Source organism: Rhinopithecus roxellana, chromosome 21, assembly GCF_007565055.1.
Source record: "Rhinopithecus roxellana isolate Shanxi Qingling chromosome 21, ASM756505v1, whole genome shotgun sequence".
NCBI lineage: Eukaryota > Metazoa > Chordata > Mammalia > Primates > Cercopithecidae > Rhinopithecus > Rhinopithecus roxellana.
This window is the reverse complement of record NC_044569.1, coordinates 63,457,144-63,529,232: the sequence shown is the minus strand read 5'-3', so window position 1 is coordinate 63,529,232 and position 72,089 is coordinate 63,457,144. Positions and strand designations below refer to the sequence as shown.

The following is a 72,089-nucleotide window of genomic DNA, read 5'->3' as shown; positions in this document are numbered from 1 at the left end:
AGCAGAGAGCAAATTGCCGTAAGTTCAAAACAATCCTTACACCAAAACGGCATATTTTGGGGTGCCATACTTTGATTCTTTTCAATACAACAATTATTTGCTGACTACCTACGACATACACAGTACTGAATTATGTTGTGGAAACACTTGATGCACAATAAGGGTTATAATTTGGCCCTGACCCAAGGAAGGAAACCAGGACAGATCCGGGAGAATTTTTCCAGGCACAAGAGTGGCTTTGAAATGTAAATTAATTTTTCCAGTGCTCCAGAGCAGGAAGTGGTAATAAGAATATACCTGTGTGTTGGTGCTTGACCTTGAAGAGTTCCTATCTTATTGGCAAAGGCAGATATGTACATAATGTAGAAAACATAGGGATGAGAATACTTGGGGCAGGATATCAAGTGAAGTAATTATGGAACAAATAAACAAAACTAAATATGAATAGAAGGTACCCTTGCCCTCTGGGGGCTTAGAGCCTGTTAAAAGAGATAATTTATGGACACAAATAAATGGTATCTAAGGCAGACTGCTTAAAGGAGCAAGCAACAAGGTGACAGGGGCTTTCAGGGCTAGAAGAGGTCATGTCCAAGACCACTGCATACGTCCAGCCCACATTTTTAAAAGCCATGCTTGAAACTCATGGCTCTGATGCTCCTTCAAGTTCACATCACGTGTATTTTTAATTTGAAGAATTTACAAAATTCTTTAAACAGTCTTTCACATAACTTTTTGATTACAACAGGATTCGCTGCTTTATTTCCCTGCTTCAATTACACAGATTGCAATGCCCCATTATATAAAAGAGGAGAAGAGATGGAGGGAAATGGGTATTTATTAAGCACTTACTATGTACCAGCCCTTGAACTCGGTAGGCACTTTCAACTTTGTGTCTCATTTATGAAGAAAATTTTCACTTGCTTCTCAGTTCTGCCTCATTCAAGATTCCCCATGCCTCGTAATCCTAAGTTCCTCTTCCCAGATATCCCTGCTCACCTCCCTGTAGGCAGAGGAGGGACCCTGCACACCTACCATGGTGTCACTTGGACCAGCTCTTGCTTCTGGCTGAGCAGCCTTAGAGTTTCTTAAACTGTCAACATTACTTGATTGTTAGGATTATTTCTAAGATCAGAGGGTACAAGTCCTGTTTTGACTTTTCTCCAAGCTTATTTCCACTGAAGGTTCTCCTCCTTCCTTTCCAGGTCCTCTAAGGCTGTGCTCTCCTAGCCAAATCCACATATCAGCCCTCTCCGGAGACCTCCTGGATGGTCCTCACTGCCACATCATTTGAAAGCACTCTTGGCCTTTGTTTCCTCCTAGAACACACATTGTCCTGCAAAGAGCATGTGCTTCAGGTAAAATTGTATTGGAATCCAGCTCTGCTCCTCACACACTGTGCACCGTTGGTAAATCCCTTAACCTCTTCGAGTCTTAGTTTCAACACACGTAAAAATGGGCATAACAGTGCCCACCTCACCAAGCTGCTGAGGGTACTAAAGAGGTAATGTGTCAAAGCACATAGGACAATGCTCAGTCCATAACTTGTGCTTATTAATATTAGTTTTCCTCCTAATATTAGTTATTCTGCTTTTTGGTGGTGAGAATTAGATAGATAGATAGATAGATAGATAGATAGATAGATAGATAGATAGATAGATAGCTCGCTCGCTCTATGGCCAGGCGTGGTGGCTCACGCCTGTAATCTCAGCACTTTGGGAGGCCAAGGTGGGTGGATCGCGAGGTCAGGAGATCGAGACCATCCTGACCAACATGGTGAAACCCCGTCTCTACAAAAATACAAAAAATTAGCCAAGTGTGGTGGTGTGCGCCTGTAGTCCCAGCTAGCCTGGAGGCTGAGGCAGGGGAATTGCTTGAACCCAGGAGGCGGAGGTTGCAGTGAGCGAAGATCACACCACTCCAGCCAGGCAACAGAGGAAGACTCCGTTTCAAAAAAAAAAAAAGAATGCTGTATATAAATAGTATGAGAAACTTGCATTGCAGAGAAAAGCTAGCCATTGCTTTCGGCTCTGATTTGAAGGAGTAGAAGGAGGCTAGCATTTCTGAACAGGAGAAAGGCAAAGCTCTCAAGCTGGAGTTCCTAGCTCACTGTGTTGCATCCTAGCTTACTGTGACACAGAGTGTCAACTCTCTGTGCCTCAGTGTCCTCATCTTTTAAGAGTATAATGATATTATAATGCCAGGGGCCTTATAGAACTTTTTGGAGAATTAAGTTGAGAAAATATGTGTAAAGCTGTAGTTTAGTTCCTGGTCATAATGAGTGTCTAGTGAATGTCAGATATTATTTTTATCCAATGCTCAATATGTGTCATTGTTATAAATGTATCATTTCTCTTATATATATTTTTGAAATGTACATGTTGTGTTCATTTACCAATGAGAGATCAAAATAATTTCCTTTTAGTAGTGAGAAGACCATGTTGACATCTGGTGTTCTCTCTGTAGTCAAGAACACCATAGAGTAAAGGCAAGATATTGAAGCAGCCTGTAGATGAGACATTTAGGAAGAAGAGGTGGAGAGGAGAATGGGGTAGGGAGAGAAGAAGGAGAAGGTATCAAAGGAGTGCCCCGGAAATATATTTTCTAATATCTATCAACAATCAAACTGTTACTGCTTGAAGATCTTAGGAAGAAAAGGATTATACAAACAAAAAATAGGCCAGGCACAGTGGCTCATGCCTGCAATCCCAGCACTTTGGGAGGCTGAGGCAGGCAGATAACTTGAGGCCAGGAGTTTGAGACCCGCCTGGCCAATATGTCAAATCCCCATCTCTACTAAAAAATACAAAAATCAGCTGGTTGTGGTGGTGTGGTACACACCTGTAATCCCAGTCACTAGGGAGGCTGAGGCACAAGAATCACTTGAACCCAGGAGGTGGAGGTTGCAGTGAGTTGAGATCACACCACTGCACTCCAGCCTGGACACCAGAGCAAGACTCTGTCTCAAAAACTAAACTAAACTAAAAATAAAAATAAAATATTGCTCTAATAAGGCCATATAATATATATATTATATAATTTATATAGTAAATCGCCCATAATTGTGATGACTGTAAGACCCATTACTTATAATGAGGTTAAAGAATCAATTCTAAAAATATTTGTCTAGCCCCTATTTTAGTTTTCTAAGGCTGCTAAAATGAAGAACCACAAACTGGGTGATTTAAAGACAGAAATGTATTATCTCACAGTTCTGGAGGCTACAAGTCCAAAATCGGGGCATTGCCAGGGCCATACTTCCTCTGAAGATGAAGAGACAGATCTGTGCTAAGCCTTGCTCCTCACTTTGGGTGGCCTGCCAGCCATCTTTGCTGTGCCTTGGTTGGTAGATTCATCCCTCCAATTCTTGCTGTGTGCCTTCACCTTGTCTTCTCTCTCTCCATGCACATCTGTCTCTCTGTCCAAGTTTTCCCTTATTATAAGGACACTATCATATTGGATTAAGACTCACCTATTCCATATGACCTCATCTTAACTACTGTAAAATTACATCTGCCATGACCCTATTTCTGAGTAAGGTCACATTCTGAGGTACTGAGCTTAGGACTTAAACATATCTTTTTGGGGGAACACAAGTCAACTCATAATAGCACCTATTTTCCAATACTCTCCAAGCAAATTGCAATTTGGAATCATGTGGAAAACTTTGCTAATATAATATAATATAATATAATATAATAATGTTTCTAATTTTAGGACTAAATCATTCTGATTTTTTTTTTTTTTTTTTTTTTTTTTTTTTTGAGACGGAGTCTCGCTCTGTCGCCTGGGCTGGAGTGCAGTGGCCAGATCTCAGCTCACTGCAAGCTCCGCCTCCCGGGTTTACGCCATTCTCCTGCCTCAGCCTCCCAAGTAGCTGGGACTACAGGCGCCCGCCACCTCGCCCGGCTAGTTTTTTGTATTTTTTAGTAGAGACGGGGTTTCACAGTGTTAGCCAGGATGGTCTCAATCTCCTGACCTCGTGATCCGCCCGTCTCGGCCTCCCAAAGTGCTGGGATTACAGGCTTGAGCCACCGCGCCCAGCCATTCTGATTTATTAATATTAGTGATGTTACAGCAGAAAGTTCTAAAGTTTAAAGAGGGAGTGCATAACTAGATTCTGCACAAATTCTTCTCTTTCGGTGTTAAAATCCCAAGGCCATATCTAAAAACTGTACCATTGGAATAAGGGAAAGGGGAGTAGGGTTTGTAGTGATGTGTCCGTTGCATGTAATACTGCATTTAATGGAGAGTGCAGTCTACATTGTGTGACCATTGTGTCATAAAAACAGGAAGGCTCACAAGCCAAGCCGGCTGGTGAGATTCTAACCTTTTGCAACCACACACACACACACACACACACACACACACACACACACACACACTATAAATAGGAAAGGAGAAGGTCACTCTGCTTAGTGAGGTAGAGGAATTGAGCAACCAACACAAAAGAAACTTTCCCTGAGAAGATTTGCAGAGGAGGCTGGTGTTTCCCAGCTATTCAATCCCTGAACGTGTTTTCATGTTTTCAAGTCAAAAAATAAGGGTCTTGATCAGGAACACACAGGGGAGGAGTCACTTCAACAATGACCAAGCCCGGTGAATTTTGACCAAAGGCCAGAAAAATATTGGTTTTCATGTTGGCATGATGGATTATTTGCTAAAACACTAACATTATATTAATTAAGGGAGATATTTTGCCTTGCTGATGAAGAAAAAAATTTTTTGTGAATCACATGCTTAGCTTTGACAATGATGAAGTTAAACATATGCAAATTATCTGAAGAAGTTGCAATGACTCGATGTAAAAAATACATCTGTTTCCCACTGCTGGTATTTTCTAAAAGGTCAGAGCTACTTCTACTTGATGTGTGCAGAATGAATATAATAATCTTTGCTCAGAAATGCATACAGTATTTTAATAGCATGCCTAATATCTACCAATTTTGAAATAGTTATCACTTAAAATATTATCACAGAAGCCATAAATATTAAATACTATATGAATTCACATAAAAATATAGGAACTGATGCATCTTAAGGCTCTTCCAAGGTATGGGATGCTTTTCCAAGCATTTAGCTTGCTTCAATACATGATTATTATTAGCATCCTTTCTTCACTCTGAAACTTGCAAGACACTGTTTATATCTTTGCCCTAGACATGTGTTATCTTATTTCATCCTTACATTTGGGTTTTATCATCCTCTTGAACAAGGAGAAAACTAAGGCTGAGAACACTAAAGTAACACGATAATGGCAGAGGTGAGATTTTTAAAGTCGACCTGACACCAAGTCCCACACTCTTTCTGTTGAACCTCCATACTGCCTTGTTGGTTGCTTTTTGGTTTTGAAAGAAAAGAACAATCTGGTTTTATTTGTTTTTTACTGTATTTATCCCATCACTGGAAAGCCCTATCTTGCCTGAACCAGACTGAGGTTTAGAAATAAACATACTTCTGTCGGTCTTTCATATAAGGTATTTCTCTCTGCATGTGTGTGTGTCCTTCTCTCAGCTTGTGCTCAATGATTGAACACCATTTTGGACCCAGAGAGACCTATTTGATTCATTCATGATTCACTGACACATGACCCGTGTGCTGTATCATTTTATACAGAACATAGACATTGCAGCTAGGATAGCATCGCCTGGTGACGTAGACTGTCTTCTTTATATACAAATTGAGGTTGAGCCAATGTAAACACACTTGACCCCCTGGATGTTACCAAAAAAAAGCAGCTCCACCCTCAAAATTCAAAGTATTGTGTTTCCCTGGCATACACTAGTGGCTTCTGGTCCTGCATTTGCCACTAACCGTGATTTTTCAGTAACTCCCTCGGGCCCCTCAGCCTCAGCTTTCTCACGGGGCGCTTACTCTCTGAGTCTCACTTCACAGGATTGTTGTCTCAAATGAGAAAATGTGAGGGAAGAATTTTTTCAAGGTTAAATTCCCCAATGTGCTGTAGCTTTAAAAATGATGATGAATCCTGTGGTTTGAGCTCATCGATCTGGTGCTACCCTGGCCAAGGTGTTAGGTCAACCACCCACTTGCTCAGTCTGTGCACTTCAGGTTTTCTTGTTCCCCAGAAACCGTGACATGCGTGGTGCTCTTCAAAACTCATGTTAGAAAGCGTAGATAATAAATTATTCAGGGAACAAAGCCCGAGCTCATTGAAAAGCTATTGCTCTGTGGGTAAATACAACCCCACTGTGTATTAAACAAAAATTAAACCCCATTTTCTTTTTTATAGTGACGTTGCCATCAATTCAGATCCCGAGAACAAGGCCCTGGACACAGTTAATAGTCCGCAGCCTGGCCAGCCCGGGCTTTGAAAGCAGGGAAGCCTTCCTGAAGTGCTGCTTGTACCCAATTATAACTCACTACTTACCATCTTCATAATTTAAATCTGTCCACCCCTTGGAGGGGGGCACATTTTTGCTAATCAAAGCCATGAATGCACCTTTTTCCTTTTGACAGCATTAAATTAAAGCTAAATGGTCGGTTTTGAATGAGTTACTGTGAAGAATAAAGGAATTAATGAGGTAATTTCATTATGGAGACTCATCCAGGCCTATGTGAAAACGAGGGAAGTAAGTGGAAAGGAAAGCTGCTGAGGAAATTAGGGTTCCTTCCACCCTAATTAATGTTTGGGGGCATTTAGTACAGGCACCAAATTAACTGCTCCAAAGAACTCTCATTGAAAAAAATACATTGTTGCCCTCCCTTGTAATTAGAAGACAGTACAAGGAGAACACTCTGGGAGTATAAAGCCAGCCTTTAACTTATTCGGCTGAAGGCAGAAAACACACCATTATGCGGCTGGAGTTTAAGGAAGCACTAGGCAGACAATATAGGATTGTTTAGGTCCTTGGACTCCCTGCGCTGTAAACAGGTAGCCTCTGAATGAGGAATTATGAGACTCCTGGGAGGCCTGGCTTCCCAGCAAAACAGTCTTAAATGCATCTAAAAGGAAGAAAGAAAGGTGAATAGGCCCAGCGTGGTTCGCAAAAAGAATGCTCAATGCTTGTCTTAAGTGATTACATGATGTTGCGCCGGCCCCTCTCACTGAGTTATCTTTACACTGCTTTTGTCTCCTCTAATTGGAGCTGATGAGGTGCTAATTGGAGGCCTTTTTAAAAAGCCCACTACTTTAATCATTGGAAAATCGAGGGAGGCTGAGGGAGTGGAGTTAATGAGAGGGGGGGAAGAAGAGAGAAAACTTTATGTAGCTAGCTCGACAGAAGTGAAGCTGTGGTTTCTGTGTGTCTAGGAAGGGTGAAAGGGAAGGTTTGAGGGGAGGAAAAGGGGAGCTCAAGATGTTTTATTTTAAAAATCTTTCTGCAGCATCTTCAAGGTCAGCTGGAATAAGAAGAATCTGGTTAGTCTGGCAGTTTCTGTTCTTTAATTCTCACACTGGGCCTGAATTCAGACTAAAGGCTTTATGGTCCAGCCCTCAACTCTCCTTCAAAATTGTAGGAAGAAATTGTGTGGAGTTGGGCGTGCCTCCCACTGACCCTTGTTCCTCTTCTCAGAATGCAAGTTTTTCTTGAACCCTTTGGATGGGTTTTCGCTGCTGCTTCTGGTGGCGGAGAGGACTCTTCATCTCAGACCTTCCTCTGTGTCACAGGTGGGGAGTGTAGCGTGGTGGTCATGTCTTCAAGGGTTATGAATTGGGGAAAAGAAAACAGAATTGACTTACCAACAGTGACTCTGAAGTTGGACGTGTTCTGATTTAGGGTTGATTGTTTGTTTTCCTTCTCCTTTATGCTTTTCTGTGCTTTCCAATCTCTAGAGTGAGCCTGTATATCATCAACAAAACAAAATTTTGGCTAGGCACAATGTCTTATGCCTATAATCCCAGCACTTTGGTGGGCTGCGGTGGGTGGATCACCTGAGGTCAGGAGTTCAACACCAGACCGGCTAACATGGCAAAAGCCCGTCTCTACTAAAAATACAAGAATTAGCCAAGCGTGGTGGTGCATGCCTATAATTCCAGCTACTTGGGAGGCTGAGGCATGAGAATCGCTTGAACCAGAGAGGCAGAGGTTGCAGTAGCGCAAGACAAGATCATGCTACTGCCCTCCAGCCTGGGCGACAGAGCAAGACTCCGTCTCAAAAAAATAAAATAAAATTTTAATATCTTTATTCAAGATAACTTTGTTACTTTAAGTAGCAAAGAAATAGAATGGAGTGTGTGGCAGGGAGGAGAGGTATGATGTGGGAAAAGTGGACTTCTAGAAACATCCTCTCAGGGGCACCGAGCCTGGGTTGCCTACTCTTGCTGTGTAGCAGGACCTGTGGAATGTCAGGACACCGTGGAAATTCAGAGAGAAGCATCACACCTGAGGGTTACACAGTCTCTCACTCAATTCCCCATTCCCTGGCCTTGAGAGGATCGATAAAATATTTCCAGAGTATCTTGGAGGATTTATAAAGTATACCACGGGATTTAGCACTTTATATATTACCTCATATTGTGTATAATCGCCACCGCTTCTTGAAGGTTAATTTCCCCATACACTCGAACCTACTTTAGGGCAATGACCCTGCAGTTTGTCTTCCACTCCCACCTAAGTGCCCAAGCTTAAGTTACCTTTTCCACACTGTCCCCATGTAAAATCCAGCCACACGCTGTAGCCCATCAGCCAAAGAAATATGAAATTGACATGACACAGTTGGCCTGTAAATACGAGCACGTGACAGGGGCAAAACCTAGTGGGATCGACTTTTATCCTTGGGAAATGAGTTGACACCTGCCAAGTGGTGGGAACAGTGCCTGGCGCTCAGTTAGGGGTCAGTAATTTAAACCTGACACAAGGTGACTGAGAGTGAGAGAGAGAAAACTGGGAAGCAGATAGTCTTAAAAGTCAGAAATGATTGTGCAAGGCAAGAGAGGCAGCATTTGGTTTTGAAAGCTGTAAATCTAGGGAAGAGTTTTGTGTAGGGTGGATATGTAGAATGAACATGATGTATGTCATTCAGAGATTGAGAAGGCAGCCGGCCAGCATCTGAGCTCTGTCGCGGTCAGTGACACAGCACTCCCCACAGAGAAAAACTTAGGATCTTGGCACTAGAAGAAGCATTACAGGTGCTCTGGCCCCAGACCACTGTTCTGCAGATTAAGTGATGGGCTCAAAACTATCCAGGTCATGGAGAGTGGCCGAGTCTGCAGCAGATTCTAAGTCTTTGATCTACCAGGCCAGGCCAGGGCTGTTTTTCTTTCTCTTTCTTTCTTTTTTTTTTTTTTTTTTTTGGAAACAGACCCAAGCTGGAGTACAGTGGCACGATCTTGTCTCACTGCAACCTCCGCCTCCAGGGTTCAAGTGATTCTCCTGCCTCAGCCTCCTGAGTAGCTGGGATTATAGGCACCCGCCACCACACCTAGCTAATTTTTTATTTTTAGTAGAGATGGGATTTCACCATGTGGGCCAGGCTGGTCTCAAACTCTTGACCTCAAGTAATCCTCCCACCTCGGCCTCCCAAAGTGCTGAGATTACAGATGTGAGCCATGTGCCAGGCCTGTTTTTCCTAATAGCACACAGACTCACAGGATGAAGAACTTGCCAGCCTCCTCCTCTGAAGTTTCTGAGTATGTTAGATTAGTACAGGAGACCCCACTGTATAGATGTATGTGTGTGTGTTTATATATATATATATACACACACACATTTACACACATATACAGACACCTAGACATACACGTCAGCCCCAAGTTCAACCTGATTCACTCAGTCACTCCTGCACTCATGCATTCAGCATCCAGGAAATCTTGGGATACCCACCAAGTACTATGTCCTGAGCTGAGTGCCAGGGATATGAAGGTCAGCAAAACCTAATACAGCCTATCCTTGCGGAGCTTATTGTCCAGTGCATGGGACAGACATTGCATAAAGATTTACACAAGGATTGTGTTGATTCCTGATGCTATGTTCAATGTCGTGGAGCAGAAGCACCAGTAGACGAATACGGTCCTATTTACCAAAGACTCCAGGTGACACTGAGGCAGGTGCTTTGAAAACCCTGAGCTACGATCAGCAGGCAGCAGAACCTCCCCTCCAGCTGCTATGAAAGCAGCTTCTAATGAGTTAATGAGCAGCCTGAGGATGGAGGGTGACAGGGAAGGTAGGGGGAGGCGGAGGGGACACAGTAATCTGCAGAGCATTAGCAGATGCTTCAGCAGGAGGCTGGGGAAGCTATTTGCCAGTTGGCTGCAACTTCTGAAAGAGCAGGCAGAAGGGTCAATCAATGTGGCCTTCATCAGTTCAGTGACCATATTTTTAAATAATAACAATATTAAAAAAGAACACGTAATCTAACAGTTTTTTTGTTTTACAAATTAATTTGATAAAATAACTTGCACAAACACAAAAATTAAATTGAACTTAGTTATACAATTATTCAATTGGCGCTATTGAAAAAAAATACTTTTATATGAGGTCTGGGGCACGTAGGAGCCAGAAATAAAGATCTCAGCATTTTAGCTCGACGGGGATTTGAAGACTGTAGTAGAGCCATACCCCTTAATGTAATAAGGAAGAAAGGAAGAACCAGAAAGATACGTGACTTTGTGATAGGTCATGCCAAGGGCAAGATTAGAGAATAGGGCTCCTGGTTGATAATTCGGTGTACATTTTTTTTTTTTTTTAATAGAGGCAGGCTTTTGCTCCGTTACCCAGGCTGGAGTGCAGTGGTGTGATCATAGCTCACTGCAGGAACACCTGGACCCAAGCAGTCCTCCCACCTCAGCTTCCCAAGTAGCTAGAACTACAAGTGCACACCACCATGCCAAGCTAAGTTTTAAATTTTTTATAGAGACAGGGTCTAGCTATGTTGCCCAGGCTGGTTGCTCAGTGCACTTTTGAGTGCAGCATGCCACATGCTTTGATCCATGTACTGGTCAGCAGCACCCTTACAATACACCCAATTAAATAAACAAAAAGCTCCTGGATATTGTTACTAATAAAAGAAATGCAATTTAATACTCAATAATATACCAATCTTCACCCAACTTGGAAAAGTTCAAAAAAGCAAGAAAACTGGCAAGATTACTGGGATTGCATTAACAGGACTCAGGAGGCAACTTGAAGAGGCTTCTACTAGAATGGTTTTGGCATTATCAAGGATAATTGGCACAGACTGAAATACATCAAATACGCTAAAATCCATGAGTTCAGAATGACGTTAAACAAATAGAAAAACAATGACGGCCAAAAACAAGAAAAAAAACAAATGTTATTTTAGGAGGATGCCTGAGAACCAACTCTGTAGTTTAAAGCTAGTTTCTTTCTTTTATTTTTTTTAAGTAAAAGCATTTTTGTGCTTATATTGTAGATCAAAGTTAATAAATAGTTGATGAGAGGAAATTACTTTTTCTAGAAGCATCCCACTAATAAATGAAGAAGACATGATGGAATTAGAATGTCACCATTTTATCAAGCCTAATGAAATAACAAATCCTGCTCATAACCAGACACAATGCGCCTCCTAATGGAAGTTCACATTGCCCTCTGCCTACCAACTATTCTTGCCAAAAATTCCAACTGGATTGGTCAGCGCTTCTGATGGCTCAGCATTCTCACAAACCTGGCCTTTATCTGGGCCTCTGAGGTTCTCACTTGCTGTTTTGCAATAAACTCCTAACTGATCCTTCAGCATCTCACAGCCCTCCGGCCTCCTGACCTCAAATCACCGGAGTGATCCATGTAAAATGTGTGTCTTGTCTAAAGCTCCCTGCTGCTCTAACTGGTCAGGCTCTGCTGTGGGTTGAATTGTGCCCTCCCCAAGAGACACGTTCAAGTCCTAAGCCCTGGTACCTGTGAATTTGACCTCGTTTGGAATAGGGTCTTTGCAGATATAATCAAGTTAAGATGAGATTATAATGGATTAGGGTGGACCTTAATCAGTGAGTGGTGTCCTTATACAAAGGAAATTTAGACACAGAAACACGGAAGATGGCCACATGCAGACGGAGGCAGAAATTGGAGTGATGCATCCACAAGCAAGGAAATGATAGAGATTGCTAGCAAGCACCAGAAGTGAGGGGAGATACCTTTCCAGCTTATCTGCAGAGGATCCATCCCTCATACCCTATGTCAGCTCCACCAAGTCAATCACAGTTCCTCAAGGGAGCCAGGCTCTTGCATCCTTCTGACCTTTGTACATATTGCTCCCTTCGCCAATAATCAGTGTCATCCTCTCTGCTACTCAGATGCCCCCAGTCTTCGAAATCTTAGCTTTCCTCCTGGGCAGAATTAAAGCTTTTATGGGACCCCAAAGAACTTGTACCCACCTCTTCCCTTGTGTTTTCTAAGCAGCATTTTAGTAGATTTCCACACCAGACACGAGCTCTGCCACAACAGGGAGAACATCTTATTCTTTCCACAATCCCAGTGCCCAGCAGAGTAATAATAACCTTAATATGAATTAATATTAATAATAATATTGGTTAGATTTACATATTAACACTTAGGAAGAGAAGGTATTGCGTATTCATACATTTGTTCATCCCCCACTTCCTACTCCCTATCCCCATCCAACCTTCTGGTCACCTACGCTACTTACCTCTGGAGAGGCCGTAGAGCAGTGGTTAAAAGCATGACCTCTGGATCTAGAGTGGCCTTGAATCATATCTGTTTTTCAGGTTACCAGGTGCAAACCCCAGAGCTGGAAGCACAATTTGAGAATGCAGGTGAGCAACGCTGAATGGAATGGCAAGAGAACTCACTGGTTTCTGTGTGATCTGTGATTCACCCACATATGAATCCAGTTACTGAAATTGACCTTTTGTCCACAGTGCTCTCTTCCAGATTCCAGTGGCCATGCTCCTGACTCCTCGACTTTTATCTTTTGCACCTTTTTTCACCTTCCTGCCCTTGACACCCGTTCAGTTCTTCTCAATCTTGCTGAACTGCATTCTACTTATTTTGGACCTAATTCAGCTTTGTTCGTTTTCGTTTGAGTTTTCAACAAGGTATTGACTGGGTCTATTAGCTTGGTGTTTTCTCAAAGCAATGTATGTGCATTTTAAAGTTTTTAGTATCCAGACCATTACTGAAGTGCTACAAAATTAAGACACCATTAGCAACCACCCACTAACCCCACAATAGCTCTTGGAGAACTACCATTTGTTGTGTTTTTTGCCCTTGCTCTTTATAGTCTTGTTTTCAAAATTATGGTACAATACACATAACATAAAATTTACCATTAGTGACACTTAGTACATTCACAGTGTTGTGCAACCATCACCACTATCTAGTTTTGGGTTTTCATCACCTCTAAAGGAAACCCTATACCCATTAGTCAGTCTCTCCCCATTCTCTCCTCCCCGCTGCCCCTGGCAACCACCATCTGCATTCTGTCTCTATGGATTTGCCTATTTTGAATATTGCATATAAATGGAATCATGTAATATGTGGCCTAACATGTCTAACTTCTTTCACTTAACATGTTTTCAAGATTTATCCCTGTTGTAGCACATATCAGTACTTCATTCCTTTTATGGCTGAATAATATCCCATTATATGGATAGACTACATTTGTTTATCCTTTCATCAGTAAATGAACATTTGGGTTGTTTCTACCTTTCGTTTATTGTGAATAGTGCTGCTCTGAATATTTATGTACAAGTTTTTCTTTGAACATCTGTTTTCAATTCTTTTGGGTATATTCCCAGAAGTGGAAATGTTCTAAGTGAGTAACTATGTTTGCATTCCTGAGGAACAGCCAAACTGGTTTCCACAGTGACTGCTCCACTTTTTATTCCCACCAACAATGTGAAAAGGTCCCAATTTCTCCACATCCTCACCAACACTTGTTATTTTCCTTCTCAAAAAAATTATAACCATCCTAGTGGTTGTACCATGGAGTCTTTTTAAAGCATAGATATCATTCTAGAAGTGCTTCTTCAAGTTCACGTATGCATGCAGCATTCAGAGATTTTGTAAAAGTATAGATTCTGCTGCAGCCAGTCTGCAGTGGGATATGAGATCTTCCAGGGGGTGGTGGTTCTGCTGGTCCACGAGATTTGTGGAGCAGCAGAGATCACATAGAAAGACAATAGCAGCTTTCGTTGAAACCCTCTGGTCACTTCCCACTGCAGTTAGAATATACTTCAAACCCCTTTCCACGGTTAGCAGGTCCCTGTCAATCCTACCAGCTTCCTCTGCCTCCATTCTCCCACTTCTGACCATACTCCCTTCATTCTGGGCTTCTCTTCTGCTCCTTGAACATGCCATGGCTTTCCCGCCACTGGGACATTACACTGTTGTCCCTCTGCCTAGGACTCTCTGACCCCCTGATCTTCACTGAGCTGCGTCTTTATCCCTCAAGCTTCAGCTCCAATGTCTTCCCCACCAAGAGGCTTCCCAGAGCCCTCTACCTAAACTGGGAAACAAGGTTTTCTGCCTACCAGTCACTCTCTATCTCACCTCTCTGGTTTTTGTTTATTTGCTTTTACGGCACTTACCAATATCACAATTTGAAATTTTATTTTTAAAAGTTTGTCAATAATTTCATTGTCTGTCTCTCCCTTCTGGCCCATAAAACACTATGACACCAAGGCCTTGTTTTTCTCATTCATTGCTGTATGACTAATATGAAAATAGTGCTAGGTGCTGTTCATCTAGGTGCACAATAAATGCTTATTCAATGAATGAATGAGTTGATTACAGTTTCAGCACTTCTTCTTGCATGTCCCCATAGTTTTCAGATATGGCCACGTGTATCTAAAATGTCATCCAGAGAATATTATAAATTATTGTCAGAATTATAGGCATGGAAGTCCTTCCTAAAGACTTCCAGACCATTGAAACACCATCAGACAAGCTGCCGCAGTTTAACTCAGCCTACCAACCGGTTTCTTTGTTGTCTGCTTCCACATCTACTTTTCCCGCCAGGGTTTTTGCATCTGTTTACAATTACTCTGAGAAAGGAAAATACGGTGTCCCCTTTCCCCATGCTGGTTCTGTTTTCCTTTGTAAGCACACAGAACTGTGTGAACATCTCAGATGAGCATCATAGAGCTTTTCTCATAAGCCCATCTAATAAGCAGCAGATTTCCGTGACTTCTTGTGTCTTCACTGTGTAAGGAGGTGTTTTCCATTTCCCTCGGTGGAGTCTTTATCTCATTTTCACTTTTTTCTTTTGGGCTTGAACACTCTAAATTTGTTTGAGCCTCGTGGGGACTCTGCGCTGCCTCTCACTCATCTGTCTTATTTGGGTTTCAACTCACCAGAGCATTTTGAGCTTTATTCCATCAGACAGGTTTCCTTTTGTCTTTTCCACTTTTTGTTGACATTGGTTGTTTATTTCTTTATCATTAATATCGTTTCCTACATAATCATCCATAGATCCAAATAGGTCCCTTCAGCCTTTATACCTCTATTTCAGAGAATTTTAAGATGAGTCCCCTACAACTGTGAAAGCAGTCCTCCCCCCATTTAGTTTCAGATTTAAAGTGAATCATCTGTTTCCATTCCCTGTGGTCTAAATCTGATCAGTTTAGCATCACTTTCCTTCCTTACACCCTCAAATCTGTCCTGATGGAAGAATTAGCTCAAAAGAGCACGCACCTCATCAGATGCTGAAAACACACCACACTGGTCTTATTTTCCTGGGTGGGAAATCATAGTCAGTCTTTGGCAAAATGTCTTTGCTTTTTATCCTTTTCTGCCTTAACCCAGAAGTTCAATCCTCTCTGCTTTCACTTGTTTCTTGAGTTGGTGATTATGGGCAGCCACATGTTGGCCTTAGTGATAAATCGTTCTGGCTCCTCTTTCTTGTTGCTCGATATCCAGGAATGTACTGTACCAGATGAACGCCCAGCTGCTTGGACGTCACTCTCAGAGTTTATTGCACTTTCATGCTGGCTTCTCTGCATCCTTCAGTAGTCTATGAGCTCCTTCTGGCAGACACTGTATTTTATTGATCTTTATTTCTCCAGCAGCCAGCATAGTGCTCACCTCACAATAGATTCTTAGTAAAGATTTAGAGACTGCTGAATGAATATCCTGTGATCCCTTACCTTACAAGCCAAGAGACACAATACCCAGGCACACGAGACTCCTAATGAACATGGAAAGAGAACATACAGGTAAGTGTGCAATGTGGTTCAGTAAGTGTTCAAAGACAAGAAATAAATAAGAGTTCATAGAGTTTTAGAAGGCTTCGTGGAGAATGTAAGACCTAAATTTGACCATTAAAAACGAGAGAGAGAGAAGCATTGAGGAAGTGACGAGGGCGCTTAAATTTTCCACTCTGTCCCTCTGAAGTTTTCTCATGGGAATGCCTTTGTTTTTCTTTTCCTCTTATCATAGCATCTCTGTCACTGGGTCGCCTGCAGTCTTCTCTTCCACCTTTACCAACCTGGTCTAAAAATCCTCTTATAGTGCTTCTCTGTGCAACCCTATCTTATTTTTTGGCCCAGCATGAAGTATCAAGGGCTCTGATGGACAATACGAGTTTTGTCCTTCCAAAACTCTCTTGGGCCACTCTCCCAGCCTAGTGTACTAACTGAGGCTGCCCCTCAGGAAAAACCAGGTTGTGGGGTAATTAGGTCATAGGAAACACTGAAACCAGAAGATTCAGCTGGAGACTAGGCTAAAATTCATAAATACAGATTGGCCTGGCTTGAACTCACAATAGGCTAATTTTAGATCTGTGGGTTTGGTCTAGCAGAACAATGACAATTATATCTTTTCTCTAAACGTTTTGCCTCCACTGGCTTTGGAAGCATTTCTTTTCTATCACTGAGTCATTCAATAGCAATATAATTGTTATGTCCATTTCCCTGGCTCTAACAGGTTTGGGAGCCAGTTACCTTTCCCAGTTCATTAACCAACTGGCCTTCGCATTAACAGCCCCTCCATCGGGGGGTTGCCTTGGAGACAAAGCTTCCTGTGGGTAATCCAAGATTATCTAGCTCTTTGTCCTACATGTGACCCTTAATTACTTGCTAAATTAGAATGGTTTTCTGAAAATCACAAGCGGAGGTTAATATGTTCTTCCAGAGCTGGTCAAGCTAAGATGACACTGAATTCACAGGGAATTCAAGTTACATGATCCCTGAAGGCGTCTCTTTGAGTAAGAAGATGAACTCTCCCCCTGGGAGGCACTGCCCCCCCCATAAAGCCCCTGTCACTCACTGTCCCTCCGCCTGCTTTTCTAGTTGTGGTTTAATCTTCTCAGGACAATTCACTGTGTCAATATTGAGCAGATTCATTCTGGTGCAGGATCCTGTATCCATTTGTCTTTGACAACTAGCTGCTTTAAATTTGAGTACATATTTGTATCATAATTGCAGGTTTTTACTCTTTGTTTACACAATTACAAGGCTTCATGTACCCATGTGGGACAGGCAAGGGAACTGAAGAAACTATTAAAAAACAGAAAGTAGACACTGTGGGTAAAAGAGTTTGAGCTCTAGAGTGTCCTTCCTAACATTTGATAGGCCTCAAAGGGAGATTAGCAGAAAGGAGGACTCTTAGAATGCCCCTAATGAGCTGCCTCTTCAAATGCTTTTTGGAAGTAAGTTCTATATAAATGATGCAGATATTGAATGAGAATTATGATTAGCAATCATAAATGTAGCTTTACTTAAGATGTTTAGTTATCTAGACTGTAACGAAGCTACTGAGTTCCAGAAGTTAAAAAAAAAAAAAATAGCAACAACAAAAAAACCACTGTCCTAAAATTTAAAATATTATGGATAGATTTCAACATTAAAGTATCAAACTAATAATGGTATGTAGCCTTGAATCTCACAGATCCTTCCAAAAAGTATTTAGGAAACCAAACTGAATGGACTTGTGTTAGAAATAAACATCATAGGTGATTCAACACCTCAAATCATTCATTCACATTTCCAAAGGAGTTGTTGGCAGATTGCTACAAACCTATTCAATCCGGAGGCTTGACTGAGTACATATAAAGCTTTGAGTGTTTGTGGTTATATTCAGCTGTGTGCCACCTTTAGAAATATTTAAGCATCTATGGTATATAAGGTGTCACATAGCCCCCATTTTGTTGAACTGTAGTCATCTAAGTAGAAATTAGCAGAGAAGTCCTATGAAAATTGCTTTGTGACACTTGGTCACATCTATAATTACATATGTGTAGCACCACAAAATTGACTCTGCCTGTAATATACTTAAATTAGCGTCAGAGTGCATTTCTTTTAGAAGAAATTTTGGTAAATCCTGGAGTGCTTACCGAGGAAAACTGAGATTCTCTTTGATATGGTTTTAAAGTAGTTTCATTCAGCATTTTCTGAAGTATGATTCTCAAGGTAGAAGTACTGCAGCATATTAAAAAGTGTTATGCAAAAAGGATTCTGTGATTAAATAAACTAGGGAAATGTCGTGTTAAAACTAAGTTACTTTTTTAAAAACTTAATTAATTGTTAGCACTGAAGAACTTCCAGGAGCTTTTAACACTTAAATGTGCATTATGAAAAGTCAAGTCTCCTAAATGTATTTACTTACAGAATTCCCGTTATCGTAGTACCCCATAGCATCTCCTGGAAGCAGCGAGTTCTAAGCAGCACACTCTTGGAAATACCTTTATATATATTTCTTAGCCTGCTTTGGCTAATAGGTGCAGATACAACCAATAAAAAAATTGATGATCCAACATCCTATTATCACACCCTCAAAACGTAACTTCAAAAAGATTGTTGAATTTCTTGTTCAATTCCTTTTTTTTTTTTTTTTTTTTTGAGATGAGTCTCACTCTGTCACCCAGGCTGGAGTGCAGTGGCGCGATCTCGGCTCACTGCAACCTCCACCTCCCAGGTTCAAGCAATTCTCTGCCTCAGTCTCCCGAGTGGCTGGGATTACAGGTGCCTGCCACCATGCCCAGCTAAGTTTTTTGTATTTTTAGTAGAGACGGGGTTTCACCATTTTGACCAGGCTGATCTTAAACTCCTGACCTTGTGATCCACCCACCTCAGCCTCCCAAAGTGCTGGGATTACAGGCATGAGCCACCGTGATTGGCCTGTTCAATTCTTTTGATAGTTTATGTCTTTCCTTTAATTCAGTGATTTCTACTAACTCCCACCCATAGGAGATTGTATAATTACTCCAAATGTTTGCTGCCCCTCCCTGTGATTGGTGTCCCTGCCCCATTGATGTCATGTGACCTTTCGGGCCAACAGACTGTGAATAAAAATGACATGCGCTGCCTCTGAGCGCAAGTTCAGCAGTCATGGTGTAGCTCTGCCATGTTCTTTCTTCTGCCTGAGCAGCCCTTCTACTTCATCTGGCTGCTTCTTTACTTGTGTCCCAGGAGGGAGATGTGGAACAAAGCCTCACTGGCTTGCAATCAACATGTCACATGTATGAGAAGCATAGCCTTGTGTTTGTAAGCCACCACTTCCTGTTCCCCATTCAGCTCCTTCCCAGGAACGAGGGAGAGAGTGATGCTCCTTCCAAGGAATAGATAACGCTTTTCCTGCCTCATTACCTTCACTCATGCTGTTCCTCTGGCTGGAAGCCCCAACCTGACCCTGTCTGTCTTTAAAACTCACCCTCGTCTTTTTAAAGCTCAACTGAAATATCACCTCTATGATAAAAACATTTTTGATCACCACCCCTGCCAAGGTAGCATTGATCATTCGCTCCCTTTTTATGCCCTCACTGTACCCTGTACCAATTTCCAATTTTGGGGTGCAAAGCTTTACCTGGGAGCTTGTTGATGAGATCCCTGCGTACCTTGACTTACTCCAGTATGGTTCAGCGGGGTCTGGGGTGAGGGACCAGGAACCTGGGTTTTAAGTAAGCAATCCCGTGTAATCTGAATCAGTCTGGTCCAAGGACACTACCTAGAGAAGCACTGTCATTGGAGCACCAACAGCACCTTTGGCACACTTTGGTTTGCATACCTGTCTACATCTACTAGACTGTGTCCTGCAAGCAGAAACCAAGTCTTGTGCAGCCAAAGCCCCTAGATTGGCTCATGGTAAAGGCTCAGTAAAAGTTAAGTGAAATACACAATTTGTCAAATTGAAAACTTTCATACTGTCAAGGATCAACAGAAAGATAATTGCTCTTTTGTAAGCAGAACACACTGAAATAAAGCACAATATAACTGACACCCCTAGGAATCAGGCGTATTTTTTCATATATAAACAGACTATCATTGTCAACAAGCTCTTCTGTTTTTCACTTTTCCCCAGAGAAGCACAGTGTATGAGCTCCCTTAATAACCCATTCCAGTATTTTGCCACCATTTTTTAAAATAGGCAATGCTTTCTTTACCTGAACTTAATCCTGAAGTTTTAAACTACTTATCTCATTCAGCACCTAAGCAGTAAAGATAAGGAATGATTTTCATAACAGAGAATGTTTCTGTACGGAATCAGTTTTCATTTTGACGGGACCACACTGAGATTGCATCATTGTAGTGGTTGTTTGTAGTTACCTCCCTGCAGAGTGAGGCCAGGCCACAAAGGGTATGCTGGTTAGAGGTGGGTGAACATGAACACTTGGACTTTGCTGATGTTGCTTTCACTACCAACCCAACAAACAGGTTTTACCAAGAATACAGGACATAAGAACTCAAATGAATGCAGCTTCCCAGTTCTCCCCAAGCTCCTCATGTATATATACATGAAGATCAGCAATCTGTGCAGCCCTTTGGGAATGAAGATGGCACTAGCCAGAGGGTCTCACTAGGGCAGACAGTCACAAGAGCTTCAGGCTGGGGAAGGACTACTCCAGCTCTCCAGGATTTACGTACCAACACAGAAAATATGTCCTGCTATACTTAAGTTACCTGCTTTCCTGTTCTGTTTCTCAAGGCATAATTGGGCCTAAGGCAGGCCTATCTCATCCTCCTTCCCAGTAGTCCTCCAGTTTGTGTTTGGAGATCCGTGAAGTTAAGAAAGGCTATCATTAACCTCATACAAAGGGAGGGAGCAAGTGATCTTGGCCAACGCAGTCATCACAGTCTATTCCCCTGCCTTCGTGATTATTTCAGGGAAAGACATGATCTAAGCAGTCCATGAAGAGTGAAATTCAGAACGTTTTAGGGAGTGATAAGTCAATCTGCTCTTTCTTGGTTAGATGTTGCAATGTAGAGATGCGAAGTCTGGAAGTACTACAGTCATTTTGCTATCATCAGAGTGTGCCTGGAGATGAAGCTGACATATGGAGCAAAGCAGAGGCTGAAACTCTGATCCAACTGTACCTGACGCTGACCCCATCTCAGGTCTTTTTTACTTATGTGAGCCAATACCCTTTATTGCTCAAGCCAATTTGATTTGTGTTCTCTATATTGCCACTACAATCACCCAAATTGGTATAGGCCTTATCCCTCCCATTGGAACTTTGTTTAAAACAGGATGCTGTCAGATCAGGTAAACTTCTCAAAGCAAGAAATGTTACACAGGAGATCTGGCAAGATGGCTGAATAGGAATAGCTCTGATCTGCAGCTTCTAGTGAGACCAATGCAGAAGGTGGGTGATTTCTGCATTTCCAACTGAGTGAATCCAGGAGCTGATTTTTAAAAAAGATTAACAAAATAGACTGCTAGCCAGACTAATAAAGAAGAAAAGTGGGAAGAATCAAATAGACACAATAAAAAATGATAAAGGAGGTATCACCACTGATCTCACAGAAATACAAGCTATCGTCAGAGAATACTATAAACACCTCTATGCAAATAAACTAGAAAACCTAGAAGAAATGGATAAATTCCTTTACACATACACCCTCCCAAGACTAAGTTAGGAAAAAGTCGAATCCCTGAATAGACCAATAACAAGTTCTGAAATTGAGGCAGTAATTAATAGCCTACCAATCAAAAAAGCCCAGGACCAGACAGATTCACAGCTGAATTCTACCAGAGGTACAAAGAGGAGCTGGTATCATTCCTTCTGAAACTATTACAAACACTAGAAAAACAGGGACTCCTCCCTAACTCATTTTATGAGGCCAGCATCATCCTGATACCAAACCTGGCAGAGACACAACAAAAAAGAAAATTTCAGGCCAATATCCCTGATTAACATCAATGCGAAAATCCTTAATAAAATACTGGCAAACCAAATCCAGCAGCACATCAAAAAACTTGTCCACCACGATCAAGTCAGCTTCATCCCTGGGATGCAAGGCTGGTTCAACATATGCAAATCAATAAACCTAAACCATCACATAAAACCAATGACAAAACCACATGATTATCTCAATAGATGCAGATAAGGCCTTTGATAAAATTCAACACCCCATTCATACTAAAAAACTCTCAATAAAATAGATATTGATGGAACATATCTCAAAATAATAAGAGCTATTTATGACAAACCCATAGCCAATATTATACTGAATGGGCAAAAGCTGGAAGCATTCCCTTTGAAAACTGGCACGAGACAAGGATGCCCTCTCTCACCACTCCTATTCAATGTAGTATTGGAAGTTCTGGCTGGGGCAATCAGGCAAGAGAAAGAAATAAAGTGTATTCAGATAGGAAGCGAGGAAGTCGAATTGTCTCTGTTTGCAGATGACATAATTGTGTATTTAGAAAATCCCATCGTGTCACCCCAAAAACTCCTTAAGCTGATAAGCAACTTCAGCAAAGTCTCAGGATACAAAATCAATGTGCAAAAATCACAAGCATTCCTATACACCGATAATAGATAAGCAGAGAGCCAAATCATGAGTGAACTCCCATTCACAATTGCTGAATAAAATACCTACAGAACTACAGATACAACTTACAAGAGACATGAAAGACCTCTTCAAGGAGAACTACAAACCACTGCTCAACAAAATAAGAGAGGACACAAAAAAATGGAAAAGCATTCCATCCTCATTGATAGAAAGAATCAATATAATGAAAATGGCCATACTGCCCAAAGTAATTTGCTTAGATTCAATCCTATTCCCATCAAGCTACCATTGACTTTCTTCAGAGAATTTGAAAAAAAATACTTTAAATTTTATATGGAACCAAAAAAGAGCCTGTATAGCCAAGACAATCCTAAGCAAAAAGAACAAACCTGGAGCAGCACACTACCTGACTTCAAACTATACTACAAGGCTAGAGTAACCAAAATAGCATGGTATTGGCACCAAAACAGATATATAGACGAATGGAACACAGCAGAGGCCTCAGAAATACGGCACACATCTACAACCATCTAATCTTTGACAAACCTGACAAAAATGAGCAATGGGGAAAGGATTCCCTATTTAATACATGGTGCTAGGAAAACTGGCTAGCCATATGCAGAAAACAGAAACTGGACCCCTTCCTTACACCTTATACAAAAATTAACTCAAGATGGGTTAAAGACTTAAACAAGCTGGGTATGGTGGCTCACACCTGTAATCTCAGCACTTTGGGAGGCCGAGGCGGGCAGATCACGAAGTCAGGAGATCGAGACCATCCTGGCTAACACGGTGAAACCCCGTCTCTACTAAAAATAAAAAAAATTTTAAAAAAATTAGCCGGGTGCAGTGGTGGGCGCCTGTAGTCCCAGCTACTCGGGAGGCTGAGGCAGGAGAATGGCGTGAACCCGGGAGGCAGAGCTTGCAGTGAGCCAAGATCATGCCACTGCACTCCAGCCTGGGCGACAGAGCAAGACTCTGTCTCAAAAAATATATATAAATAAATAAATACAGACTTAAACAAGACCTGAAACCATAAAAACCCTAGAAGAAAACCTAGGCAATACCATTCAGTATATAGGCATGGGCAAAGACTTCATGACTAAAACACCAAAAGCAATTACAAAAAAGCCACAGTTTGACAAATGGGACCGAATTAAACTAAAGAGCTTCTGCACAGCAAAAGAAACTATCATTAAAGTGAACAGGAAACCTACAGTATGGGAGAAAATTTTTGCAGTCTATGACTCTGACAAAGGTCTAATATCCAGAATCTACAAGGACTTAAACAAATGTAAAAAAAAAAAAAAAAAAAAAAAAACCCCATCAAAAAGTGGGCGAAGGATATGAACAGACACTTAACAAAAGCTAAAACTGACAAATGAGATCTAATTAAACTAAAGAGCTTCTGCACAGCAAAAGAAACTATCATCAGAGTGAACCAGCAACCTACAGAATGGGGGAAATTTTTTGCAATCTATCTATCTGACAAAGGTCTAATATCCAGAATCTATAAGGACTTAAAAGAAATTTACAAGAAAAAAAACAAGCCCATCAAAAAGTGGGCAAAGGATATGAACAGACACTTCTCTAAAGAAGACATTTATGTGGCCAACAAACATATGAAAAAAGCTCATTATCACTGGTCACTAGAGAGATACAAATCAAAACCAGAACGAGATACCATCTCACTCCAGTTAGAATGGCAATCATTAAAAAGTTAGGAAACATCAGATGCTGGCGAGGCTGTGGAGAAATAGGAACGCTTTTACACTGTTGGTGGGAGTGTAAATTAGTTCAACCATTGTGGAAGACAATGTGGCAATTCCTCAAGGATCTAGAACCAGAAATACCATTTGACCCAGCAATCCCATTACTGGGTATATACCCAAAGGATTATAAATTATTCTACTATAAAGATACATACACACGTGTGTTTATTGCAACACTATTTATAATAGCAAAGACTTGGAACCAACTCAAATGCCCATCAATGATGGACTGGATAAAGAAAATGTGGCACATATGCACCATGGAATACTATGCAGCCATGAAAAAGAATAAGTTCATGTCCTTTGCAGGGACATGAATGAAGCTGGAAACCATCATTCTCAGCAAACTAACACAGAAACAGAAAACCAAACACTGCATGTTCTCACTCATAAATAGGAATTGAACAATGAGAACACATGGACACAAGGAGGGGAACATCACACACTGGGGCCTGTCGGCGGGGGTGAGGGGGAAGGGGAGGGAGAGCCTTAGGACAAATACCTAATGCATGTGGGGCTTAAAACCTAGACAACAGGTTGATAGGTGCAACAAACCACCATGGCACATGTATACCTATGTTACAATCCTGCTCATTCTGCACATGTATCCCAGAACTTAAAGTAAAATAAATTTTAAAAAAGGAGAAATGTTGCATAGACCTCAGGGATGCTTGGATCCCAGCTCTATGAATGAAATGTTATATAGGAACTCAAAATCACAGAGGAGAACAATATTTTTCTGTCATTAACAGCTCACCATGGATTAGGTTTCTGGCCTTTCATGGGATGAAGAAGAATGCTTTAGGGTTCTGGGTTTCTACAGCAACAGATAATAAAAACTAGTAGACTTACTGACTCTTATCTATCAACAATATCCAGTTGCTTTACCATATTACACAGGTAAATATTCACAATGAGATTGTGTTCTTTCTTTGTAGCCATTTTTAATTGAACCCTGCCAAGGGGCTTCAAGTGGGTTCAATAGTTTAATATGTTTACTTTTAAATATCTGAAGTTAATATGGAAAGCTGCTAAAATGTTTGAAATAAGATTGTGTTTCATTATCTCTGTAGTTTCCTTTAAGTTGAAAACATTGTAAAATTTAAAAAACAAAAAGAAAAAACAGGGTCTTGCTTTCAGCATTTAGGTGATGCCCTACTGAAAAGGGTGTCTTTGATGCTTACAAAGTTATTTATTTATTTATTTATTTATTTATTTATTTATTTATTTATTTATTTATTTATTTATTTTGAGACAAGGTCTGGCTCTATCACCCAGGCTAGAGTACAGTGGCACGATCTTGACTCACTGCAACTTCCACCTCCTGGGCTCAAGCCATCCTCCCACCTCAGCTTCTAGAGTAGCTGGGACTACAGGTGTGCACCATCACACTCAGCTAATTTTTTGTATTTTTAGTAGAAATGAGGTTTTGCCATGTTGCCCAGGCTGGTCTTGAACTCATGAGCTCAAGCAATCTGCCTGCCTCAGCCTCCCAAAGTGCTGGGATTAGAGGTGTGAGCCACGCCTGTCCAGAAGTGTTTTAAGAGTCAGAAAGACACTAAGAAAAATGACAGCTTGGTTGGAATCAAACCTTCTAAAATTTGTGATAATATGATTAACTCTTTGCTCCTCTCTTCTATGCTGGCAAAAGGTGTCTAGGATGCCAGAAGATTAATAGAACTATCTCATTTCTAAAACAAATAGACATCTCATAGCACATGCTGATACTGTCTTGGGAGAGCAGAAGGACACAGAGCAGATTGGGAGATTGGGAGACACCTTTTCTTCTTTGTAACCCCTGCTTGCTGAGGGAGGTCTGATGATCAATGACTTGTTTTTTTAATAATTGGTTATCAATTCCAATTTTCTTTGATCCAAGTGATTAAAGGTATTTTTTTTTTTTTTTTTTTTTTTTTTTTTTTTTTTTTTTTTGAGACAGAGTCTCGCTCTGTCACCCAGGCTGGAGTGCAGTGGCCGGATCTCAGCTCACTGCAAGCTCCGCCTCCTGGGTTTATGCCATTCTCCTGCCTCAGCCTCCCAAGTAGCTGGGACTACAGGCGCCCGCGACCTCGCCCGGCTAGTTTTTTGTATTTTTTGGTAGAGACGGGGTTTCACCATGTTCGCCAGGATGGTCTCGATCTCCTGACCTCGTGATCCACCTGTCTCGGCCTCCCAAAGTGCTGGGATTATAGGCTTGAGCCACTGCACCCAGCTGATTAAAGGTATTTGTGAAGTGTTATTCATAACAGCAAAAACTTGAAAACAATTCAAATGTCTGTATGATACTAAATTACGATTATGATATGTTTTGTACAATGAAGTACTAAAAATAGTTAAGCACTTCTAGGGCTGCTAATATGGCACCTGTCTAAAAGTTAGAAAAAGGGACTTCCTCCTGATGAATGTAGCCTAGCAGACTCACAGACTGAGGGCAGATTTCTACCTCCTCTTGTCACCTTGGACAGGCATCCCTGCTCCAGACACAATCATACTGGTAGTACTGGGTAGATCTATGCTTACCTTATAGAAAGATGACTACTTTATGTTATGGAATGAAATACGTATATGCCATAAATTTATATCATCTGATCCTATTTTTAAAAATCAAAGTGTATATATTTGTAAATGCACAGAATAGAAATTCTCTGGAACATTGGATGTTACACTACTAATCATTGATTGACTCCAAGAAGTGGGGTTGGAGTTGGGGAGGTGGAGAGAATTGTTTTTACTTTATACAGTTCTCCACGATTTTAATTTTTATATTAGCATATTTTGCATTTGTGATTGTAATATATTTTAAATTTTATTGGTAAAAATTAGAAACGGGACCTTAATTAAACTCATCAGTGAAAAGAATTTAAACTCTTCACTTTGTAACTCTGCTTTGCAGTTATGCACTATACTTGAAGAGAAAATAATGACTCCATAAAGTCGTGAAAAGAGATGAGTGGAGTGGCTGTTCTACATAGTGGTTCAGTACACCTCTGTGTTCATCTTCCTTAGAAACCTTGTATATTGTATCCCTGTTGGTTGAAAACTGATTATTTGATCTATGGCATGACTTTGAACTGAAAAGTCTTTGTTCTTATATAATTATATCCTTCTAACTTGGATCACAACTGCATTTTGTAATCCTAATAGATAATCTATAAGGCACGATCGTGTTCTTGATTAACTGTGCAGGACACACTGTTGGTTATCTTTGGGTCTTTCATTTCTGCCTTCCTCCTTCTGAACTGAGCCCGGACTGAGTTCATACATTCACTCCCCACCACACACACATAGCCCTTATGACTCAGGGGACGTTAATTCCATCCCCAGGTCCCAGGGTAGATCAGGATTTGTCTAACTAGTGATTCTCATAGTGCGGTCCCCAGATAAGCAGCATTAGTATCACCTGGAGCTTGTTAGCAATATAAATTATTAGTCCCTATTCTCAACCTACTAAAACTAGAAATGTGGGTCTCAGAAATGTGTGTTTTAACAAACTCCGGAAGTGATTCTGAATGACATTAAAGTTAGAACCACTGTTCTCAACCAAGGCTGGTAATCTTGCACTCTTTACAAGCAATTGACTCAGTGCTTGGTCTTCCCCTGGCTATGGTTAATGTTCCAAAGATGGACATGTAACCTAAATTGACCTAATCAGAATGAGAGGCAGAAATTTTATCCAAGGATGAAAGAGATTTTCTGTCTTTCCCATTGAACCTAAAGAAGGTCTGACATCTTAGAACCTTGAGAGAAGCTAGGCTGAGGACAAAGTCAATGTGAGGTAGAAACAGAACATTTCAAAGATGGAGAGACCCTGGCTGTAACTTCCTGGGCCCAGTCCTAGTCTAACTTACAGTTCTGTGACATAATAGATTTCTTTATTGTTTCAGTCACTTTGAATTGGGGCTGTTTTGCTCTGGCAGCCTAAAGCATTCAATTTATTAAAATACATATAATTTTCTAACTGTTCAAGGTTAAATCCGAATTCTCTAAGCAAGTTGTATTCCTATTGCCTTGCCTCTAGTATAGTGGTTTTAACACTTAATTATCTGATGTTGTGAATAAGAACAAACACATGTGAATGAATGAATGATCGTGCATTGAAGGAGCGGGCAGACAATATCATTTTCATTACTCTTATCAAATACAATTTATTCAAAGTCATTAGGAGGTTCCAAAAATAGTTAATCCACTAATGCAAACAATGAATTGGCATGGTAACCTTAGTTTTCACACTATTTTTGCTGTAACTAAGTGAAGTTCTTTCCAGCTAGCTTAAGCAAAATGGAGGTCTATTATAAGACTACCAGAGTGGCTCACAAACCATGGATTTTACCCCAACTCCAGCCAACAATTATGTGTGCCATTGATGAGGGGAGTGTATCTGGGTCAAAGAAAATTGAAATTGATCACCAATTATGAAAAAACAACCCATTAATCCACAGGGCTCCCTGTGAGTAGGAAGACCAGAAAGAAAATATATCTCCCAATCTGCTTTTGGGCTTCTTGTTCACTCAAGAGCAAAACACCATTCTGTGCTATGTGCTAGAAGACATCCATGGGTTTTATAAATGGGACAAGCCTGTCAATTTTCTGGCATTTGGGATACTTTCTGCTGGCACAGAAGAAGCTGGCAATGAGTCACGGATATTGCCAGAAGATAGTTAGAAGGAATCGGGCACCAAACCGAGCCCTGCTGCTGCCACTGCATCTCTCCAGCTCTGTGCAGGGCCCAGTGGTGTGTGGAGGGACCCTCATAATTTTTATTCCCCTCCCAACTCAAAACTCCGAGGTTAATTTTTGGAAATTGCCTCAGGCACTGGAGGGTTAGTGAGAAATCCCCCCTCATTGTGTTGTACAAAATTTACAATATGGTATTGCCCTGAAGGTAAAACATCACTTAATTGTTAAGGAATTTCCCCTCCATGGGTTACTTCAAAAATACAGATTTTAAAACCCACTGGCCCAGAGTTCCTGGGACCTAGAGTAAAAGCATTCTGATCCTTGAAACTTCAGTTTGCCAGGCCCAGTTTCTCAATTTCACCATTTGTAAAACCGTCTTATCTAACTCAAACCGGAAAGCTCTCAGTTCTGAAGGAAAAATGCTATGAAATTTAAAGTTTAACAACTTAGACAAAACAACAAGCAAGATTCCCAAACATGACACACAAAAAACCCTTACGGGGGAAAATAGTAAATTGAGCTATATTAAAATTGTAAGTATCTATTCATTAAAAGACAACATTAAGAGAGTGAAAAGTCATCCCACTAAGTGGGTGCAAATATTCACTGTATGTATATATCCAGGCAGGGACAGGTATTCAGAATAAAGAGTTTCTACAAGTTAACAAAAAAAAAAGACAGCTGAAGCCCTCACATGCTGCTCATGGGAGTGTATATGAGCACAACCACTGAGAAATTGGCAGCATCTGCTATGACCCAGCAACTCTACGCCTAGGTATATACCCAACAGAAATGTGTGGTTTTTAAAAAAAGAACATCTGGGTGCTGGTTGCATGGGATGTATTCATTTTGGGAAAAATTCACTGAGTTACATTCTTAGGGCTTGCATAGTTTTCTTTATATAATATGCTTCAATAAAAAAAGTTTTGTTTTTTTTTTTTTTTTAAAAAAAGAAACAGCTTCACAGGGCACACTGGCTCACGTCTGTAATCCCAGCACTTTGGGAGGCCGAGACGGGCGGATCACGAGGTCAGGAGCTCCAGACCATCCTGGCTAACATGGTGAAACCCCATCTCTACTAAAAATACAAAAAAATTTAGCCAGGTGTGGTGGCGGGCGCCTGTAGTCCCAGCTACTTGGGAGGCTGAGGTAGGAGAATGGCGTGAGGCGGAGCTTGTAGTGAGCCGAGATAACGCCACTGCCCCCCAGCCTGGTGACAGAGCGAGACTCCGCATCAAAAAAAAAAAAAAAAAAAAAAAAAAAAAGCTTCACAGAACATAGTTACATTTATGGTTCAGCAAAATTACAAATATTTACTTGTATTATGCTTGAAATTCAGGTCTCTCGTGAGTCCAAACTGTGAGTAATGAATTAGAAAATACTTAATATACATAATGTTTAACATAAAATGGTTCTTAAGATTGAAGGTTTTAATGATAGAATGGCTGGAATTGAAACCTATCTCTGCCACTTACTATGTGACACTGGGCAAATTATTTAATCTTTCTATGCTTGTTTCCTCATCTGTAAATGGAAATATTAATGGCATCTACCTTAGAGGGCTGCTGTCAGCATTCCGTAAGTTAACTTACGTTGAAAGCTTAGTGCAGTTACTGACACACAGAAAGCACTCAGTGTTTGCCATTTTTATTAACATTAATGTTTAACAAATATTCACGGATTCTTTACTCTGTGCAAGGCATAGAGCTGGTTGACAGAGCAATGAGAGAACCAAAGAAAAGAAAATGATTAAATCCTATGGGTTTAAAACCCCGGAGAGTCCAGGGCAATGACCCACATACAATATGCAGTGGATAAATATTTGTTACTGCTGCTGCTGAGATAGCAGTAAGTGTTGTACTTTCATTTAAATTACATATCGAGACTAGCAGGTAGAAAGCCTTAAATCCATATTCAACTTGAAGGTTTTATTTGAGCATTAGAAAGAGATTTAACAGTAATGGTCCATAAGTCTGAAGATGGAAAACTGGGAAATTAATGAAAAATAAGTTTAAGTAATATGGGTATTTAGTCCCTAGGGCTGGTATGGCGTTCATGTAGCCCACACGAACAGAGCTAGTGAAATAAAGAGCCATGTGTAAAAACAATATAAATCATACTGCTGTTTCTTGGACTTGAAAAACTCACCAGGACACATTTTTGAAAAACAAAACTTTGACCATGAATATTTTGACGATATATTTTCCTAAGCAAAGGAAAGAAGGGTCCCCTTTAAAATACAGAACGTATTCACTGAGTGAAGACCGATCCTATCTCAAATGTCCAGGTTCTACAGACGCCTGGGTCCACAGCACATTATCCCTCTCACCAAAACCAAACCAAACTCAGTTTCATTTGAATGCACTATTGCCATGGTTTCAAAATTTGGAAAGCTCTTGGAATTAAATTTTGAGATGTAAAGGTTAGCTGACAAATTCACAGAAACCCTCTTTCCGACACCAATTCATAAATCCTAAGGCATCCTACAAACCCCGTGGGTCCTAGTTTGAAATGCTCTAACACAGGTTGGTGGAGCTCAGTGGGCTGGGACCGTAAGCATTCGGGATTGTGCCACTGAAAAACTGATGTCACATCAAAAGGAGCGTCTTTCTTCTAATATACTGAAAAGGTTTTGTACAGGCTGGGTCCACAAGTCTTAGGGCTAGCCAATTCCTGCTCCCAGATAGTCTAAGAAGCCAGAGAAAGCTCCCTGCAGGTAAAGACCCATCGGCGCCTCCCGCACACTCTGCGGAGCTGGAAGGGAAGGTTGAAGTCCTCTCCCCGCCCCCGGGGAAGGTAGGCGGGGACTAAGGACCGCACCGCCCCAGACCCACCCCCTGCGCGTGGCCCCGCCCACAGTTGCTCCTGGCCTTGCGGCCGCGCGGAAACCGGAGGCCGGGGGCGGGGCTCACCCCTTGCCCTTGGGGGTCCCCCGGGCTCCACCAATCAGCGAGCGCCCTGTTGGCCATCCGCGGCCATCCGCGCCCCTCCCTCTCCCGCCCTCCTCCGCGTCCCAGAATCCAAGATGGCGGGATCCAGGCGAAGGGGTCTCCAGGCCAGAGTTCGGCCGCTGTTCTGCGCCTTGCTGCTGTCACTCAGTCGCTTCGTCGGGGGCGACGGCATGGGAGGAGACCCCGCGGCCGGGTTGCCACATCGCCGATTCGAGTACAAATACAGCTTCAAGGGGCCGCACCTGGTGCAGAGCGACGGGACCGTGCCCTTCTGGGCCCACGCGGGGAGTAAGCCGAGGCAGAGGGATGGGGGCCGGGTCCCTCCCCGCCTTCCGCCGCCTCTTCGCCTTTCATCCGCGGCGACACTGGTGTGCTGAGGTTCCCGTTCCAGCCGCTGCACACCATATGCGCTGTGGAGGGGACCCTCTTGGCATCCCCTCCGCCGGGTCCCAGGTTCCCTCCGCTTTTCCCCGAGTCTTTCCCTCACCCATTCTGTTCTCTCCCTCCCGCCTGCTGTCTTCCCTTCTTTGATCTCGTCGGTACTTTCCGTTTGATCTAGAGGTGTTTGGTTACCTCTTACACTTCCTAGCACTCAAACTCGCTTCTAGGTATCATGTTTCACAACGCCACGTCTCTAGTTCTCGAGAAATGTGCCCTACCCCCGGTCATCCTAACCTGAGACGTGTTCTAGAAGCCCCCTTACTTCCTTTCCCGCTCCCCTCCCCCGCCCCCCATCCGCTCTTTCTTTTCTCCGGTGTTAGCAATGGTTAATGCTTCGCTTGAACCCCATGCCCACTGACGGCTCCTGAGATGGCATATATTGGTATTAGAGTAATTTTTAAGTCTTTGTATGTCAGAAGACATTTTTACACTGTTGGAACTACACATTTTCCTCTGTGACTCGGTGTGGTCTTTGATCTTTTCTCCTGTAGTAGCACATTATGTAACTTTTTAGGAGAAGGGATGTATTTTTAGGGATTGATTCTGAACCTGAGACTAAGAATAGCATTACATTTTCAGCCCTTTAAAAGAATTGGAAGCATTGAAATAATCTCTTGGGTTCATATTTTATTCACTGTCAGTGTTTGGCACTCTTGTAGCTAAGAGAGCCTTGCTAGAGCATTTACTTATGTGGAAGGAAACATATCTGCACTTTTTAGTGCTGATGTGTCACTGCTGACTAAGGAGTCAATCGTAGCACTTGGCATGACATAAGCTCTGTTCAGTGACCATCAGATATACCCTTTGAACAAATGGCAAATGCCTTTGTATGAGATGAGGAGCTCTGGCAGTTTGAATTCTATCTTTGTGTGTGATTAAGTAATCTTTTGTATAATAAGGTTTCTATACATCATTTTAGATTATCCGGTGCTTGAAACAAAATGTTTCATTTCTAGAAAGTAATTACTGAATAGGAAGCACCCTTTTAGGAAGAGCTGTTTCTCTCAAATTAATGTATAATTAAAAGGTACAGATTTCAATTTGACTTAATGACCAAGTCATTAAGTAGTTTAAGTAGAGTGCAGTTATTTTGTTACTCAGCAGTCATTTATTATGTGCCCATGCCGCAAGGGTGTATTACTGGGCATTTGTTACCAAGGTATCTCTATTCTTGATACACAAAGGTGATGCAAATGTTATCAAACACAAGTTTTTGGAGTTTTTGTTTCTGTTTGTGGAATGATGATGAATTATTCAGTAGTGTTGATAGATTTGTTCACAGATTTTCACTTCTACACGTCTCCATTGCCTGCCTGTTCTTCTATCCCTTTGCTTTTTCTCTCACATACACTACATTAGCCAATTAGGAATGTTAATCAATTAGTCAAGTGAGTTACCTTGACTTCCTTTACAGAGCCATAACCAGCTAATCTATTCTGCTGCAGAAATGTCAAGATAATGTACCAGTAAATTAAAGCTGTGTGGCTCGAATGAATTTGAAACAAAGTATTAGTATTTTAGCCATGATTTATCTGGCTACTGGCTTTGGGAATCCCTGCTATGGACATCCCTTGCTTTCACTGTCACTGTAGTTTTTACATAAGCCTCACTGTAACTACATTGATCATTTTGTTCTTTTCATTTTGCTCTGCAATTTGTTACTTCAAAAAGCTTAAAAGTAGAGAAATTTAAGATCTAGTTTAAACACAGCCCTTTACCTTCAACCCCAAGTTAAGACCAAATCTATGGTGTTTTTCTTACCTTGAATGTTCGTTTAGTACACATCCTTAGGACCATAAGGGCAAAAAATGATAATTTGTAACCCTTTATAGCTCTCAGAGCTCTTTCACTTTCATTCTCTGATTTGATCCTTAGTAGGCAAGGCGGGTGTTATCTGTTTTATAGATGAAAAACTGATATTCAGAAAGGTTAAGGTTTTTGAAAAAGGATACGTAAGTAGTAAGTGTCAGTGAAGTTGAACTCAAATCTAGGTCTTCTGATTCTGTGTTCAGTCTCTTTCCATGATGGCCACACCCCCATCCTTTGAATGTTTGAAAGTAATGGTGAGCAAACAGTGACTGATCCTACTAAAGTATCTCAGCTTTCCTTCTGGTCAATTTTTTTCTACCTATAAAGTGATATTACAGTTACAGTTGTTGTATTTCCCAGCATGAGTTTCAGAATTAGTTAATATCTGAGAGCTAGAATTGTTCAAATTTTAAGTCTGATAGGCCTTTAGTAATTACCTAGTCTAATAATAGGAGAAATAGCTAACATTTATTGAAACATTTAAAGCTACTTACATAGGCACTTAAATACTTATGAGGCTGTTCAAGAAATGGAGTAACTTGCCTGCAGATCAAACAGCTAGTAAGTAGTAGAGCTGGGGCTTGAACCTAGCCTGGAGAGGTAAACCACCGTTTTAGGGATCACTATTTTCTCTGAGAATCTGCTGAAGAATTGCTTATTGAAGTTCAGTTGACCCTCTCCATGGAAGAATGTATATAAGTACAGTATTTTGCATATAACTTTTAGGGTGTTTGTGGAAGTGATTGAGCCTAGCTCCTTCGTTTTACAGGTAAACATATGGTGAACCCAAGAGAGTAAGAGAATTGTTTGCTCAAAGTCACACAGCTGAACTGAGACTAGGAACAAGTCTTTTGATTCCTAGTGGTATGATCTCTTCACGCTGTTTGAGCTTTCTAACCTTTGTAAACTAGTAAAATACATTGCAGCTTTTTTAAAAGTACAAATTTTTAAGGTTTAAAAAAGAATATTATGAGAATCAGATAGTTTGCCTTAAAGTCATAATTCCCTTTCTCCCACCCACTGTCCCTGGAATTTGTAGTGTATGAGTGTAGCTTTATGTATTTATTTTTATAAGGGAGGTGTTAGCCCTAAACTTTTAAAGTTGAAGCTGTTAAATGAAATTTTTTCCTAATAATTATTGTACAGGTTACTAAGTCTCTGTAGGTATATTTAGCAGTTTGGAAATGATTCATTGAGTTTTACCTAATTATAACTTATAGCTTTTCTTCCCTGATTTCTGTTCTAGATGCTATTCCAAGTTCAGATCAAATTCGAGTGGCACCATCTTTAAAAAGCCAAAGAGGCTCAGTGTGGACAAAGGCAAAAGCAGCCTTTGAGAACTGGGAAGTTGAGGTGACATTTCGAGTGACCGGAAGAGGTCGAATTGGAGCTGATGGCCTAGTATGATCATTTCTTTAACTTAGAAAATGTGTATAAATGCATATACCACTAGCCTCTAACTGTTCCCTATTATATATTTTCAGGCAATTTGGTATACAGAAAATCAAGGCTTGGAGGGCCCTGTGTTTGGATCAGCTGATCTGTGGAATGGTGTTGGAATATTTTTTGATTCTTTTGACAATGATGGAAAGGTATATTTATTGTCAGGACTGTTACCCACTTTAATATGTCTACCGACAGAGTTAGGCTGTGAGAAATAATAGCTTATTTAATGTTTTCATCAGTTTCATAGTACAGAACTCCCCAAGCTATATGGTAAATATGATAATTAGTCTTTATATAGCTGGAAATTTATCAGTTTAATTTACATGTGCATGATTTTTTGTACATCAGCTTGAGGGCATACTGGAGCCCTCAGTCTCAACTTTGCAGTGACCCTTGCTCCCATGGTCCTATTTAATGGATGAATACAAATCTGTAGACGTAGGTGGGGAAAACGGTAGTGCTTAGAAGACTCTTACCAGTTTATTTACATAAGAACATCCAAATGCATGACTATTGCTAGCTCACATATTCATATCTGGTCATATGTTAATCATTGTTTTTGATTGGGCCTATTTTTCTGATGATCTCTCCTAAAACAGTTAAGATCAAAATGTACTTACATATTGGAAACATTAGCTTGTGGCTTAGCAGCCTTAAGGTTGATGATCTTCCCATGAGCTGGTTGTTTCTCTATTAATTTTCAGGGGTAATTGTTAGCAATTTAAAGAACTTTAGTAATTCCTTGAGTGCCAAGGCCAGGTTATTTTAAAAATTTGAGTCCTACAATCTTAGATATGTAAGTCACTTCATAGTACATCAAGAATGATGTAGAATGCTTTGATTAAAGACATTTTTAAAAATATGTTTTCTTTATTTTTAGAAAAATAATCCTGCTATAGTAATTATAGGCAACAATGGACAAATCCATTATGACCATCAAAAGTGAGTGTGTATTTTTTACGTTACTCTTGATTTCAGCTTCTTTTTGGAATCCTTATGAAATATATTGTTTCAAATCTGAACACTTTCCAAATGAAAAAATACTCCTTTTTCTTGAGACATATTTTGTAACTTGGTAGAAAGGTTTTATTTTATTTGGTTGTGTTCTAAAGTTCTATCTGTGGACCATCTCAGATTCAAATATAGTATATGTTTTTAATTTAACCTCAAATTATTGAATATTATACCTTTGAAACTTATTTGATATTATACTTTTGAAAGTTTATAGACTGTTCCTGGCTCTCATTGATGCCACTGATCATGCATTTTTGTCTTCATTAAAAGGGATCTTTAAAAAATAAAAGTTGAGCCTTGATTATTAAGGCTGATGATTAAGCAATTTATGCCATCTTACTTAACTTCAGTATTGCATTATTTAAAGACTCAGTGGTTTGCAGAGATTCTAAGTGTTCTAAGTCAACCCTCTGTATTTATGTGTTCCGTATCTGGATTCAACCAACTGCAGATCAAAAATAATACAAATTATTTTGTATATGCAACAAGATTACAAATTTTAAAATACAATATAACAACTATTGACAGAGCATTTACATCGTATTAGGTGTGATAAGTAATCTAGAGATGATTTAAAGTATACACGAGGATGTGCGCAAATTATATGTAAATACTATGCCATTTTATATAAGGGACTTCAGCATCTGAGGATTTTGGTATCCACAGGGGTCCTGGAACCAATGCCCTGTGGATGCTGAAGGATGACTGTATATTTATAATGTATATAAATTAGGTATGTACATTTTTTATTTTCACGTGTTTGTTGTATAGGAAATAGCTTTTAGCCAGCGAACTGTAAGAAAGATGACTTATCCATACTGTTTTTCTGCCTTAGTGAGTTTCAGCCCTGGTAGTTCATCATAACTCCCTATGGAACTATTTAAAATGGAGGTGCCTAGGCCACCTCCTTTTGATTCTGCTTCCGTTGATTTGGAGTGGAATCTACGTGTTAAAAGCCCAGTGGGTGATTCATGTTTTTGCCCTAGGGTAGAGATTCACTGCCTTAGTCTCATGTAGTCTCATGTAGTCTTTTGAGTAAATAAAATAAAATAACTCAAGACTTTTTCATAACTTGATATTATTTTAATCTTCCTGAATTTTTAAATATTGAAAAGCTGAGTGTCTTCTTCGTTTTCGTTTCTCATACTATAGTGATGGTGCTAGTCAAGCTTTAGCAAGTTGCCAGAGGGACTTTCGTAATAAACCGTATCCTGTCCGAGCAAAGATTATCTATTACCAGAAAACATTGACAGTAAGTAACATTTATTTAGAGAGAATCAAATAAACAGTGTTATAGTATGACTTTCCATGTTGAATTTTTGATAGAAATTAAATGCACTTAAATTTGGATATTGCTTACATACTCATCATTGTTACTCTAAGAGAGCAGAAGAGTGGTCATCTGTTGTAAACCCCTGATGGTAGGTTTCCATTTAGTCAGTAAATGTTTAAGCACCCTACTGTATAGCACATGTGAGAGATACATATATCGATCGATCGATCGATAGATCAATCGATAGATAGATAATCTCCAAGCCTTCAGGATATAAATATGAGTAAGACAGACAGACTTTCTCCCCAGAGAGCTTACAGCCTAACAGAGGACACACATATGTAGCATTCCTATGCTGTGTGATAAATGCTACGTTGCAGACACTGTCAGGCGGTCCTGTGGTTAGAATCCTGTAACCGCCAGGTGGAGGTCGGGAAGGGCAGGAACATTTTCTCAGAGTTGAGCTGTGCCATACAAGGAGATCAGGAAGTTCCTGGGTAGGGGGAAGAAGGTGTGTGTGTGTGCGTGCGCGCAAGTGAGTGGGTGTACTCCAAGCATAGAAAGCAGGCACAGGCACTTGAGAGAACTTGAAATATTTTGGAAAGGCATGTAGTTTGGTATGGCTGGGAGATAGAAGAGATCAGTGAGCAGTGAGGTTGAAAGGTTGGCAGTAACAGGCCTTGCACAACTTCCTGTAGTTTATCCTATAAGAAACTTTTAAAAACGTTTAAAGGGTTTTAAGCAGGAAGTGAAATGATCAGATTTGTGATTTAGAAAGATGACTTAGGTCCCAGTATTCTTAGTACCTGTTTTCTTGGGGTTGGGGGTGAACACAGTTGTTGAGTCAAGGATAGTTCCTGAATCTAGCCAGTTGGACAGCTAATTGGTACTATTTACTAGCAAAGAAGCAGCACATTTGTTTGTGTTTTATCTGTTTGGGGGAAGAATGGGAAATCAGAGGGTTGTTAATGAGTTTAGTTGTAGATAAATTGAGGTTAGGGTAATATATAGGTGGATATATCTGACTGGTAATTATGATAACTAAGATCACTATGCCTTGTAAACTTTGCTTTTTAAAGATGCCATCAATACCTGGTTATATAATACTGAAAAGCAAAAAAATAGAGTGTATGAATTTTTCTTTCACCTAAATCATGAGCTTAGCCTTACACTCCTGGGTCTAAAACTCTGAGATTAGTTCTTTGGAAAACTATTGGTTCAGTCTTAATTCTAAGCTAATTTAGAGATCTTAGAATAGAGCAAGTATTCGGTCTATTATGATTAACTTGGGTTTTAATTCCACTGTAATTATTCACCCTGTACAGTTTCATTAGAGTCATCAGTAAGTCTTGCTTACCTGCATGTGGCAAAGCCCAGACATCAAGCATGGTGGGTGCAGACTGCCCATGTGACCCAACACCGTGAGACTGTGAGCCCTGGCAGCACTCCAGAACAATAACCTTGCAAAATGTGCTCACCAAAAAGGGTTCCACAATTGGATGAGATTGGGCACTACTCTGCATATTAGTACAGTAAAGATTTCTTTATGAGGGATCCTTTATAAAGAAGGGATAAAGAAACCTTTATTAAACCTCACGTTTCCCAGACTGACTTAACTATGGAATTCTTTTTCACCTAATATCTATGAGTAGTCATGGAGCTAGTGTTTTCACCTAATATCTATGAGTGATCATGGAGCTAGTGTTTTCACCTAATATCTATGAGTGATCATGGAGCTAGTGTTTTCACCTAATATCTATGAGTGATCATGGAGCTAGTGTTTTCACCTAATATCTATGAGTAGTCATGGAGCTAGTGTTTTCACCTAATATCTATGAGTGATCATGGAGCTAGTGTTTTCACCTAATATCTATGAGTGATCATGGAGCTAGTGTTTTCACCTAATATCTATGAGTAGTCATGGAGCTAGTGTTTTCACCTAATATCTATGAGTGATCATGGAGCTAGTGTTTTCACCTAATATCTATGAGTGATCATGGAGCTAGTGTTTTCACCTAATATCTATGAGTGATCTTGGAGCTGGTGTTTTCACCTAATATCTGTGAGTGGTCATGGAGCTAGTGTTTTCACCTGATATCTATGAGGGATCATGGAGCTAGTGTTTTCACCTGATATCTATGAGTGATCTTGGAGCTAGTGTTTTCACCTGATATCTATGAGTGATCATGGAGCTAGTGTTTTCACCTAATATCTATGAGTGATCTTGGAGCTAGTGTTTTCACCTAATATCTATGAGTGATCTTGGAGCTAGTGTTTTCACCTAATATCTATGAGTGATCATGGAGCTAGTGTTTTCACCTAATATCTATGAGTGATCTTGGAGCTAGTGTTTTCACCTAATATCTATGAGTGATCTTGGAGCTAGTGTTTTCACCTAATATCTATGAGTGATCATGGAGCTAGTGTTTTCACCTAATATCTATGAGTGATCTTGGAGCTAGTGTTTTCACCTAATATCTATGAGTGATCATGGAGCTAGTGTTTTCACCTAATATCTATGAGTGATCATGGAGCTAGTGTTTTCACCTAATATCTATGAGTAGTCATGGAGCTAGTGTTTTCACCTAATATCTATGAGTGATCATGGAGCTAGTGTTTTCACCTAATATCTATGAGTGATCATGGAGCTAGTGTTTTCACCTAATATCTATGAGTAGTCATGGAGCTAGTGTTTTCACCTAATATCTATGAGTGATCATGGAGCTAGTGTTTTCACCTAATATCTATGAGTGATCATGGAGCTAGTGTTTTCACCTAATATCTATGAGTGATCTTGGAGCTGGTGTTTTCACCTAATATCTGTGAGTGGTCATGGAGCTAGTGTTTTCACCTGATATCTATGAGGGATCATGGAGCTAGTGTTTTCACCTGATATCTATGAGTGATCTTGGAGCTAGTGTTTTCACCTGATATCTATGAGTGATCATGGAGCTAGTGTTTTCACCTAATATCTATGAGTGATCTTGGAGCTAGTGTTTTCACCTAATATCTATGAGTGATCTTGGAGCTAGTGTTTTCACCTAATATCTATGAGTGATCATGGAGCTAGTGTTTTCACCTAATATCTATGAGTGATCTTGGAGCTAGTGTTTTCACCTAATATCTATGAGTGATCTTGGAGCTAGTGTTTTCACCTAATATCTATGAGTGATCATGGAGCTAGTGTTTTCACCTAATATCTATGAGTGATCTTGGAGCTAGTGTTTTCACCTAATATCTATGAGTGATCTTGGAGCTGGTGTTTTCACCTGATATCTGTGAGTGGTCATGGAGCTAGTGTTTTCACCTGATATCTATGAGGGATCATGGAGCTAGTGTTTTCACCTGATATCTATGAGTGATCTTGGAGCTAGTGTTTTCACCTGATATCTATGAGTGATCATGGAGCTAGTGTTTTCACCTAATATCTATGAGTGATCTTGGAGCTAGTGTTTTCACCTAATATCTATGAGTGATCTTGGAGCTAGTGTTTTCACCTAATATCTATGAGTGATCATGGAGCTAGTGTTTTCACCTAATATCTATGAGTGATCTTGGAGCTAGTGTTTTCACCTAATATCTATGAGTGATCTTGGAGCTAGTGTTTTCACCTAATATCTATGAGTGATCATGGAGCTAGTGTTTTCACCTAATATCTATGAGTGATCTTGGAGCTAGTGTTTTCACCTAATATCTATGAGTGATCTTGGAGCTGGTGTTTTCACCTGATATCTGTGAGTGGTCATGGAGCTAGTGTTTTCACCTGATATCTGTGAGTGGTCATGGAGCTAGTGTTTTCACCTGCTATCTATGAGTGATCTTGGAGCTAGTGTTTTCACCTAATATCTATGAGTGATCATGGAGCTAGTGTTTTCACCTAATATCTATGAGTGATCATGGAGCTAGTGTTTTCACCTGATATCTATGAGTGATCTTGGAGCTAGTGTTTTCACCTAATATCTATGAGTGATCATGGAGCTAGTGTTTTCACCTAATATCTATGAGTGATCTTGGAGCTAGTGTTTTCACCTAATATCTATGAGTGATCTTGGAGCTAGTGTTTTCACCTAATATCTATGAGTGGTCATGGAGCTAGTGTTTTCACCTAATATCTATGAGTGATCTTGGAGCTAGTGTTTTCACCTAATGTCTATGAGTGATCATGGAGCTAGTGTTTTCAAGTGCACGTTTTGAAGAGACTGGCTGGACACCTGACTGCTACTTATTGGTTCTCGCCTCTGTGCATTTGCTCAGTCTGGTAGTAATTCCTTTTCTTTCTACTTGGTAAAGTCATACTCAGCTTTGAGCACACAAATTCGGATCCCTTTTCCATTAGATTTCCTAAAGAGCTCATAATGATCTGTGTCTCCTAAACTCTTATTTTTTTTCTCTAATGCTTATTTGGCCTTGAGATGTGTTGTATTGACTTGCTTATTAACTATATGTATGTCTCTTCTTATCAATATGATTGTAAACGTCTTACAATAGGCATTATATCCTGTATTTCTTCTAGTTCCTAATATTGTACCCATGTTAAGTACTCAAGAAGTGTTTATTTTAATGAGTACTTTCACCCTAGCTTGTCCCAGTTGTTTTCACATTGGAGAGGAAAACAAAGTAAGAGGAGGTTGGAAGCAATAAGTGCTGTTGGTGGGGGAGACACAGTCAAAGCAAGAGATCTTCAATATTGCAAGTATAGTCTTTAACAATGGTTCGAAACCATAAGGTGAATAAGCAAGGTTATTGATGATTCATAAAGAAGTATTAATCAGCAGACAGTTTGTACGGCTTTCAGTTACAGTCCTTCCTAACATTCCTGCTAACTCAGAGTAGAATGAAATGTATTACGTCCTTTAAAAAAAAAAAATTGGAACTAGACAATGAAGCCTTCTGATGGATTTTCAGTTTGTTAGAAATCAAGGAGAAAAATACTGAACAATTGGAGGATTTTAATATTGTAATTTGAATGTAATAACCCACAGTCTTTTTACGACAAAGGCAAATAACTTCCTGATTGTTGATTCTAATTTAAAAGGCTCTGTGGTGGAGGACCAGTTGTAAATGATGTAAAATGAAATAGGAATATTACTAAACAGAGGAAACAAATATTAATATGAACCAAATTCTAAATGATCTTTTAAAATTAATTATTTTAAACTACTTTTTAGTTCACATTTCCATCCTACAGTATATAGAGAGTAACTCTTCATATTGACAGATTTTATTCTCTTGCTGAAAATTTGAACAGAATACTATAACATTTTGCCTCTGTGACTGAATCTGAAGTCTCTGACAAAATTTTGACTCTAGAAGTAATGACACAAGTGACCTTACTCTGGTGCCATGGGCCTACTCCCTCTGCATTCACCCTGAACCTCAGTGACTGTTGTTTAGGGTGGGACTTGTGAGAGGGTTATTAGAAGTGAAATGTATTGAAGAAGCTGAACCACTGCTTGACTGGGATAATGAGAAAAGCATTCATGTGTCAGGTGGTCCAGTGCTTGCCTAGGATTCTAAGATTCTGCCAAGAAATTTAGGGTCATTCCTTCAAATATACATTTTGCAGAGTAGAAACATACATCTTTTTAGTTTTTTCCTTCTCTGCCTTGTCAGTGTGACTTCTGTCACTTTTGCTCTCTGCTAACCTGTGACAGTCCAGTTACCTCACTAATTTCATTCAGAGGAGCTCACTACTTGTTGAGACAATCTATTTAATTTTCAACCAGCAGCAGATAAAATTGTAAATTTAACCTCTTGGTTTTAGCTGTCACCGGGATCTGAAAACAAGTCTGATCCCTCTACTGCATGAACCATTCCAAGAAAGTAATGGTGACTCCCTAGGTCTTCTTGAGAGAAGGCGAACCATACTCCATTTTAGAAAGGTTTTCATAGAAAGTTATCAGATTTTTCTCTCTTTAAACTTTTGACACATAGTGGGGCAAAAATTTTTTTAGGTAAAATGTATTGTATATTGACACCAAGTAAAAAACATTATTTAAAATAACCCTTTGTAATTAATGAAATAAAATTGAATAGTATTAGTCATAAAATGGATTAATTGAAATTTATTTTCTAATGTCTTTTGTAAAAGCTGTAGCTATGATATATCTTTCTAGGTAATGATCAATAATGGCTTTACACCAGATAAAAATGATTATGAATTTTGTGCCAAAGTGGAAAATATGATTATCCCTGCACAAGGGCATTTTGGAATATCTGCTGCAACTGGAGGTCTTGCAGGTAAATCTTGCAGTCTGATAATATTAAAAGTTTGTGAATTGTGTTTTATTGGGAATAGTGTATTAGGGATATGTAGACTTGTTTATACTAATAACTTTTTAAGACTGTTTGGAACCTTCCCATTGCCTGCTGTGCCAGTCTTTTGGTCTGTTGAGATTGCTTATTTTCTACTTATATTGTTCTGTAGGTGTACAGTTAACTGGGGCTGTATACAAGTGTGTAAATTAGAGCATCAGTTTGGGTGCTATTTTATAGTGAAGGAGATATATTTAAAGTAAAGGCTATCAAAGTCAGCAGGCTTAAAGGCTGCAGATCAGACCACATGACAATTAACTAAAATGGCAATCTTGGCTAGTCACATCCACAAAAAGGTTAATTGCCAAGTGTTTTAGGATCCTGATCATTGTCACATCACATATAAATGAATTTGGCAACCTAAGGAAAGGTTATTTGGCGCCTAAACTTTAAACAAAAACATAGTTACCATTTTTTTCCACATACGGTGACAAATTACCATTCAATGTCAATGCCATTTTATGTTTATATGATACATTGTAGTTTTAAATATTTTCAAATACATGGATTGTTCTAGACAACCCAGAGAAGAAGGGAGGGAAGATCATGTTTCCATATTTTAGAAGAACTTGCCAAATTTTAGGTGAAAGAAATTTCTGAAGATAGTATAGCCAATTAGTGGTCAGCCCCAGGCAGGACTCAGCCTGGATTTCTGACTCCAGGTTCAGTGCCCTATTACATAACACAGTTTCTTAATCTACACTACAGTATTGTAGTTTTCTTTTTAATCTGTCTACATCTCTAGGTTCCATAAAAACAGTACAAAGCATAAAGATTGCTGTACACTTGATATTAATTGCTCTTGATTGGTGGATGCGACTAGCCAGGATTGGTATTTTAGTTAAGAGTTAGGAGATTTGATTTGCTGAGCTGGTGCTTTTGGCTTAAACAGCTTGAATTTGATTTTTTGATACCATTTTAGGTAAGATAAAATTATTAATATCTTCCATTTGAGAGAAACAAATAAGAAAGTAAGACAAAAAGTGGTATGCACTCTAAGAAAGGTTCAGAGACATATAGGTACTGGCAGTATGTGGAGACCAGGATTTTGTCTCGTTTGTCTGGGACGTTGTCCATGAAGGAGATGTGTGGGAAACCATGGAGGATCTTGGTACCAGAATAAGGAGTTTGGACTTCTTTTGACCCTTCATTTGTTTGTTCATTTCTTATCAGACATTGATTAAACATCTGTTATATGTTAAGCATTGCAAAATGTTCTGATTTAGTATTTTAAATCAGGGTTTAAGAAAGTGAGTTTTGGATTATTTCTAATATAAATCAGGTGAATTTTTGTCTTTAAGCTCACAGAGTGCCATTGCCCTTACCAAATTAGAGCTAATTTTTGTTAATTCCCTCCCTGGTTATTGTTATTTAAAGCAGTAAATATTGATAAAATACATTTACAATGATAAAAGTAATCTCCTATGGAACTTTTTCAGACTTTTTTTTTTTAATTTGTAGATGACCATGATGTCCTTTCTTTTCTGACTTTCCAGTTGACTGAACCTGGAAAAGAGCCGGTAATTTTACACATTTTTTCAAAAACTTTATCAGTTTAGTGGTTTTGCCTTTTAGCTGAATGTTTGGGAAGACTAACTTCGGTTTGGATCGTTTCTACCAGTTACTGCTGTATGGTCTTGTGCAAGTGACTGAACCTCTGTAACTCTTCATTTCTTAATTGCTAAAACAGAGATGTTTGTACTGGCCACCTCAGGATACTGAAGGATTGAGACAGTGCACTTACAGCAAGTGTTCAGTAAATGGTAGTGGTTATTATTAGAGGCAAGAGTAGGCTGGGTGCAGTGGCTCATGCCTGTAATCCTAGCACTTTGGGAGGCTGAGATGGGCAGATGACCTGAGGTCAGGAGTTTGAGACCAGCCTGACCAACATGGTGAAACCCCCGTGTCTACTAAAAAATACAAAATTAGCCGGGCATGGTGGTGCACACCTGTAGTTCCAGCTGCTCAAGAGGCTGAGGCTGGAGAATCGCTTGAACCTGGGAGGGAGAGGTTGCAGTAAGCTGAGGTGAAGACAATGCACTTCAGCCTGGGTGACAGAGTAGGACTCCATCTCAAAAAAGAAAAAAAGGGGGGACCCAGTGCAGTGGCACATGCCTATAATCCTAACACTTTGAGAGGCCGAGGTGGGCGGATTTCCTGAACTGAGGGGTTCAAAACCAGCCTGGATGACACAGTGAAACCCCGTCTCTACTAAAAAATACAAAAAAATTAGCCGGGACTGGCGGGAGGCACCTGTTGTCCCAGCTACTTGGGAAGCTGAGGAAAGAGAATTGCTTGAACCTGGGAGGCAGAGGTTGCAGCAAGCCGAGATCACACTTCTGCACTCCAGCCTGGGTGATAGAGTGAGACTGTCTCAGAAAGAAAGAGAGAGAGAGAGAAAGGAGGGAGGGAGGGAGGGTAGGTAAATTTGCTATCATTTAAGAAGGAATACATTTTTATGTTAACCTTTCAGCTAGTGGTAGAATAGTTAAAATGAGAAAAATAACATATATAGAGGTATCTGAATGATTTTCTTATCTTTTTTATGATCTATTCCAAAACTCCAAAAAAAAGCCCACACCAGATAAAGAAATTTCAGAAAAGGAAAAAGAAAAGTATCAGGAGGAATTTGAGCACTTTCAACAAGAATTGGATAAAAAAAAGGAGGAATTCCAGAAGGGCCACCCCGACCTCCAAGGGCAGCCCGGTGAGTTGTAGCGAAGCTGACATGGGTGCCGCAGCAGGGCTGGGGCTGATGATCATGGACGCTTGAATCTCTGTTGCCTGGCTCATCCGTGCTCTCTGAACAGGCACATTCCAAGTGATTTCTGGAAACAATTCAGGAGCAAATCTTTAGACTTTAAGAGTCGGGAGACTGGCATTTTTACCAGTGAGAATGTGGCTTACTCATGTATGAAATAGAGAGTACCATGGTTATTTGGACGAATGGAACCACTAGAGTCAAAGCTCCCTGACGACAGGGATTTTGTTTGCTGTATTCACTGCTGTGTCCACTAAGCCTAAAAAGAAGTCCAGAACAATGCTAACCTAGTAGTTCAGGTTCAGTAAATATTTTTTGAATGAAATCATCAAAAGTTTATGTTTTTGCTTTTAGTGACACCTATTTACCTTATAGTGTGGAGATAATCCTTAAAATCTATCAAAACTGTTATGAAAGTAATGTGACATGATACCTGCTTCTCCTCCCCATTCTACTCAATAGAATCCTGGACTGTATAGATGAAAATTATAAAATACTAGTCTAAGCCAGTGTTATTAAGAACTTGAGTGTGCTAATGTCTAAAAGAAAACATTTTAAGGCCAAATTGAGGGACTTGATATTATCTGCTAGCTTTTTATCTGAATTGTTCGCTGGCAGCATAAGGGATCAAAGGTGTACTTAATAAAGGCTGTGGCTAGCATTTGAACTCTATGTAGTATGCAGTTCTCTTAATGATCAACAGTATGAGTCAGACTTAATGAATTTAAAAATGAATCATAAAGGTCATTCTTATTTTGAATTTGTTTTAAACATCATCACATACAATTTGTGAGTATATCCTGAAGCTGACTGTAGTGTTTGAAAAGCTATGATTTGGTAAATTTTGACAAATGTGTATACCCATTTAACCATCACCCAGATCAGTATACAGAACATTTTTATCATCCCAGAAAGTTCCCTCGTGCCTCCTTAAAGTCAGCCACCTTCTCCACAGAGCCCATCACTATTTTTATTGTTATCACTGTAGATTAGTTCTGCCTATTCCTATAAGTAGAATCACACAGTGCATATGAAAGAGAAATATTTTTCCATTTTTATTTTATTTAACTTTTTATATATTTAGGGGGTACAAGTGCAGATTTCTTATATGCTTGTGTCACATAGTGGTGAAGTTTGGGGATTTAGTGTACCTCTCACCCTAATGAACATGGTACTCAGTGGGTAATTTTCAACCTTCATTCCCCTTCCACATTTTGTAGTTTCCAGTGTCCGTTATTCTACTCCATATGTCCATTTGTACCCATTGTTTAGCTTTCACTTATAAGTGAGAATATATGGTATTTGACTTTCTAAGTCACTTCACTTGGGATAATGGCTTCCAGTTCCATCCATGTTGCTGCAAAAGACATGATTTCATTCTTATTTTATGGCTGAGTAGTAGTCTATAGTATGTACACACATATATATGCACACATGCCACATTTTCTTTATCAAGTTCTCTGTTGATGGACACTTAGGTTATTCCATATCTTTGCTGTTGTAAATAGGGCTGTGATAAATGAATGAGTGCAGGTATCTTTTTGATACAATTTATGATTTCTTTCCCTTTGGGTAAATACCCAGTAGAGTAGTGGAATTGCTGGATCAAACGGTAATTCTAATTTTAGTTCTTTGAGAATTCTCCATACTGTTTTCTGTGAAGATTGTACTAATTTACATTCCCACCAACAGCATACAAGCATTCCCTTTTCTCCACATCCTTGACAACATCTGTTGTCTTTTGACTTTTTAGTAATGGCCATTGTGATTTGTGTAAGATAGTATCTCATTGTGGTTTTAATTTGGATTTTTTTGATGATTAGTGATGTTGAGCATTTTTTCATTTATTTATTGGCCACTTGTGTGTCTTCTTTTGAAAAATGTCTGTTCATGTTCTTTGCCCAGTTTTTTAATGGGCTTTTTGTTTTTCTCTTGAGTTGTTTGAGTTCCTTGAAGATTCTGGATATTAGCCCTTCGTTGGATGCATAGTTTGCAAATATTTTATCCCATTCTGTAGGTTAGATTACTGTGTTGATTGTTTCTTTTGCTGTGTAGAAGCTTTTTAGTTTTAAGTCCCATTTGTCTATTTTTGTTTTTCTTGTGTTTGCCTTTGAGGACTTGGTCTAAATTCTTTACCTAGGCAAATATGCAGAAGAGTCTTTCCTCAGTTTTCTTTTAGGATTTGTATAGTTTCAGGTGTTGTGTTTAGATCTTTAATCCATCTTGAGTTAATTTTTGCATATGGTGAGAAGTGTGGGTCCACTTGCATTCTTCTATATATAGCTATTCAATTTTTTCAGCGCTGTTTATTGAATAGGGTGTCTTTCCCCCAGTGTATATTTTTGTTGACTTTGTTGAAGATCAGTTGGTTGTAGGTGTGTGGGTTTATTTCTTGGTCCTCTGTTCTGTTCCATTGACTTATGTGTCTGTTTTCATACCAGTATTGTGCTGGTTTGGTTACTTTAGCCTTGTAGTATAATTTGAAGTCAGGTAATATGACGCCTCCAGGTATATGCCTTTTGCTTAGCATTGCTTTGGCTATTTGGGCTCCTTTTTGTTCCATATGAATTTTAGGAATTTTTTTCTAATTCTGTGAAAAATGACATTAGTAATTTGATAGGGAGTGTCTAGAACTAGTAGATGGCTTTGGGCATTATGGTCCTTTTAACAATATTGATTTCTTCCAATTCATGAGCATGGGATGCTTTTCCATTTGTTTGTGTCATCTACCATTTCTCTTATTGTTGTTTTGAAGTTCTGCTTATAGAGAGCTTTCCCCTCCTTGGTTAAATATATGTCTAGGTGTTTTATTTTTCTTTCAGCTGTTGTAGATGGAATTGCCTTCTTGATTTTGTCCTTGGCTAGATCATTAACAGTATATGAAAATGCTACTGATTTCTATACATTAATTTTTTTATCTTAAAACATTACTGAATTCCTTTATCAAATCTAAGAGTTTGTTTGGTGAAGTCATTAGGGTTTTTTAGATAAAAGGTCATATCATTAGCGAACAGGGATAATGTTACTTTCTCATTTCCAGTTTGAATGCCTTTTATTTTCTTCTCTTCCCTGATTGCTCTGGTGAAGACTTCTAGTATTATGTTTTTACACATAAAAGTGATAAAAGTGGGCATCCTTATCTTGTCCCAGTTCTTAAAGGGAATGTTTTCAACTTTTCCCTGTTAAGTGTGATGTTGGCTGTGGGTTTGTCATATGTGGCCTTTATTATGTTGAGGTATGTTCATTGGGGATTTTTATCATGAAGGGATGATGACTTTTGCTGAATGCCCTTTCTAAGTCTGTTGAAATGATCATGTTTTTTGTTCTTAATTCTGTTTATGTGGTGTATCATATATATAGATTTTTTGTATTATTGAACCCTCCTTGCATCCCTCGGATAAATCCCACCTGATCATGCTGTATTATCTTTTTGATGTGCTGTAGGATTCGTTTTGCTGGTATTCTGTTGAGGATTTTTGCATCTTTGTTCATCAGGGATATTGGTCTGTAGTTTTCTATTTTTTGTGTCCTTATCTGGTTTTGGTATCAGGGTGATACCGCCTTCTTAGAATGAGTTAGGGAGAATTCTCTTCTCAAAGTTTTGGAATAATTTCAGGAGAATTGGTTTTTCTTGATATGTTTGATAGAATTCAGCTATAAATCCATCTAGTCCTGGCTATTAAGTTTTGTTTTTTTTTTACTACTGCTTCAGTCTTGCTACTCATTATTGGTCTGTTCAGGAGTTCTGTTTCTTCCTGTTTCGATCTCAGAAAGTTGTATGTTTCCAGGAACTTACCCATTTCCTCTAGGTTTGCTAGTTTGTGAGCGTATAGTTGTTCAAATAATTTCTGATGATCTTTTGTATATTTGTGGAATCTGTTGTAATGTCTCCTTTTCTTCTGATTGTGTTTATTTGGATCGTCTCCCTTTTCTTGCTTAGTCTAGCTAGTGGTTTATTAATTTTGTCTGTGTTTTCAAGGAACCAGCTTTTTGTTTTGTTGATCCTTTATTAATTTCTTTGTCTCTTTCATTTAGCATTGCCCTTATCTTTGTTATTTATTTTCTTCTGCTAACTTTGGGTTTAGTTTGTTCTTGGTTTTCTAGTTTCCTGAGGTATAATGTTAGATTGTTTTGATCTTTCCACTTTTTGATGTAGGCATTTAATGCTGTAAACTGCCCTCTTCACACTGCTTTTTGCTGTTTTGGTGTGTTGTTTTTCCATTTTCATTCATTTCAAGAAATTTTTACATTTATGTCTTAATTTCTTCATTGAGAAAGTGAATGTTCAGGAGCATGCTGTTTAATTTCCATGTGTTTAGTTTCTGAAGTTCCTCTTAGTATTGATTTCTAGATTCACTCCATTGTGGTCTAAGACACTTGATACGATTCTGATTTTCAAAATTTGCTAAGACTTATTTTGTGGCCTAATATGTAGTCTGTGTTGGGGAGTCTTCTGTGTGCTGGTGAAAAGAATTTATATTCCATAGTTATTATAGAAAGTTCTGTAAATGTCTAAGTCCGTTTGGTCTAAAGTCCAATTTAAGCCCAATGTTTCTTTGTTATTTTTCTGTCTCGATCTATCTAGTGTTGTGTGTGTGGTGTTAAATTCTCCCACTATTATTGTATTACTGTCTTTCTTTTTCTTTGGGTCTAGTAATAATTTTCTGAATTTTGATGCTCTAATGTTAGGTGCATATAAATTAGGATTGTTATATTCTCTTGCTGAATTGATCCCTTTATCATTATATAATAACCTTTGTCTTTTCTTTTTGAAGTCTGATTTATCTCATATAAGTATAGCTACTCCTGCTCACTTTTGGTTTCTATTTGCTTGGACTATCTTTCTCCGCCTCTTTACTTTCAGTCTATGTGTGTTTTTATGGATAAGGTAAGTTTCTTGTAGGCACTATATAGTTGTGCCATGTATTTTAATCCATTCTGCCAGTCTGTATCTTTTAGTGGAACATTTAATCCATCTACATTCAAGGTTAATATTGATATAGGAGGCTTTGTTCCTGTCATATTGTTCATTATTTTCAAGTTGTCTTATAAATTCTTTGTTCCTTTCTTCTTTTCCATCTTTGTCGTTGTCATTTGATGAAATTCTGTCATGTTGCCATTTGATTCCTACATCTTCCTCCCGTGTGATTGTTTTATAAGAACTTTTATTTTATATTTCTCTTTTTATCATGGTGAATATTGACCTTTTGTTTCCATGTTTAAGACCGCTTTGAGCATTTCCTGTCATGCTGGTCTAGTAATGACAAATTTCCCCAGCATTTGCTTGTCTGGAAAAGGCTTTATTTTTTCTTCATTTATGAAGCTGATTCTGGCAGGATATAAAATTCTTGGCTGACAGTTTTCTTTTTATTAGCACTTTGGGAATGCCTATTCCTTTCTGACCTGTAAGGTTTCTGCTGAAAAGTCTGCTGTTAATCTGATGGAATTTCCATTACAAGTGACTAAGTACTTTTCTCTTGCTAATTTTGGAATTATTTCACATTGACTTTAGACATTCTGAATATAATATGCTGTAGTGAAATCCTTTTTGTAATATATTTTTCTGGGGATTGCTGAGCCTCCTGTATCTAGACATCTAACTTTTTTGCTAGACTTGGGAAACTTTCATCAATTATTTTCTTAGTTTTTCTCCTTAGCCAGGCAACAACTGCTGCCATATCAACTTGAACTCGGACTAAGGGCAGGGCACAGTTCAGCATGAAACTCTCAAAATTGTGCTTTGTGCCTGGGACCAGGGAGAGCAGGGCCCCTCCTAGGCAGGTGTCATGAGCAAGAAACTGTAAGGAGTGCAGTCTGCCCACATCTGTTTCACAAGAGTCCCTTGCAAGGCAGTGGATATTGTCCTAGATATGCATAGAAGAGCCTAGTTTCCCTGTCTCTCCTTGGCCAGGTGGTAGCTACAGCCTTGTCAGCCCAAACATAGCCTGAGGGTGGAGCACAACCTTCCATTAAACTCTCAATATTTCACCTTGGGTCTGGGAGCAGAGAGGGTAGGGTCCCTCCCAGGCAAGCAGCATGGACAAGAAGCTGTGGGAAGTGCCGTCTGCTCATGTCTCAGTATCAGCAGCACACTTCAGCAAGGCAGTAGGGACCTTACTAGGGTTGCATAGGAGTGACCAGTGTCCCCCCCTTCTCTACTTGGAACATTGCAGTGGCTGCAGCCATGTCTGTAGATCCCCGGTATCTAGGCTATCAGCAGTAGTGCCCAACTGGAGCTGTTCTAGGCTCGAATGCCTGTGGGATTCCATGTGGTCTCCCTTTATGGAGCAACATCTCTGTGCCGTATTTAGGCAGTTCCATATGTCCAGCCCAAGGCCTTAGTGGGTCAAGGGTTTCTTCTGTAGCCAGGATCATAAAAGCCCGTTTTGGACTGCAGGGCCCTGAGGTTTTCTCTCTTACTGTTTCCCATCATCTAGAAGCCTCTTCTGGTGCTCAGTCAGCTCCTGCCTGGCTGGGCAAGCTGCCTCAAACTCTCTCCTTACTTATTTTGGTGCTTCCTATTTCTGATGAGTCCTAGCATTCTCTCCTAGGCAATCTATTTGAAATGCAAGTATCTACTTACTACTCTGGTTTTTCTCCATGGAGGAGGCACATACTACCGGCATCTGGTTAGCCATTTTGATCCCTCCTGAGATTTTCCAAGAAAAATTATTTTTAAATAATGTAAACCCAATTTATAATAAGTGTTCAATCACCTGAAATGGCAGAAAACAAATAATTTAATCATTATTAAATCAATTATCCGCATGTTTTCTGTTTGGGAGATTGTACCACTCTGATGATTATGTTCTAATTTTGCTGTATGTTGGCACTTTGGTCACTTATGGTATTTTGAAAATTACGTATGTGTAGGTGGCTGATCATTTTTATTTATTTCCTTTTCAGCGGAGGAAATATTTGAGAGTGTAGGAGATCGAGAGTTAAGACAAGTCTTTGAAGGACAAAATCGTATTCATCTTGAAATCAAGCAGCTGAACCGGCAGTTAGATATGATTCTTGATGAACAGAGAAGATATGTTTCTTCCTTAACAGAGGAAATCTCTAAAAGAGGAGCAGGAATGCCTGGGCAGCATGGGCAGGTGGGCTTGCAGAATATGCAGATGTGCCTCATTTACCCTTTGCTGGAAGGGAAGTAAAGAAGAAGGGCTACTGTACTATGTGCTCACAGAATGTGGATTATTCAGCTTGCTCGTCATTGTTTCTTCCTCCAGATCTCTCAACAAGAACTGGATACTGTTGTAAAAACTCAGCATGAGATTCTGAGACAAGTAAATGAAATGAAGTAAGTATGTAAAAGTAGTGTCTGTGTGTTAATGTGATTTTTTTATCCTAAATTTGTGACTTTAGGTGTGCAAGCACTGTATATTGTAAGATTTCTGCATGAGGGTAAGAATCCTGTTCTAGATTCATTTTACAAATAGGGGACCATAAATACAGGAACTTTTAATATTTAAAAACTGCAAGCATGTCTAAAGTTTTTAATTGTTCAGAGCTGGAAAACAAAAAATGGTTTTAGCATCTTTTAAAAAAATAGGAGATTTGTCAGTTACTTGACAGAGCCAGGTGTGTTCTTGTATTTATAAAATATAAAAAGAATATGAAGTAATATATAACAATTTTATGAAAAGTACTAGGGGAATAAATATGTGTAGCACTGTAAGACTGTAATAGAAGGAGACCCATGCAGGAACTTCTTTTTGATGGAATGAAACCTTTTTTTTTTTTTTTTTTTAAGACAGAGTCTCGCTCTGTCGCCCAGGCTGGAGTGCAGTGGCCGGTTCTCAGCTCACTGCGAGCTCCGCCTCCCGGGTTTATGCCATTCTCCTGCCTCAGCCTCCGAGTAGCTGGGACTACAGGCGCCCGCCACCTCGCCCGGCTAGTTTTTTGTATTTTTTGGTAGAGACGGGGTTTCACCGTGTTAGCCAGGATGGTCTCGATCTCCTGGCCTCGTGATCCGCCCGTCTCGGCCTCCCAAAGTGCTGGGATTACAGGCTTGAGCCACCGCGCCCGGCCGAAACCATTTTGAACGTAATATGTGTGACTACCTCTTTTACATTCCCATCTTTTACTGTCAGAGAGACTGGACAGAGTTGGAGCAGAGAGGAGATAATTGTGTCCTTAGAATGTTGAACAGTAAATTTCTAATGAGAATGATTGACTTATGCAGATAATTAACAGCTTTCAATGCCTGGAGCACAGATAACAAACCAAAGTGTCATGTTTCCATAACCTAACATTTTAGAACACTGTCCCAACCGATACAACTCTTGACAAACAAGAATGTCAAGGTGAATTCTTTAGGACTGGAGAATTAAACAGAGTTAGATCAAACAGAAGGTGATTCTACCTGATATCTAGAGATTAAAGGCACTTACAACTGCAAATTTATATTTCTTCAATTTTTCTCTTTGTATTTAAAAAAAATCTTCATAATGTGGACTCATTGAAATATTTATGATGCTAAATGAATAGTTTAGCTCTTCAAATAGTTTAATGAATACAATCCTTTTAGAAATAGACTGGATCATGTAACACAACCTTTTTAAAAATCTTTTTATTTTGATCTAATTTTAGACCTCAGAAGCTACAAAAATAGTATGGGAAGTTTCTGTATATCCTTCACCCATCTTCCTCTAATTTACATAACCATGATATAATTGTCAGAACCAGGAAATTAACATTGATACAGTTCAATCAACTAAATTAATGACCTATTCAAAATTTATCAGTTTCTCCACCAAGGCCTTTTTTCTATTCCAGGATCCTATCTACAATCGCACATTACATTTAGTGATTTTTTCTCTTTAGCCTTCTGCAGTCTGCAGTAGTTCCATCTTTCCTTGTCTTTCATGACCTTGACATTTTCCAAGAGCATTAATAAGTTAATACCTTTTGATTTGGGTTTGGTTGGATGGAAATTCCACATTTTGATAAGATATTATATATGTTATATATAGTATATGTTATATAATATATAGTGTATATATTATATAAGATTGATAAGATATTACTGATGATGTTGGCCATGATCACTTGGTTATGGTGGTTTCCTATCGCTATCTCTACTTTAAAGTTACTGTATTTCCCTTTGTGGTTAATATTTTGGAGAAGGTACTTTGAGACTATGTAAGTATCCATTTCAAACTTCTGCTCATTCATTTTAGCATCCATTGATGTTTCTTGCCTGAAACAAGAATGTGGTTTTTGCCAAATGCTGACTTTATTTTTTCATTTTTTATTTATTTGCTTATTTATTTTTTTGAGACAGGGTCCAGCTCTGTTGCCCAGGCTGAAGTGCAGTAGTGCAATCACAGCTCTCTGCAACCTCAACCTCCTGGGCTCAAATGATCCTCCCACCTCAGCCTCCTGAGTAGCTGGGACTACAGGTATATGCCACCACACCCAGCTAATTTTTCTATTTTTTTTGGATTTGGGATTTTGCCATGTTGCCCAGGCTGATCTCAAACTCCTGAGCTCAATCAGTCCTTCTGCCTCTGCCTCCCAAGGTGTTGGGATTACAGGCGTGAGCCACTACACCTGGCCTTGATGTTTATGTTTCTATAATTCCCTCCATATTTGTTCATTGGAATTCTGCTGTCAGAACCAACCATCCTTTCTCTCCCATTTATTTATTTAGATCACTGCAGACTCATGGATGTTTATTCCATAGGTTACAATCCAACACTCTTACTTATTTTGCTGCTCAGATTGTTTCAGGAATGGTCATTCTGAGCGCCTTCATGTTGTCATCTTTGTTCTCTCAACAAGCCCCCAATCTTTTATTGAGCATTTAAAAAATTTATGATACTGCACTATCTTCTAGGGTCATCTTGTATTTTCTCTGCCCTCAGTGAGCCCTGGTTCCTTTTTCTTGAAAAAGGTATTTGAAAACCAACCTCTGAGGAATCGCCACACTGTCTTCCACAATGGTTGAACTAGTTTACGGTCCCACCAGCAGTGTAAAAGTGTTCCTATTTCTCCACATCCTCTCCAGCACCTGTTGTTTCCTGACTTTTTAATGATTGCCATTCTAACTGGTGTGAGATGGTATCTCATTGTGGTTTTGATTTGCATTTCTCTGATGGCCAGTGATGATGCGCATTTTTTCATGTGTCTGTTGGCTGCATAAATGTCTTCTTTTAGAAGTGTCTGTTCATATCCTTCGCCCACTTTTTGGTGGGATTGTTTTTTTCTTGTAAGTTTGTTTGAGTTCTTTGTAGATTCTGGATATTAGCCCTTTGTCAGTTGAGTAGATTGCAAAAATTTTCTCCCATTCTGTAGGTTACCTATTCACTCTGATGTGAGTTTCTTTTGCTGTGCAGAAGCTCTTTAGTTTAATTAGATCCCATTTGTCAATTTTGGCTTTTGTTGTATTGCTTTTGGTGTTTTAGACATGAAGTCCTCGCCCATGCGTATGTCCTGATTGGTATTGCCTAGGTTTTCTTCTAGGGTTTTTATGGTTTTAGGTCTAACATTTAAGTCTTTAATCCATCTTGAATTAATTTTTGTGTAAAGTGTAAGGAAGGGATACCCAAAGGATTATAAATCATGCTGCTATAAAGACACATGCACACGTGTATTTATTGTGGCACTGTTCACAATAGGAAAGACTTGGAATCAACCCAGATGTCCATCAGTGATAGACTGGATTAAGAAAATGTGACACATATACACCATGGAATACTATGCAGCCATAAAAAAGGATGAGTTCATGTCCTTTATAGGGACATGGATGAAGCTAGAAACCATCATTCTCAGCAAACTAGCGCAAGGACAGAAAACCAAACACCGCATGTTCTCACTCATAGGTGGGAATTGAACAATGAGAACACTTGGACACAGGAAGGGGAACATCACACACTGGGGCCTGTTGTGGGGTGGGGGAGAGGGGAGGGATAGCATTAGGAGATAAACCTAATGTAAAAGACGAGTTAATGGGTGCAGCACACCAACATGGCACATGTATGCATATGTGCACGTTGTGCACATGTACCCTAGAACTTAAAGTATAATAATAAATAAATACTAGGAAAAAAAGAACCAAAAGTAGAACTGTCATTTGATCTAGCAATCCCACCACTGGGTATCTACCCAGTGGAAAAGAAGTCATTATACAAAAAAGATATTTGCACACTCATGTTTATAACATCACTGCAATTGCAAAATCATGGAACCAACCCAAATGCCCATCAATCAACGAGTGGATAAAGAAACAGAGAGAGAGAGAGGGAGAGAGAGATATGATGGAATACGACTCAGCCACAAAAAGGAATGGATTAATGGCATTTGCAGTGACCTGGATGAGAATGGAGACTATTCTAAGTGAAGTGACTCAGGAATGGAAAACCAAACACTGTATGTTCTCACTGATACGTGGGAGCTAAGCTATGAGGACACAAAGGCATAAGAACAATACAATGGACTTTGGGGACTTCGGGGGAAGGGTGGGGGGGGTTGAGGGATAAAAGACTACAAATAGGGTGCAATGTATATTGCTTGGGTGATGGGTGCACCAGAATCTCACAAATCACCACTAAATAACTTACTCCACTAAATAACTTACTCATGTAACCAAACACCACCTGTACCCCAATAACCTATGGGAAATAGAAAAAAAGAAAACCAACCTCTGGGCACTAGGTGTGCTCATTACTACCACAGTGCTGTTACCTCTAGACCTCTTCCTGGACAGAGCTAGGGAATATATATACATATACTAACCCATGCATGTACATGAGTCTGTAGTTCCATGTCTGTCAACCTGTTTTCGTGTTAAACCATGAGATTATGCAGATATTTTGGATTCTGGCTGGACTGAACACTGCAGAGTTCATTTTTAACTTTCCCTCTTGTCTTATTTGAAAATTCTTTCACCATCAGGGAGAAACCTGGTTCTTACTATCTGTATCTGTAACATATTTACTTATTGGTTCCACTTGAGTATGCACATAAGTACACACAAAGTGGTTTCAAATTGTTAACTCATATCCCTGTGAGAAAGATATTTATTGACAAGTTTATGTAAAGTTCCTTTTATCTCTAGCCTTACAGTATCCAGCCCAGATACTATTTTCCAGATAGTTTCTTAGTGTAGTTCTTTTTCTCCGTACTCTTTTCATTATGGCTGATGTTATTCATTTAGGATCCAGTTAGATTCTTTGATAATGCTTATATTCCTCCTATATCCTGGTTGATTTAAATTGTTTGTGTTTTGGGTATGTGAATACTATGATTCTAAGGGGCAGAGCATGTGTGTATCACTTCTTCATCCTTGCTACCACTTTCCCATTCTCCCCTTCTTTCCAGCTCTTTCCCACCCATTCCCTCTTGGTAACTAATTCTGTTAGCTTCTGGTTTGTTCTTCCTGTATTTCTTCTGTATATACCTGTTTTCTTTTTCTTTCTTTGTTTTTATTTTTGTTTTTGTTTTTGTTTTGTTTTGTTTTTGAGATGGAGTTTTGCTCTTGTTGCCCAGGCTGGAGTGCAATGGTACGATCTTGGCTCACTGCAACCTCTGCCTTCTGGGTTCAAGTGATTCTCCTGCCCTAGCCTCCCATGTAGCTGGGATTATAGGCATCTGCCACCATGCCTGGCTAATTTTGTATTTTTAGTACAGATGGGGTTTCTCCATGTTGGCCAGGCTGGTCTCCAACTTGTGACCTCAGGTGATCCACCCGCCTTGGCCTCCCAAAATGCTGGGATTACAGGTGTTAGCCACTGCACCCCGCCCGTATTTTCTGAAGTACCCTTCCTCTGTGAAGGATAGCATACTCTAGATACTCTTTTGTGCTTTGCATGTTTAACTTGACAGTAGTACTAGGACATCTAAAGATGTAACTAGTTGTCAGGACATCCTAGCTGTCCAGTTGTATTATCCATAGAATCCCTTTCTTAGAGGAGTTAACAATCCTTGCAAACTCCCACTTACTGAGAACAAATGTCATGCATACAATAAGTTAATGTAAAAACTGAGCTCAAGTTTCTGAACTAGTCCTCTGGATCTTTTCCTTTAGGATTTAGCTTCAGAAAAAATGTAAAGATATAGGAAATATTTGCCTTTAATGGAAAGGGTGGTTTGTTTCTTTGTGGATTTTTATATTCTTAAGAAATCATAGAAATTTTTTTTTTAGCAGAAAGAGATCTTAGAAAGCATATAGCTTTTCTGTAGCAGCTGATGCCTCTTCCCACTTCTCCATCTCAAAATCCCTTTCGAGACTTCTGGTATACCATTTACTCTTGGTGTTCTTTGGCCTCTGCTTCCATTTAGTTAACTTCACTTGCTCTCCTTCCATCGTCCCTTAAAAGGTATTCTTTTCAAGGGTTCTGTCCAGCCCTCTTTTCACTTGGCCTGTTTCGTAAACCAAATATGACCAACTTCCACCACAATTCTATCCCCATAGACTCCTCTTCATTTTTTGACACTCAGCTAAATGCATCTTTCTTTGTAGAGCTCTAGTTGTGCTTCTTTCACATTGCTTTCCTGCTAGACAGTGCATCTCCGCAGAACAGTATTTCTTTTTTTTTTTTTTTTTTTTTTTTTTTTTGCAAAGTTTATATCCCTAAATATTCCCTGGCTCACAGCACTTATGAAATAAATGTTAGCAGAATGAACAGGCAAATGAATGAATGACGGAGTAGGAGCGCATTAGGTGACTCAATCTTTGGTATATTAAAAAGACATTTATACTAAGCAAGTTCATGCTTCTGGGAAGCAGAATTCTTAAATGCAGATATGTAACAACGTTATATACTCTGGGAGGTTTTAGTCTTGGTAGTATTTTAGTTATATTAAAATGTTATGCTTAATTAGAGTTTCAGTGGAAAAGCTTAGCGCCCCACGAGTTTTCTTGAGCATATGTGCCACTGAAAGAAATTGTAATCAACACATGACATGGATTCAAAAGCACTTGAGATATTTTGTAACTACTTTTAAGTCTTTACTGCTCACATAACTCATATGTAATTTTTTAAGCGTTATAGTTAACATTCCGTCTGACATATAGTGTTATTTTTAAGTAATTTGAGTCTTTCTCTTTTTTTTTCTTCTGGTAAAGCTCTTACTTTTTACACTACATTTGACTGCAATGAGATAACTTATTTATTCCTCCAAATTGAACCATAGCTGTTGAAGGCACTAGTAGGAAATCAGAATTGTGACCCCTGTCCTCAGGGTCACAAAGCCATTAGTCTCCATCTGTATGCTGTATGAGTGAAATCATCTATATATGCAGCTACAGAGCGGACAAGTCTGTGTGTGTGAATGTGCCTATAGGAAATGATTGCATTTGGCACTAGTCCTTTACTGTACAGCTGAACACCTAGAAAGATTTATTACAACTTCATTAAAAATATCATCCATTATATTCAATATCCACTTACACTATTGGTTTTAACACAAATTACCTAGTAGTATTTTCTACATGGTATTTTTAGATGACCTTTAGTAAAAGATAAAGGCATAATGTTGTTTTATAAATTATTTTCCAATTTTGAACACAACTCAATTTTTTAAAATACTTCTTTACCATTTTTTTTAAATGATGTAATATATTGAACTTGAAAAGGTATAAGTATTGGAGATCTGTGACTGAAAAAAATAATCTCTATAGTGATTTTATTGTATCAAGAGTCTTTCTGTTTCAGAAATTCCATGAGTGAAACCGTCAGACTGGTCAGCGGAATGCAGCACCCTGGCTCTGCTGGAGGCGTCTATGAGACAACACAGCACTTCGCTGACATCAAAGAGCACCTGCACACAGTAAAGAGGGACATAGACAACTTACTGCAGCGAAACATGGTGACTTTGTTTCCTTTTCCTTTCATAATTATAATCTTTAGGAAAGGAAGAACTCACACTCTACTGAAAATCTTGTAACCCTTTAGTTAATGCTGATGCTTATTTTTAATGTTTAAGATAGAATTGTCCCATACATTGCAGATCTCCATGTGTCAACAGCTCCCATAGCAGTTACGGTTTTTTATATGTAATATTTGTATTATCATTTCATGAAAATATTTTCTGATTTCCATGTTAATGTCTTCTCTGATCCATGGATCGCTTAAGGTGTATTTCTTTGGCCTATTTTTTCCTCAAGGTTCTAGTCTGGCAATTTCTTGCTATCTTGTTAGCATCATTTACCTTCACCGGGGTTTCGTGTGCTTGGATTGGATTGGATTTGTTTTTGACTCTGCTAGTTGTCTTCTGTAAGACGTATTTGGGATATGATTGGCCCATATTTCCTAGTGTACCTTACCAGAAGCAGAAATCCCAATCCTTTATATTTTATATCATGTTTTATCTTTTTAAAACATTTGATGTCCTTTAGAAAATATGCTAACGTATTAGTAATAATGTTACATTAACTCTCCCAAGGTCAGTAACTAGCAAGTAGTAGAGGGAGATAACTTAGGTCTTCAGCTTCTAATCTTGTCTCCTTTATATTTTTTGACAACTCTCTTAACTATGTTCCTGTATATATGCCTTGAATATACATTTTTTTCCAAACATGGCTTAATAGTTTTCTTATTGATCATGACCTGTCATCCAAAGCATTACTATCTGTCCCTTTAGTTATGTTTGAGGTTATTTTTCTCCTACTTTAGCCTTTGTTGCAGTGACCAAATTGATACTGTGCATATCAATTTACTGAAGAACTTTGCCCCACAAATATAACTATATTGGGAACAACTAATCTTAGAAGCCATTCTCTCTGGATACTTGGATGAAATCTTTGTTTCTGATATTTAATTACCTCCCTAAAATAGAAGGAATACTCAGGGAAATAGGGAAAGAAATATTTTTCAGAACACCAGTGAGTAATGTTGAATGCTGTGAGGCTGGAGAGAATGAGGACTGAGAAAAAGCCATTCTATATGTCAAGTAATTTGTTGGTAGGGTGACCATGTAGTTTATTGTCTGACCTGGAACACTTTTGAGAGTGAAGGGGGTGCGGTTAATAATCACACCACTACAGCAAGCGTGAACTGGGAGTGTCCAGAGGAGTTGTCTGTGGTGATCCTAGTCTGTGACATCAGGAACAGTAACATCATCATATACCGTAATGCGGACAGGAGCCAGGTGGCAGTGAGTTAGTGGCTGGGTAGTGAAAAGGTGGAGGCCTTCCAGTGTCACCTACTCCTTCAAAAACAGTTGTCAGTAAAAGTTAAGGGGATAGAAGGTTTTCTGGGGGATGAAAAAATGAAAATACTTGTTTATATAGCAAACTGAGTTTTATAAAGATTTCACATTTATTTCTTTTTCCAAACTGCTAATTTGACTAACTATAATAGAAAGTCATTTGCCTTACAGCTGTCAAATGAAAAGCCGAAATGCCCAGAACTACCACCATTTCCATCATGTTTGTCTACGGTCCACTTCATTATATTTGTTGTGGTGCAAACTGTATTATTCATTGGTTATATCATGTATAGGTAAGTCTCTTGATAAAATTTGACCCAATATTTTTCTGCATCTGTTTAATTAGAAATATTCAACTAAGTTATCTATGTTCATAATACAATTTTCACCACCTATAAAATTGTTTATTGTGATTTCTGTTCATTTCAGTTCACATAAAGTGCATGTATAGAATATATGTTTATCTTTATGCATTGTATAATTCAAAAGGCATTGATATTTTAATTCTCAACAATCCTGTTTCAAGTTAAGTATATAGACCTTCTTTCATTGTGTTTCTTTTTTTCCCTAGGTCTCAGCAAGAAGCAGCTGCCAAAAAATTCTTTTGACTACCATTTTCATGTGTACATCATCTATTTGTGTACAAAATGTTGTTGTTTTGAGGGAATTTAAGTATTTAAATTGCTTCATGGTGTAAATTATTAAATTTTTTAAATAAAATAACTGTTTAAACATTTATTTGCAGTTAAGAATAAACCTTAAAGCAAAGACAACCACATTTTAATTTGTTCACCGTATGTAAATCTGTCTAAATTTCAGTGAATTCTGGTCACTATGATACAGCCACTGAGCAGAATATTGACCAGTAAGAGGATAAATAAGAAAGTGGGGGCAACCCCTGGATATGAATGTTACCCCCTAAGTCTCCAATATTGCAGGTTTCCCTGTGTAACATAGACACACTTGCCCTCATGCCTCCCAGAATATGAGGTCTAATTAAGAAGTCCCATCAGGTTTATTTTGTAACCAAAGTCTTTTTTAGAGGTCAGACTTCCTAATCAAAGGCCTGGGCCTGCAGCCCTTTCATCTTAATTTAACTTCCTTTGAAATCAAAGAATATTTTGTCTGAGAGCTTTAAGGATCTGGATAATAGTCTTCAAAATGTTAAGTGAAAATTTTTTTTCCTCTATTTATCAATGATATATTTCACTTTTAAAGGAAAGTTTAGAGGAAAATTAATAGCTGCTTTTTGCCTAAAAAACCTTGTGGTGGAAACATTCCTCTGAGAATGACTTTTGTAGGTATTTTGCCTGGTAATGTATTCATTCATGATTGCCCATATTCTTGAATGTCTTCATTCCAATGGTGTCAGGTCAATATTATGAAAATAATTTTTGTATTTATATTTGTAACTTAAGGAATTCATTTCTCCCATTTACTACAGCATGTAAATTCAGCTCAAATTGCATGATCTGAGGATATTTTAAATTTACAAAACCTGCCACTACATTCTGGTTTACATTAGTTACTTCATGCTGGCTGAGGTTAGTGACCATTTGCATACTCTTTTAAATCAAGGAGGCTGTAGTAGAAGCAGTTTTAAGATTCTTGAAGGCGAAATTTGAAAAACAGTGAATACTTGTAATTGTTTCCTTTTAGTGCCAGAACTAAGTGAAGCACTTGTTAGCAAACTTAACCTTGAAATGTCAGACTGGAAGGAATTTTTAGAGTCTTTGTGCATAGCTCTAGGTATCGTAGAAACAGTCTGTAAATGACGGTTTAAGATGCAAATTTAATTTTGTTCACAGCTGATTTATACTGATTTTTGCTGCCTTCAAAATACCGTTTTACCTCTTTTAGCTAGAGCGGTTGTCTTTCATTTGCCATAGAATTCCAAACAATACTATTTTATAAAATAGTATTGTTGAATTATTCCAGGCCTCCCTAGGTTTGCTCTCAAATGTCATTCACAGATTGGGCTAACGACCTAAAATCTATGTATAAAGACTGTCTGAAGAACTCTGTATTATAGCCGTACCGAACGAGTGCTGTATGTGCAAACAGTCTCGCATTGCTTTTTATGTTGATACTTATCCTGGAACACTGAAAGAGAATATGCCAGTGATAACTCACTTTGCTTCAGTCATTTCAACACAGAAAATGCTTCTCTAGCGTTTTTCTTTTGTAGTGTTAACATTTTGAAATTCATGTTTCAGAGGCTTCATCATCACAGAATTTACTCTTGCTCCATGAAAAAAATTATATACCTTCAGAAGAATATTTAAGTTGTAGACTATGAAACTTGAGAAATCCTCCTGAGATAAAAGGCTGCCAAATCCAGTATTATAAAGTCCATGGTCATATGTGCTTGTGCATTAAAAGGAATACCAGATCTATGCAGTATACATTTTTCAGGCTGAAATTCAAGGGGAATCATTCTCATCATTCTTACTACAAACGGAGATGGCTATTATGAAACAGCACGAGCATGAACCTTTCATCTTTTAGTGATATACTTTGCTTGAAAATCACTCAGTAAAGTAGTTCACGCAGAATGTGTATCATATTATTTGAAGTTTGGTTTTTCTCAAAATCATTGACTTTTGTAAGGAGCTCATTTCTGAACAAAAAGGTTTGCTCTGTGGAAAAATCAATCACTGCCAGGATTCTTTCATTTCTGTACTATTTTGTATAATTGAATTTGTTCACTTCTCTCACACCAGCAAGTGTTTTACAGGTGCCTTGGATTAAAACAAAGTTGATTTTAAAATTTTTATGTAAGTCATTGTGTTTATGATGCCACTTTTAAAAGGAAAATGCAATTGCTTAATGGCTAATACCCTTATTTCGTGTACCTATTTGTGTTCTGCTAATTGTTTGAATGTTTTATTCAGCTTAAAACTTTACCACGAAGTCATAAACAGTAAGCAATGTTTTGTTATGTATTAAGGGAATAGCAGTGTTTCTCAAAGTATGATCCATAGACCATCTAGGTCATGGTGCCTGGTTTCAGACCACCTGAATCAAATCTTAGGGGTGGGGCTTTGGGATGTCATTGTTCAATATGAGGCACCTCAGGAGATTCTGAGCACACCGATGTCTGAGAACCACTAAAATGAGGAGTGGAAAAAAAATAGATGTTTTGTTAATTTAGAGCTGATCTGAGAGGATAATATATTTTTATTGTCAATGACATTAACAGATGTGCACTGATTCTTTTATACCTACAATTAATGTTCCTTTTTATTAAAACTCTTGGTTCATGAGCAACTACAGACTGACTCTAGATTATTAACCTGTTGCTTTTAGTATTTTCGTGATGGCTTTTAAACTTATGAAATCATCTTAAGATCATTCATGGTCAAGCCGTGAAAACTCCCATCTTGAAGCCTGCCTGCTAAAGCTTTTTTGCCTTCCTCATTGTGATTATGGTAACATTTTATCTCAGACAGTTGTACTTTTTGATAACTTAGGGAAAATAGAAATTACTTGAACAAGGGATTGCCTGCCTCACTGTGTTGCAGAGATACAGTTTTTGTAAAGAACACAAATAGCAGTTGTGAATATTAAGATGTGATTATCTTTCCCTGTCCATGTGCTTATCGAAAGAAGATAGTGAACAAATGATTATATTGAGGATTTTTTAAATTTATAAGATCTAATGTGAAATCCACACTTGGAACTTTTTAGATCTATCTGTTGCTTGTTTAATATATTTCTTTTATGACATTACTTAAAAGTTTAAAAGGGTTTTCTATCCACTGTCAATTTAAATTGGATAACATTTTGTCGTTTTTTTTTTTTTTTTATTTTCCTGATTGTTATTTGATGCTAGCTGGAATTCAAGAAATGGCATTGACCTTATTCAAATAAAGAAATATTTTAGTAAATTTGCTTTTTCCTTCATTGATCTTGGATAATAAGTTGCCATTTGTTTTTCAGACAGGACCTATATTGTGATAGCATTTCATTTATCACATGCTTTGGGCTCTGCCCAAGGTAGCCTGCTGCATGCAGAGGCAGTACATGGAAGCATGGCATGAGAACATAGAAATAAATGGTCATGGATAACTGTTTACCCTTGCTGGGAATGAAAATACAAACTAATTAAAACAATGTATTTGATGTTTTTACCTCTAATAACCAAATGATGGCAAAAGTGTAGTTAAGCTGGAACTCATAGTCATTACTAATTAGTGGTAGTTTAAAAAATATTCTAATCTTTTTGGCAAGTACCATTTAACCAAGTAATTCCAATTCTGAGAGTTAATGTGGTATAAAAATAAAAGAGTAGGGCTTTGAGGTTAGACAAATCTAGGTTTGAATCCTGGTGCTCTCACTGGAGGTGACCTTCAGTTTCCTCATAATACTTACCTCGCGCGGTTAATAAGCATAGTAAAAGAATGTCTTTATAAGGAGGCTTCAAAAAATGGTAGACTAATTGGTAAAGACAAATGGTGGATAAAGTAAAAGATTTAAATACATAGATGGGTTCAAAATAATTCAGAACTTAAAACCCGATCAGGGAGCCTACTGGTAGTAGTAGGGAGTGGCAGAAACTAGACTACACACAGGCCCTAGATACTGTCATTGAAAGTTACGTTCATTTGTGGCATTGAGGACATGACTTTAGGCCTGAAAAACCCAGGAGGCTTGAACTGAGATACTAGAATAAAATGAGGACCCTGGAAGAGCTGCTTTTTCAGTGGAAATGGGCTGAAAGGACCTCTTCTACCCCAACAGCTCCGAGAAGGCATAGGAAGCTTCTCTCCCTGGAGCTCTGGGTAAGGGGACATTTCTTAAGAAATTGAAGCCCAGGTGTATGCTTTACTTACGTGGTGTGGAATTCTCTACATCAAAAACAATATATAAATTGGTTCTTGTCTGGGAAAATCCAGAAGGCAAAACAAAACCACTCATTAGCAATAATTCCACAGCAAAAGTACATTAGACAGCACTAGACAACCATAGGGACAACCAGTCCTAACTAAAATGAGCTCTAAAAATTATAAACCAAACCAGGAAAATACGAAAGAGTGACAGTAGACACAATAATGAAACCTGGCACCTCCAAGAATCTGAGATAATAGAACAGTCAGAAGAAGACAATAAATAGGTACACTTGAAATGACTTTAAAAATACTGGAGAGTTTATAAAAGGACTGGAAATCATGAAGAAGGAATGAAACACTGAAAAAGAAGACAGTTTGGAGTTCCAAAGAACCACCCAAAACACAACTTCGATATGGGAGGTGGGGATCAAATTTGGATACCAGATTGGACAAAGCTCAAAAGAATTCTTGAATTAGAAGATAGATCTGAGCAAATTACCAAGAGTGCAACACAGATACTAAAATGGTGGAAAATGCAATAAATTGGCAGTTGGTGAGAAGGTACAACATACGTCTACCAGTAGTTCTAGAAGGAGCAGGAGAGTCATGATGAAGAACTGTGCTAAGGTGTAATAGCTAAGAACTTTTCAGAATTGATGCACACACATATTTGAAGAATCTTGAGTCTGAGGCAGGGTTGTAGGTTGGACAAGTTTCCCACAGAAGATGTTATCTGAGCCATGTGCTAAAGTATGTATAGTGCAAGGGGGACTGGAAGAGAACTAACTCCAATCAGAAAAAATAATATGAACAAAAGCATGGAGTTGAGAAGCAGTGTAGTTTATGTGAGAACCTGTAAGCTTATTCTGCTATGCTGGGAAAAATGATGGTTGGGTGGGATATACAGAGGCCAGATCCCAAGGCTCTGTAAAGGAGCTTGGGCTTCATCCAGAGGGTAATGGAAGGTCATGAAAGTCAAGCAGAAAGGCAATACTTGCATTTCAAACATTGCAATCTCTGAGTGCTTCATGGAGGAAGGCGGCTTGAGACAGACCAGTCAAAGTGCACCCAGTGAAAAATGGTGGCCTGAAAGAAGGCCAAAAATCTATCAATAGTAGTATTGAACAATTAGAGTTCGTTTAGGCCACTGTAACAAAATACCATAAATGAGGTGGCTTATAAAAAAAGCTATTGTAGGCCGGGCACAGTGGCTCACGCCTGTAATCCCAGCACTTTGGGAGGCCGAGATGGGTGGATCACGAGGTCAGGAGATCGAGACTATCCTGGCTAACATGGTGAAACCCCGTCTCTACTAAAAATATGAAAAACTAGCCGGGCGAGGTGGCAGGCACCTGTAGTCCCAGCTACTCGGGAGGCTGAGGCAGGAGAATGGCGTAAATCTGGGAGGCGGAGCTTGCAGTGAGCTGAGATCCGGCCACTGCACTCCAGCCTGGGCGACAGAGCAAGACTCCGTCTCAAAAAAAAAAACAACAAAAAAAAATTTATTGCTCACTGTTCTGGAAGACTGGGAAGGTGAAGATCAAGACTCTACCCTCACGACCTAATCACCTACAAATGTAGTAACACATTGGGCATTAGGATTTCAACATAGGAGTTTTGGGACAAGCAAACATTCAGGCAAGCATCTAATGACTTTGAAGTGGAGAGTAAATGAAAAGGAAGAATGTAAGATGATACTCTGTTTCTGCCTCGTGGAATTGGATGGAAGGTGTCCTAAAACGGAACACGAGAAAAAGGATGGGAATTGAAGATGAGGGAAGAAGAGATTAAGTTCCATTTGGAACATAGATTTTGACATAACTAGCCAAGTAAAAATGGCCAGAAGGCAATATAGGTTTGGATTCAGGGCAGAACCATACCTCAATTTTTTTATCTCTAAAATGGGGTGATAATTGAGATAACAGAGCACCATAAATAGAGCTTAGGAACAAGATGCTTGTGCCCAGTAAATGTTAGCTATTCTTATTCTATGCGTCTGAAAATCAGAAGAGAGAACTGACCCAGAACAGTACAACACAGGATTTTTGGCTCTTTCTCTACCTGCTCATGAGTTGTAAAAAAAGGGAAACAGTCCTCAGCAGTGCTGGGAGTCCCATTCCCTTTCTCAGATCCTCACAAATAAGTCCAGAAGCTGCCCGATCAGCTGCCACATGGCATTTACTGTTTCTCTTCTCTGAACCCCCATGATGTCCACTGGGTGCTGCTCCTCCTGATGGCGTCATCCCCTGTGCTGGCCTTCACTGCTCTTTCTTCCAGATCTGCCATTTCTGCCATGTCAGCCCAGCAGTGGCACCATTTCTGCCATGTTCCATCATACAGGCCCCACTGCTACTCAGGGGAGGATTTCACTCTCCTGCCAGACAAGCAGCCACTTCTGCCATCTGGACCAGGCACCCTCCTGACTGCCATTGTCCACAGAAGCAATGGAGGCTTCCAGGAGCCAGTCCGTGGGGTGGTGTATTAGGTTCTTCAGAGAAACAACCTTTAAATACACACACACAAATATATACACATATATACACACATACATACATATAAAATCAGGTATGGCTCACATGATTATGGAGGCCGAGAAGTCCCACGATCTGCCATCTGCAAGCTGGAGACCCAGAAAAGCCAGTAGTATAGCCGGAAGGCCTGAAAGCCAGAGCCAATGGTGTGGAGTCCATCTGAGCCTGAAGGCCTCAGGACCGTGAGTGCCCCCGGCAGAGGAAGATCAGTGTTCCCAGCTCAAGAAGAGAGCAAATCCAACCTTCCTCTGGCTTTTCTCTTCAGGCTCTCACAGATTGGACGATGCCCATCCACACTGGGGAGGATCATCTGCTTTCCTCAGTCAGCCAAACCAAATGCAAATCTCTTCCATGAACAGCCTCACAGACACACCAGAAATAATGTTTAACCAGATAATCCTGGCATCTAGTGACCCAGTCAAGTTGGCATGTAAAATTAACCATCATGGGTAGTTTGTGCCAAATGGAGAAGAATGACTCTCTCCTGCCTGCATGTTACTTTCTGTTAAGAAAATAGTAAAGCAGTGAAGCATGGGCCCCAGGGTCAGAGTTCTCGGTGAGAATGGCTGTTACTATTAATTAAAGGTCCATCTCTAGGAAACAGTCCTAATGGGTTCATGAGCCTTGGTCAGGGTGAACCTGAGTGAAAGACACTACAGAATTTCTCAACCCTCTGGGAACTAAGACTTTGTAACTGAGGCACACTTACTGTGTCTGCTCTGAATGAGTCTCTCCCAAGAGCCTCCTTAGTACTTAATGCAAATAGGCTTATTGCTAGCCATACCATGAATGTTACAATTTGCCAAATATACCTGAATTCCAAGCAGGAACATAGCTCAGCTCAAATTGGTCAGCCCACTGTGTAAACAGTAAGTTAGTAAATTAATCTTTGGTTCCCAGCCCATCTTCCCCTTCCATGTAGAACCAGCATGGCAATTTTCAATCAGATCATGGAAGCCAGCATGTCCTGTTAGAAAATAACAACCACTGAATTGCCTACCAACTCAGCACTCTACCAGCATGGAAGTTCTGTGGTAGAGAGGATACAGAATAGAATACAGTTATTACCTCACCAAAAAGTGATGTCTGTGAACTGAAATAGACCAGTCATATAGTGATGGCAAAAGGAATACTTTAGGGGTCAGGCATGGTGGCTTACACCTGTAACCCCAGCACTTTGGGAGGCCAAGGTGGGAGGATCTCTTGAGCCCATGAGTTTGAGACCAGCCTGGGCAACATAGCGAGACTTTATCGCTACAAAAAATAAAAAATTAGCCAGGTGTGATGGCGCATGCCTGTAGTCTCAGCCATTCAGGAGGCTGAGGCAGGAGGATTGCTTGAGCCCAGGAAATCGAGGCTATAGTGAGCCATGATTACGCACTCCAGCTTGGGTGACAGAGTAAGACCCTGTCACACACACACACACACACGCACGCACACAAAAGATTTTGAAACGTTCAGTATAACATTGCTGAATATTTCTGGAAGACAGAAGAATCAGCCTGG

The 72,089-nt window shown here is 39.3% G+C and overlaps 1 protein-coding gene across 1 annotated transcript; it reads left to right on the top strand.

The window, feature by feature from the left end:
* Nucleotides 1-31,913: 31,913 nt before the first annotated feature.
* On the top strand, nt 31,914-67,110 carry LMAN1 (lectin, mannose binding 1). The gene is made up of 13 exons (XM_010376892.2): nt 31,914-32,291; nt 35,500-35,654; nt 35,738-35,845; nt 36,580-36,641; nt 37,866-37,965; nt 44,103-44,226; nt 45,763-45,821; nt 46,876-47,008; nt 53,969-54,162; nt 54,295-54,365; nt 61,726-61,879; nt 63,392-63,513; nt 63,792-67,110. Exons 1-13 carry the CDS (start codon nt 32,078-32,080, stop codon nt 63,826-63,828), a joined length of 1,533 nt encoding a protein of 510 aa, XP_010375194.1. The 5' UTR covers nt 31,914-32,077; the 3' UTR covers nt 63,829-67,110.
* Nucleotides 67,111-72,089: the final 4,979 nt, after the last annotated feature.

What these genes read in the sequence shown, in the direction of transcription:
- LMAN1 (XM_010376892.2), top strand. Translation starts at nt 32,078, where the DNA reads ATGGCGGGATCCAGGCGAAGGGGTCTCCAGGCCAGAGTTCGGCCGCTG. An exon ending in ATTACCAGAAAACATTGACA is followed by an intron (nt 37,966 to 44,102) that starts GTAAGTAACATT and finishes ATATCTTTCTAG; the next exon opens with GTAATGATCAATAATGGCTT. An exon ending in TGCAACTGGAGGTCTTGCAG is followed by an intron (nt 44,227 to 45,762) that starts GTAAATCTTGCA and finishes TTTAATTTGTAG; the next exon opens with ATGACCATGATGTCCTTTCT.